General features: G+C 44.4%; 2 protein-coding genes and 1 pseudogene across 2 annotated transcripts; all 3 read right to left on the bottom strand.

The window, feature by feature from the left end:
- Window positions 1-14177: 14177 nt before the first annotated feature.
- LOC124705331 (protein ALTERED PHOSPHATE STARVATION RESPONSE 1-like) lies at window positions 14178-21692 on the bottom strand. The gene is made up of 4 exons (XM_047237068.1): window positions 20525-21692; window positions 16671-16846; window positions 15489-15712; window positions 14178-15093 (listed from the first exon to the last, which is right to left on the bottom strand). The coding sequence occupies exons 1-4, from the start codon at window positions 21690-21692 to the stop codon at window positions 14301-14303; spliced, it is 2361 nt and encodes a 786-aa protein (XP_047093024.1). The 3' UTR covers window positions 14178-14300.
- A 19570-nt stretch (window positions 21693-41262) lies between these two features.
- Window positions 41263-47047, bottom strand: LOC124705330 (annotated as a pseudogene).
- A 23364-nt stretch (window positions 47048-70411) lies between these two features.
- LOC124705328 lies at window positions 70412-71900 on the bottom strand. Its single transcript, XM_047237066.1, has 3 exons — window positions 71421-71900; window positions 70826-70916; window positions 70412-70746 (listed from the first exon to the last, which is right to left on the bottom strand). Exons 1-3 carry the CDS (start codon window positions 71570-71572, stop codon window positions 70636-70638), a joined length of 354 nt encoding a protein of 117 aa, XP_047093022.1. The 5' UTR covers window positions 71573-71900; the 3' UTR covers window positions 70412-70635.
- Between the last annotated feature and the right edge of the window lie 189 nt (window positions 71901-72089).

Here is a 72089-nt window from a genome sequence, read left to right as displayed (position 1 = left end):
CCACTAACCATCAGAGAAACCCAAGATTTTTTCACAGACAAGCATAATGGTATTCATAGCAAGTATGATGTCCTATTATGCAAGCAGAGATGAGTAGCCAACAAGATTTAGTCAATTGTGTGATCAACCAACCTATAGTAAAGCTATAGAGGTCACATCAAACACAAATCCATCCATTTAACCAAGTATATAAGCCATCACTATCCAGAAATGGATTCAGACCTTATTTATTTCCAAATTAATTCATGGAAATATTCAATCATGCACAACAAAGCATTTAATCAACACTGCTTAAGCCGTTCATCCATAAATAATTCATTCTAGCATAAATATACATTAAACCATGCTTAAACAGGATAATAGCATCACTGAGAGGCAACAATTACATGAATCATTGCTTACTAGCAATATGATCTTGTCCAATGAGCTTTGGACAGCAACAGCAACACAGACACACACTTGTGTATTTGCCAGAGCAAGAATAAGACACAATAGTAGCAGATAATTCATTCAAATGGCCAAAGAGTAAGCCAGTAACTAGCTACTAGCATTTAATTGATCAAATGGATCAATTAGATCAAGCCAAGACATAACAGAGCATCATAAGCATGCAGTGATCCAAGGATTGGATCAACTGAAACCTATACAAGCCATGGGTGATCATCACTGACACCACAAGTGTTAGTAGTGTCAACCTAAGTCAATCAAAAGTCCAATAAGCCTATGAATTAACCAGTAAGCCTATGAGCAAGTCAATGAGCATAGGAACAAGCCAGTAGGCAGATGAACATGAGACAGTAAGCAATTGCACAGCACAGAGTCATGCACACATAGATTGAGCACAACACAGTGAGCCAGTAGGCATAGGCAGAGCATCAACAGGCTTAGGAGTAGAGCATAGCAGCATAGCAAGGATAGTAGCACAACAGCATGGCATGAACAGCAAGAACAGCAGCACCAGCAGTAGCCTAGCAAGCACGGCAGCACGTCAAGCACAGCAGCAACATCATACACTAGAGGCAGTAGGCACAGATCGAGAAGGAATAGATGGAGAAGAGGAGGTAGAAGGAGCAGAAGGGGTTACCTGGTAAGGAACATGCGGCAGTAACGGCGGCATGGTGGCACAGGCCAGCCACGGCGGTGCCAAACCGCGGCCAGGCCCGTGCCAGGCCACGCACACCACCAAGGAAGGTGGCGAACCACCAGGAACAACGAGGAAGCGAGGATCGGCGGAGATCGCCACGGATCCGTCGGTGTCTGCGAGCACCGCACACGCGCGCGCACGGTCGAGGACAAGATCGACGAAACTACTCGGACGAGCAGATGCGCCGTCGCGAGCTACGTCGGCGAGCACCACGGCGTGCCTTGGTTCGGCCGGAGTTGGCCGGAGCGCGGCGGCGACCATGGTGGCGACGCGGTCGCCACCGAATCGCCTAGGGTTAGGGTTCGCGAGCGAAGCGGTGAGCGATAGAGAGAGTGGGGTGGGCCGAGTGACTTGGTGCCACCGAGTCGTTTTGGACTGGCCCTAGTGGGCTGTCCAAATGGGCCTAGACAGTGGGCCGACCCAATTGGGACAGGGGGTATTTTAGTCTTTTCAATTTTTGAAATAACTCTTGATTTCTACCAAATAAAAATAAATGGAAAATACCTCTAAAAATCCAAGAAAAATGGGATTACTGAATAACAAATTATTCTTAACAAGAATAAAATAAGAAATGGAAATTTTCAAATTTTGAAATTTTTGAATTCAAATTTAAACTTTAAATTTTAATTGTAAATTTCCTTGGATTTAAAAATCAAGGAAAATTCAAAAATGAATTCAAATAATTATTATTCAAATAATTTCAAAAGGAACTCTATTATTCAAGTCATTTATTTTAAGGATTAAGATTTTCCAAAAAGGAAAAATTCTTAATAATTCAAAATTCATGAATAATTCCAAAATAAGGAAAACACTATTTTTAAAATTCCTTATTTGAAATAAATATTTTCCTTGGAAAATATCAACTATATTTCATTCTTTTCTTATTAGAAAAGAAAACCATGTTAAATTACTTAAAGACTTATAAAGTACCGCCAAAGGCACCAATCCTTAACTCAAACCTAAATTTGTAATAACCATGTCGGGGTAAGGGATTCAACATGAAATAATACATCCATTCATGCATCATTTGGATCTTATAACATTGTCTTTACCGTACAATGATGCTTCTTTACAAAACCCGAGGTTCAGGTTCAATCCAACACATCGAACTGCATTATCTCGCAGTCACCAGACAAGTTCACTCTTCCTCATGTCACCTTGATTATTTTATATCAATTTACCGCAAAAGTACTATACTTATCATTCCTGCATTGAAAAGCAAAATGTTACTTTTTCAATTATGAATATGACTATATGGTGAGCAATGGAACCATGGTATGTGTTGATATGGTGGAGATTCCATTGTATGGGTTCTATAAATCTAGGACTAATCACCAATGCTGTCTAGTGATTCTAGCACCGTACAATTCGCATTAACCATAAGATTTATAATGACTCTGGGGAAGTCAGTTGTATCTTTTTCCTCTTGCATATCAACGGATTTGGTGGAGCCTGGCTGGGTGTTGGTTGAATGGTCAGAGAAATAATGATATGTAGGAGGGATGAAAAATGGATAAGTAGATAACTCCAATGAATTTACTGGCCATATATGAAAATTGGTGGCTCCATTTAACATAGAACTCAGTAACCCTAAATATTTCCACTAAAGTTGTTTTTTCTGCTAAGTATTTGCGGAAATAATGTAAGCATTTAGCTGAATCAATAGGAAACTATGGAGTCTGGTGAGGATCATATTCGTTGTAGTACTAAATAAAAGGGAGCAGAGTACCAGAACACCTTCTATGGTGGTACAGAGGTTGTTGGAGCCCTTAACAGCCTTGAGGTGCCGACCATGCCTCAGCTGACCTTGATCCTGCCAAAGATGCACTCTCACATGTTAACGGGCTTCCCACGCTGCAGGTCCAAAAGTTGAATCGATTTCAACTCTCTTGACATAGGTTTAATCTCTCCTGCAAAGGAAAGAGGTCAGACCTTAGGAACAAAACGTCCAACTTAATCGCAAAAAGATAAAAACAGAAATCTCCAACTTGAAGAGCAAAGGAATTGATACAAAGAGAAGTAAATGATCTAATTCACATGTCAGGGAATCCTCTACCCAAGAATTACATGTATTCAAAATTTAACCTATGAAAATCTTCCTCCCAAGTAGAAACTTCATGCTCCAATAACAGATGAAGACACGCCAACTATCGACATCAAATAAACACCGCCAAAGGTGAAAAATTAAATATACTTGTATGTTCCAATATACCCAAAAATATACAGTGCAAAAGAAAAAACTGTCAAACTGTTTCGCGCATCAAACTATAGGACAATACAAAGAGAGATCATACATGTCCCCAAATCAGCACATATCTCAAAGAGGTGCTCACAAGCTAGTAAACCACACCATCGGAAATTTGTGGTAATCTTAGACGTCTCTACAAACTCAACATGAACACTAATTAGAACACGAATTGAGGTAAGCCTAGGCTAGGAAACAACCATCCAAATAGAACATGATAAATTGTCAAGATGCAAGATCAGCTCCATATAGCTAGCAAAAAGTCATTTTCTCACCAGTGTGAAGTAAATATTGATCCCCAATTCCTCCATGAACCAACACGGACCAGGAGGATCAATATGAAAATGCAATAATTTTATACCAGAGATCAAAGGAGCAGGAGAAGCAAGCCTGGGGATCACACATTAATGAAGCAGCGACGAACGGACAACATAACATGTGTACCACGAATAGGCAGCATTGCAGGACAAGATGAACGACCTCTACGGCCATGCCGCTGTCATCAGGCAATCAATTATCTGCCTGTCACATCAGTGAAACATAACCGGATGGAAGGCAAGTGGGAGCAGCACTTAAGAGTCATGCTAACGCCACAAAATCGGCACGCGTGGATTGAGGAGACAAATTAACCCTCACAAAAAAAATGAGCAGGTTAGATGAAAGGGAGAAATCTGATTATAGGCAAGATATACGGTAGAACCAGAACAGATGATTAGAGGAGACAAACAGACTGTAACACCGCGCCGGCGCCGGGGAAGACGGGCAGAAAGTCGGTGGGCTTCCAAATCCATGCGAAATCGAACTAAGCCGGCAATTTGCAGGGATCCACAAGTGCATGCATCGCGCAGGCCCGCATGTCCTAAACCCAAGCTGCTGTAGGAACGCCATCTGCACGACGCCGTCGCCGGAGAAGAAGGGCCAAAATAGCCGGGCTTCTAGATCCCCGAAAAATCGAAGGAAGTTCGATCTTAGTAGAGATCCATTGGTGCGACCATCGCCTGACCCGTTTCGTGGCGGATGCCAATCGCGCGCAGCAAGCACCACTCACGCGTGTAGCAATCGGAGAGGAAACGGCGGCACGATGAGTAGAGAGAGAGGAGAAAGAAAGGAAACGCGGCCGCTTCGTCTTCATGTTCACTGTTCAATGTTGTGCAAGGAAATAAAATGAAGGCCTAAAGGCCCACATGAACTATTCACTGCCCGATCAACCAAAGCTGGGCTAGCTCGGCGTGCGGATTAGCAGCTCTGTGATGTTGGGTTGGCCCGTTCGGCGCGATTTAAGGAACGGAACCACTTCATCAACGATGCGGGAAACGAGGATGCATCTGAAACGTCCAAGGGCTGAATCGGACGGTCCAGAGAGTTAAATTACTGTGGTTGCTCCTAGGTGGTTCCATTATACTTATACTGTTAACTAATATGGGGTCCTTAAATAGTTTTTTTTTAAGGAAAGCCACTACATCACAAATTACATGAGATAAAATAAAATCACCATCCCACATATGGGTCTCCTTTGAGCTATAAGCAAATTTCGCTAATTCGTGTGTCACTTGATTAGCCTTTCCTTGGACAATGATGGAAAGACACCTCAGTCATCTGACCAGCTTTTATGAAACATTCAGCTAAGATCGCCGCATATGGATTCCAGACTTCAATCGTGTCGTTACAGCATTGGATCAGTTGGAGGGAGTCTGGCTCGATTGACACCCTGGAGCATCCAAATCTTTCTAAGAATTCCAAGCTTCATAGTAGGCTTAACGCCTCCGCCGTAGGCGCACTTAGCACATTTTCAAGTGGGTAATACATTCCCCCTATCACCTCACCTTTATAGTTTCGTAGGATCGCTCCGGCAGCCCCTGTACCATCCACATGAAATGACGCATCCACATTCAATTTATAAACTCCATTCAATGGTTTCTCCCAGGCTGCACATACCTCCTTTGCATTATGTTTGACTGCCCCAAAATTCGCAGTCAAGGAACTAATAGAAAACGTTGCACTAGAAACAGATTCGCCCCTCACAATTAGCCTTCGTTGCCACCATATGTTGGTACAGCCCACTGCAATTGTCTCCTGAAGCCCAAGATGGCCAAGAACAGGAGATTTCCGATTCTGAATTCTAGAACGACAGATCCCGAGCGATCAACTAGTAAAGCTAAGTTAATAACCCCCTCAAGCGACCCGCACGTTTGGGACCCGGCTACGCGCGAGGTCGAGATCCTGGTCGTCGAGTGGCGCCGCGCGATTAGTGCCTAATATAGCTTCCGGCCAATGCGATGTTTAATCATTTTCCACTTAGTTTGATACGCAGATTTATACACGACTGCAGCGTACGCAAGTGGGTGGCTAATTACTGCGAATTAAGCGCATGGTGCAGTATAGCGAGCAGCATGCTGTACCGAGGGAATTAAATTCTTATGTCAGGTGCATCCCCCTTGTCTCCGGTGACTGCTCCTGGACCCTGCCATCTCAAACATCAAAGCTCTCTTAGTCACTGTATATCTTCCCCGCCCGTTTCGGTCTAGCAGGAGAGGTGGCCATCGCTAGATCCCGTGAAGTCCAACGACAGCGAGCCGAGCCATCGCCGCCCTCGCCCAGTGTCCGAGGTGAGCTTCCGACCAATCATGGCCCCCATATGCACAATAGTGAGCAAAATCCATTCTCTGTCTTCTGAAAACAGTCTAGATCCAGCCACTTCAGATGCCCTGCCTGAAAAAAAGCTGCAACCTCTCCCACGACCCCAACCCTAGCCGCCACACCCACCGCACCCCCTCCTCCCGCCGCCGCTGCCGGTGGCGCCGCCGGGCAAAGCCCTGGTGGCGTGGCGGCGGCGGGGGCTCCTCCTCTGCTGCGCCGGGAAGCGCCCGGCCTAGTCTTCGCGTGGTGCTCTGGGACGGCGTCGAGATGGTGGAGGCGACGTCGCGTCGGAATAAGGATGCTGGAGCTCGATCCCCATCTCGGCAAGGCCACTTGTGGCGGCGCCGGCGAGCTGCTGGCCTGGTTTCCTCTCAGATCTGCGGATCGGGGGAGGGTGGATTCCCCGGGCACGGTCGAATTTCGACCATGCCGTGGAGTTTGCGGAGTCTGTTTTGGAGTCGGTGGAGTGCTGATGTTGTTGCCTTCTCCTCGGCCGGCCGTGGTGGCGAGGGAGAGGAAGGAGATGGCACCACTGTCTTCTTTTTTTAGGGTTTGTGTTCTTCTGGTGGCTTGCGGCTGTCACGTCTTCCAGCTTCTTCTGGCCGGCCTTGGTGGCGAGGGGAGGAGGCGGTCCGACGTGGCGACGCCAAAATCGGCCAGATGGTCGGGAGAAAGACCCTTCTTCCTCCTTGTCGGTATGATTTGCTGCTGCTGTTTTTCTTCCTCCTCGGCGCTGATGCCGGAGGGAGTTCCCGGTTTGCCCGGCGGATGGCCCGGCCGCGGTGCTGGACCGGTCGGTTGACTCGAGTTCCCTTCCTTCCGGAAGGGACACTTTTCGCGGTACTCAAAGCCAAAGATGGCGACGGCCGCTGCAGGCGTGTTGGATTGGTGTCCATGCCTTCTCGGCACTGGTGTCAAGGAAGGAGGAAGCAGCGTGGTGGCAATTGCACCGTGGTCGAAGATGATGACCTGCTTGCGCTTGGTTATAGTTCTTTCTGCAGGGGTCTTCTCTCAAGTTTATGGGATGATGACACAGGGCTCCGGAGATCTTCATGGGCTATGGTGGTCTTAGGGTGTTCTAGGTGTTTTTGGTCCTTTGTATTTGTGTTTCTCTGTGCTTGTAAGGGTCAACAACTTTGTATCTTTCCGTGATGTGAATGCAGAGAAATTCTATAAAAAAAAAATGCCCTGCCTGGTATCCCGGATTCACTAATTTTCGGGCCATCAACTGGAAGACTGGAGACTGTCGAGGAGGAGAAAGAGGACGATTCGTCTGATGGCAGCCCTCCAGATCACCAACGGTACGCCGTGGGGGTGGTGCCGGCGGAATGGTATCCCAGAGAGAGGTTGCCCAACGGTGTTGCAAAATCTGCTGATGATACTGGGTGGATACGAAGGTAAACATCCGCGCCAAGTTAATGATATATTGTTCTGAATCTTGTGCATCTCAGGCAGCAAAATCAGCCTCTCCAGCCCTCTCGCGACTGGCACCTACGCTCTCTCTTTCGCTCATCTACACAATAGTGGCGAGAACGGGGGCGGCCGGAGGCGGCCGGAGCCGGGAGCACGATGAAGCAACGGAGAGCGAGGCGAAGAGCTCGCTGGCTTCATCCTCTCGGTCGACGAGGAGCTCGCCCAACAAGCTGGCATACCCAGCCCCGGTGAAATCATGGCTTCGTGCTCGTGGCCTGATTCGCTGTTGTCCTGCCCAGATTCATAGATTCATAGATTCATAGCATCTGGACATCTTGGTTCCAAGACAAGGAAAAATGGCCAGTGTTTCATGCGCTGGGATTCTAGAGAGAATTATCATGGCCATCCCATATCTGCGCGGTGAGGATTTGACTTGATTTACTACAGATTTTTGGTTGGTTGTCGTTTTGGATCCATTTTGGTAGTATTTTGTTTTTTCAGAATTTGGCCCGTTGATGATTATCCACTAAACCTGTTCTGAATTATCGATGAAATCATGCTGATTCTTGGGGTTGTTTGGTGGATAATTGAGTTTGGCGAAGATGATATTCCATTGAATTTATTTTAAATGATGGCTAATGACACAATTAACTGTGATACTGGTTCATGTCGGTTTTGGAAATTCAGAGACTGATGTGTGCATGCTGAAAGTTGTATTCAGATTGAATGAATGTTGATTTAGAATTGAGCTAGATGAAGCTGTTTTCATTATGAGAAAAGATCCTTGTGTTTTTGTAATTACTGAATATTCAATAATTCTTTTATCTTGGAGATATCATGAAGTCTTTCAAAATAACCAAATGCAATTCAGAATTTTTTATGCAGATTTTAATATCAGAATATATGATCCAGGAAGTAATGTAGTACAACATTTTTACACGGATGTGAATTAGTAGTACAGGTGACCGTTGGCCAGCATTAACTCGTGTCGGGACCTTCCTTCAGTTATTGCAAAGCGCATGAGCCAAATACATCGAATACAAACCGAGCTAATCTGTGGGCAGAGCCCAAATACGTACTTATCTCTTAATACATTCCTAATCTTGAACAAGGTGACGGGCGCGATTTCATCCTCGCCCGTTGCCGGGTTCCGTTGGGTATTTTCGCCCCCTCAAGGCCCAATTTCTTCCATACTTCTTTCGCTCTTTTACAAGTAAATAACAAGTGCTTAATATCATCTGGCCCTTGCCAACAAACAGGACATTCAGGATGCACGTGAATTTGTCGATCCGCTAGAATTGATTTCCCTGGAACAACTCCGTGTAGTGCCCTCCACAAGAAAATCTTAACTTTGCTAGGCACTTGTATTTTCCACAATATTTCCCATACGGGGTTAACATTGGTAGACCCTTGCCCATCACTTCTTCTCATCTTAGCACCAAATTGATGTTCCCATTCTAAATGGTATGCACATCTCACTGAGAAAGTATAGGTTTTTGTGTAGTGCCAAGCGATAAAATCCTCTGTTAATTGCTCACTCAAAGGAATTTTCAAAATACGTTCGACATCATAGCTCAAGAAGTTTTCCCTTCAGATCGCTTCATCCCATCTTCCTGTTAGAGGGTTTATGAGCTCATCCACTGTTCGAAATAAAAAAATGTCCTCTACTAGACAAAACCATCCGTGTGAAACCCGTAGGGATCTAGTGATCCTCCCAGATATTCACATTTGTACCGGAGCCAATTCTCCAAATATGACCACGTTTGAATGTGTGCAAGCCCGCTACAATGCTTTGCCAAGTATACGAAGAGCCACTTTTTGGACCAGCTTTCAGAAGACCACCATTCAGGAAGTATTTAACTTTAAAACCCATGCCACCAAATTTCTTCGGAATGAACATTTTCCACCATGCAAACCAGTGCATTCTTCTCTGTTCATTTGTGTCTCACCACCAAATTCCGACATAGCTTCATTTAAATCCTTACACAATTGTTTTGGGATCTTAAAAACTGCCATAGCATAAACAGGAATAGATTGTATAATGGCCTTCAGCAAAATTTCTTTGCCTCCGAAAGATAACAACATCTCCTTCCAACCCTTCAAGCATTCAACTGCCCTCTCCAACAAGTAGATGAAACTTTCAGTTCGGTCCAGACCAACCATTGAAGGAAGACCCAAATATTTGTCAGAAATTGCTTCAGTCATGATATTTAATTCTTCACAAACTTGAGACTTCACGTCAACTCTCACATTAGGGCTAAAGAAAATACTGCATTTAGCTTCACTAACCATTTGTCCCGAACTTGCACAATATTGGTCCAGAACTTGTCTCAATGAGGTTGCATTAGTCAAATTCACCTTCATAAGTATTAGAGAATCATCAGTAAATAATAAATGAGATACTGGATGGTGCATTTCTGCACACCCGAACACCTTCTATGCCACGAACCTCCTCTCTATGAGCCAAAGCACTAGACAATCCTTCTGCACAAATTAAGAATAAATAAGGTGATAGAGGATCTCCTTGATGGAGACCTCTAGTAGGTGTAAACCCTTATGTTTCCTGATCATTATACCTTACTTTATATCTCACGGACCGAACACATGCCATTATAAGATCAACAAACTCACTTTGGAAACCTAGGCGAGTAAGCATCCTTTCTAGGAAAATCCATCCCACTCGGTCATACGCTTTATGCATGTCCAACTTTACTGCACAAAAACCTTCTTTCCCTATCTTCTTATTTTTAATTGTATGCATGCTCTCAGAAGCTAACAAGATATTATTAGTAATTAATCTACCAGGTACAAAAGCACTTTGGACCTATGATATTACCTCATCCAGTATAACTTTTAGCCTGGCTGCAATCATCTTAGAAATCACTTTGTACAACACATTACATAGACTAATTGGTCTATACTGTGTGATCTTCTCCGAGGTCTCCACTTTAGGGATCAGTACTACAATAGTGTAATTCCACCCTTGGGGGATTTCCTTACTGTTTATAGCCAACAATACTTCTTGTGTCAGAACATCGCCAATAAAATACCAACACTTTTTGAAAAACAAAGCATGTAAGCCATCAGCCCCCGGAGCTTTCGTATCCCCAATCGAGAATAGTTCCTTCTTCACCTCCTCCGCAGTGTACGGTCTGAGCAAGGCAGTATTCATCTCTAATGGTACCCGTCGTACAACCTTCTCATTAAATTGGGGCCAGGTTCCTCTACTTCTGTTGAAAACAGCCCCGCAAAGTAGTCCGAAATTAGAGGATTAAGATAGGTTGTACCCTCTCTCCATAGATAAGAATCATCTTTCAGCCTCTTTATTTTATTTCTTTGTCTCCTTGCCGATGCAAACTTATGAAAATATCCCGTATTCTGATCTCCCATTTGCAACCAATTGACCCGACTCCTTTGAGACCAATGAATTTCTTCTTGGGTAAGTAGTCTCTCAATTTCATTTGTAAGCTCCTTCTCCCTTACAATATTCTCCGGAGTTAACTCATTTCGAGTTATTTCTTCCAAATCTTTGCGAACCATTTTAATTTTTTGTTTGGAAGCTTTTAAAACAGTGTGATCCCAACGATGCAGACGATGATGGACCAACGAGAACCTTTCCGCCATATAAGTTTTGATTCTGATGGGCCGGTGCTTCCCAGGCTCCCTCAACCACATCATTAAAATTCGACTCCTTCAACCAGCAGGCCTCAAAATGTAGTATCGATGGGCCTTTTAGTTCTACTTCCGAATTTTCTCCAAAAGTCATCAAGATTGGTCTATGATCCGACCTCCCATAGTCACAATTCTACAAAACTGCATCTTCAAATTTATCTAGCCAAGCCGCATTTGCTAGTCCTCTGTCCAGCCTTTCTCTAATCCCTGCTCTATGCCACGTAAATTTGTCTCCAACATAGTCAACATCTGAAAGTCCACAAGCATCCAATGTTGCACGGAAATTCACCATGTATTGTTTGGGCCTTGGCCTTCCACCTTCCTTCTCAAAAGGATATAAAATCTCATTAAGATCTCCCATAATTAACCAAGGCATATCGCAAACATCTTTTAGCTTACGAATTCTTTCCCATGATAAATGTTTATCATTCCACCTTGGTTCACCATAAACCCTGTAAATCTCCATATATTCTCTTGTTCTGCACCAATGAAAACATCAATGTAATTTTCCATCTTGTGTCGCAGCGACAACACGACATATTTCTTCCATGACAGTAACAGACCCCCTTTACGACCATCGCTAATTACCACTTCCTTATGATCCATCCCCAACCTTCGACGCAAGCATTCAGACGGCCAAGTATCCAAATGAGTTTCCAAAAGGAAGATGACATCCGGATTATAGAGTCTCTGAATATCTACGATGCCGAAACAGCCGTAGCCTTTTGCAAAGCCCGGCTGTTGAAACTTAATAGCTTCATTGCAGCAAAAGCACTCCCACAGAGCCAAGACCACCAAATCAGACTAGGCTTTAATTGCACCAGAAAATCCACTAGCACTTAAATTCAACACACTTTGTAGGTAAGAAGTCTACAGACTGTCTGTAACTTTACAGACAGCCTCCCTCTCTCTCCTTATTCTCTTTCCTCCACATCACCAAAATCACCTATAACTACCCCTTACAGACAGCTGAGTCATCACCATTGTACATGCTCTAATTATGGTTTGTTTCCAAATAAACGCTTCCAAGAATGATTCCGGATTTTAGGATGATTAGTTATTCTGGTATAATTAAATCGAAGCAGTTCAATTTGGATTCTTACGGTTTACTAAATTATTATTTGACGTTTCAAATTAAATACAAACTTGCTTCATCAACAATGGGAATATGCTTCTAGTAGTTCGTTACTCATAAATAAATGCTGAAATAATCAAATTTTTTGTTTCGAGCATGCATGTTCTTGATGAGGGAAGCTTTCACCCTGATCGTTTCAGCGACAGTAACTTGTTCTTGGACCCAGGAAGCATTCGAATGGATAAATGGAAGCATCGTATTTAGTGCTGGTATAGACATATCGTTGGCATCATGGAACAGTTTTTCTGCGACCAACAGAAATATTTATACTATGCCTTGCTAGTATTTTAGTGCTTTGAAAACAACTTTTTTGGTGCAACAGAAACAATTTTCAGTCTGATGACAATATTGGCTTCACAAAAGAAATCTGGAAGCACAAGATGAAGCACGAAGCAATGAACAAATCAATTTGATTTAAACAAAAAAAGGTACAACTCTTGTAGTAACAAAAATAGAACACTGTCACAACAACACATTTTTCATTTCGGGGCCATAGACCCCTATATGGCTAATCATGAACGATCTCAAATGTGTGATGCAAGCTCCTCCTCGTCAGCAAGGCAGCTGCGTCATGGCCGCCACACAATTGGCAATATTGCTTCATCACTGGCTATAGGACTAAGCAAAGTTATCTCTATACAATAGAAGCATTAGTTAGTAAGACTGAAGCAAGTCCTAGCCGTAACAAAGGTTGAAGAAACATCAACAAAGCAAACATGGTTGAAGCACATGCTCCTAGCGGTTGAAGCAATATTATTGACGATAAGAGAATCACATAATGGCACTAGTTGAAGAAAAAATCAAGTGGGGAAACTTGGCTAACACAAAGAAATGATTTGATGTCATCAAAGCATATAGAACTTGCAGTACTGGATCTAGAGAAATTTCGATTTTGCAAATTGGCATGCTTCCGTACGAATTTGTGGTACAAAATTTGTGATTTGAGTGATGTCACAGAGCATCTCTATATTGGAAGTATAATTTACAAATGAAGGAAGCACGCTACACAAGAAGTGAACCTATACGAATTTGAATTGAGAGTAACATGAAGCAAAAAGAGAAACTTGGGAAGCATGATGAAATCGAAGCACAAATTCAAGACGACGCATCGTACCAAACAGTATTTACCTTTACTTTGTCAGCAATTGATTTCGTATCGCTCCAACGGCTGTCATCTCCGGCATTAGTTTCTCACGTCATTCATTGCAGTACTCAACCGGCGCAAAGGGTCCGAGGACACTCCATCGTGATCAAATGTGAAATTCCACATTTAGATACGGATATATCTAAATCAACAACAACAACAATAAAACCTTTCAATCCCAAATAAATTGGGGTAGGCTAGAGTTGAAATCCATAAGATCTCGAAGCTAAGTCATGGTTCTGGAATGTGGATAGCTAACTTTGACGCACCTATCCATGACTAAATCTTTGTTGATATTCCAAATCTTTAGGTCTCTCTTAACGGACTCCTCCCATGTCAAGTTTGATCTACCACGACCCCTCTTAATATTCTCAGCACGATTTATCCATCCGCTATACACTGGTGCTTCCGGAGGCCTCCGTTGGATATGTTCAAACCATCTGAGATGATGTTGAACCAGCTTCTCTTCAATCGGTGCTACCCAACTCTCTTCCATATATCATCATTCCGTACCCGATCCTTTCTACATATATCTATATTTAGTACACTTATTTTGAAGTGGATGTAGTATTTCGTAGAAATCTGGCAATATTATACTGGAGACTGAATTTACCTCCAACCGGCCATGTGCCCAGCGAACTTAGGATAATATGTCAACAACGAATTGGCAGAGATTAAGAGTTCCGCCTTTCACATGCCACTTAAAATGAGTCGTTCAGCACCATAATGATTCTGGAAGCTCATTCCCCATGACAATTCAAATAACAAAACAGCCACCACGCTTAACTGTTCTCATCTAAAAATCTACTACACATACATACCGCAAAAAGGCTAGGGAGGACAATACAAACGTTACAACATTTCAAGAGAGATTGTTACTAGGACCCTAACTCCTGTACATGTTCTTGAGCTAGTTATGACTACCCTGATCCTGCATGAGTGACATCAATCTTAGCTGTGAGTGCATACCGAAAGAAGCACTAGAGAAGTCAGTCAGGGCACGGAACAGCTCTGGCAGGTGTGCTTTCAGGATCGAAAGAGATTTCTCCCTGACTTGCTTTGACAACTTATTATGGACTTCAACCTCATCGTCCAGCTTGCTTTTCAGGCTCTCTACAGCAAATCTCTTCTCCGAAATTGCATCCTTTTGGCTCGTCCCCTCGCCGCTCTCTGGATCATCAAAAGTTCTGCGCTGTGCATGCTTGTGATACCAGTCCTCGAACGCCCGAGCTTTCCGCACATATTCCTTGTGAAGTTGGTTACAGTTCTCCTTCTGTTTCAACTCCTCATCTTGGACACTTAATATGGTGTCCAGGACTGCCCGAAAGCTAATGATGGCATGTCTGGCAAGATCATCAGGTAGCTTGGCTAGTTGCTCATTCCATGATTGGAGAAGAGCTTTAACAGGAGGCTGCTGCATCCTTGGTGGCGATGCTACTTTCTCCTTTAAGCTGCTCTCTATAGGTATAAGGTTCAATTTTAACCAGCTGTAGAGAGCATTTATGTACTCCTTCTGATGGCTCATGAGATCACTAAAATTTGCGGTCCACTTCTCTACAATATCACGCAGCTGGCGGGTGTGGCTGTGGTGATGTGCACTTGTTTCAATATTGGAATCAGAAATGTCAGCTGCCTTGAGATCCAACACAGTTTTCAGCTGGTTTGCATGATGGATGTGCATGTCTTCCCACATTTTTGCCATCCTGAGAAGACAGTACCAAATAAGAATTTGAGTTTTGTATTGTATTGTATGTAACAAGACCTCGTTATTCAGCTTATTACAAGAAAATAAACTAAATAAAATCAAGTCGGTGATGACAAATATTATAACTATACTACACACGGAAGTACTGCTGATGCCCCAGCTATAGATCAACTATACTCACTGTCTGTAGTACTGAATAGGGAAAGGTTATAGAAGATAACATCCTTTAGGTGCACTTTTCAACAATGCGTGAAGCGGTATAGCAGAATTGACAATGATAAGGTGGGCAAGGGACCAAGTTGGTAGATCAATCTATTATGGTTCTAAATGCACATCTGGAAAGACAGTAGCATGCTGATGCGCAGCAAAGAAGCAATGTTCATCTGGTTTTACCTGTCAGCAAGATCCAAAAGTTTTTGATAAAGTTGATTATCACGGAGATGCTGAATCTCTGACACAGTTGAATCCATTGATTGCATATCAACTATGTACCTTGTATGCAAATGGGTTACAGCAGCTTTAGTTTTCTCCAGAACATCAATACCAGCATTGTTTTTCTTTTGTCTATTTAACAAAGCAACCTTCCGCTGATACTCAAGCTTCATAATCTCACCAGCCTGTGTAATTGAGACATATAAGCTGTATAAGAGGGTGGCAGGTAAGAAATGGGAACAAAATTCAACATGAACAATATGAATTGACGCAGTACTTGATTGATCTTTAGCTGATTTGTAGTTCAAGCCTGTTTCCATTCAGAAAAGATTTCTCGGACCAACTGCTGGGTTATTGCCAAATTTGATGTGTTGTTATTGCAACATTTGTTGTGTTTAAACACATGTAACCTAACTAACCCCAGTTCTAAGGTGTTTCTATGCTAGTTCAAACAAAAATGGGCATCAATACCAGGAAAACTAGGATTTTCAGCCAACTTCACCTGGTCCATGTCGTTATCAAAACAATTGCTACAGAAAGAAAATTAACAACATTATGTTTCAAATAGTATAGGCTTCATTTGCCAAAAAAACAAGACAGCGTAGACTTCTACTAAAAAAACAATCACATTATAGCAAGTGTAAATTGCACGTAACACAAGGTAGACATGTAAAAAAAGTTTCAATGTCCCATCAGTATATAATATGTTAATAGTAACATGATCGGTGCTACCCCAACATATGTTTGTACTTGGTAACTTGGCAAATGAAGACTATAAAAAAAATCAGCAAACTGCCAAATCAACATCTCTGGTATATCCATTTCCTACTATGGTATAGACTAAAGCGCACAAAAATCAGAATGTCTTTCTCCAAAAATAACTACCATCTAGTTATGCAGACTTTACCAGAGAGAATTATGTATGTTTGTCCATGTGGAATAATGGGTGCTATTTGATGTAGAAGATGGCAGTTATTTTGTCTCTAAAGGAAGAACACAATAAGAATCATCTCAGCTTCCAAAAGTGTTTTCTTTCAGTAGAAATTCAGAATCTTCATAAACTAATTAGAATATCAGAATTAATAAGTTCAAATCAGTAATAAGCAAAAGACAGTCATGATGGACTACAGGAATGACATGCACCTTCACTTCATCATACAGCTTTTTCTCCCAGGCTAAAATTTTATCTACGACGGTTGCCAGAGTCTCCGATGGATCATTTTCAAAATCATCCTTCCCATCATCACCATTTTGCAAGCCGCTGAAGGATCTATTCCATGTTATTATTTGCATAACTCTAGCAGAATGATCAATATGTCCTGTCAAATATAGCAACCACAATTAAAAAATAGTTCGATAAATAGCTATTAAAATCGCTTTAATAATTCCAGAAAAGATATTGCAGAAAACTTTGTCACATTAGAATGACTTCCAATTGGCAAGGTATCTTAAGAGCTCATGAAATACCAACAATGGACAAGCTAATAGTGTCATTGTTAATCAAACCAAGTTATGTGCATTCCACTGAAACAATTTAAGCACTCCTATTCAGTATAACGCTTTGAAAAATTAATCAGCATGTACAGAAATGTGTGCATGAAACTAACTGAGAACAGATATAGTTTAAATCCGCATATATTGCCACCTAGTTTAGTCAATTCTAGTGACAGTGGTGTCATATTTCAGAACATCAAAATTGTTTTTCCTTATTGTCTCTTCGCTTAGGTCAAATTTGTATTAAAAACATTGAGACTCATTCAGTGCTTGAATATCTCTCTCAGAAGCAGATAAAACCACCTCTCTAATCCTAGCAATTCCTCAGCATCCGCCTCAAAATTATGTCACATGGATCCCCATGTCCCCTCCACATCCTCACTTTTCGCTATTTTCCACCACTGTACGAGGCTGAAGGATGTAGCAGAGAACCAAGCCAACCCTACTTCTCACTCTCAAGTGAGTCCAGTGCACAGTCCGATGGGACTCAATTTGGATGTTAGGACAGCATATCTGGTGAAGCATGGCAGCAAGGTCAAGGGCAATGGCTATGGCGATAAGGGCTCGATGCAGGCTGGGGCAAAGTTCTGTTCAGCACAGAAGGAAAAGGAGATTTTTTTAGCTTGCCAACATACGAGCATCCAACCCCACAATCTCTAGCCCTTGTCACAATTTTCATGTACACGTACATATAGTTTTGGCACTGGGATTGAAGGAACTCTACAAAACAATTAGATTAGGATCTCTAACATAGTTGCTTATGTTACATGTAAAGAGAAAACAAGAAAGCATCAGCTGTGTGCTCCTAAATCCTAATGTACCAGAACTATAGAAGGCAATACTGGCAAAACAGGACCTAACTTTTGTGTTCAATGGACGCAGAAAAATTGATGTCCGCTTGTGAGAAGCTAATAGAGGGCAAACATAGGGTCCTATGCAGATTACTAAGGACATATGCATCGCTAACACAATAACATGTAGATTTGAAATGGCAAGTTCAAACCAATAGTCCTCAATTCTGAATGTTTGCATGCTAAACTGCTAAAGTATTGTATAATAGTTTTTCCATCCCCAACTAAAACCTAGAAAGTTCACACAAATTTGACGTGTTAAGCATAAGAAAAAATGGTTCATGCCACTCATGATTCTTCAATGGTAATACATCCGATGTTCATTGTTTAGAAATACATTACTGGATATGAAACAAAAAAACAGATCAAGACAGAACAAAGACCAGGCTTTCTTGAGCATTAGACAAGGAAAAGTTCCAGTTTCCGACATCACTCTCATTGCCTTGTCTGTTGTTAATTTGTAGGAGGTAATCACTTGACCTTCTATCTGAGTATTTTTAACTGTCGGCTACGTTGCACGGATACGGCCCCAAACTCACGTATCAGGGGTCGGATACGATCGGATACGGCGCCGGATACGTATCCCAGCCGTATCAGCCAATTTTTCGTTAAAAAAATTAATAAAATAAATCGGATACGTGAGGGATACACTAGGATACGTTACGGATACGAAAATACCCTAATCGTGGACGAGTCAACCTATAAAGCGACCAGCACGGCAGCCCCTTCTCTCGTCCTTTCACCTCCGGATCAGAGAAGGGCTCGACACAGATCGCTGGCCGCTGCGCCGCCGGACCAATCGTCGGCAAGCAGATCCCTCCGCCATCCACCACTGCATCGCAGGACAGCAGGTTAGTTTCTCCTCTTCCCATCTCAATCTCTCGCTTCTTCATGGTCCTGCACTCCTGCTGGCTGCAACGTAGATTGGTTTTGCTTGCTGCGGCGGGCGTGGCCGGTCCGGGCCGCCGGGAACCTGTGTTGGTTGTCGGAATTTGAGGAATCAATCTACTAATCTAGTTTAGTAAAGATTAAACATGACACCTTGATTCATTTGGATTATTCATTTTGTACTGACTATCCCCTGTTATTTTCTCTTCTTGCAGGTCAGCAATGGCTAGCAACTCAAATGTGGGCAGCGCTGCTGGAGGTGGAGGACAAAGTGCAAGAAATTGGAGCATGTATGGTCTCATACATAGTATAACAAGAAACAGGTCATCTATTCTATTTAAGTTATTATTATTATGTTCTTGCTTTTACCACCTACTTGGAAGTTTGGAATTTGAGTATCCATTTAATTCTTGTATGCTGAACCCTGGACGTGCTGAAGATCTTGTCTATGTGCATCAAACTTGCGTCTTATTTCAAGGAGATCTGCAGATTTAAGTGGCCCAACACGATCTTTGGATATTGGAGGAGATACCCACAATATATTTGATGGCGGTGAAGAATTTCTTCAACAAACTGTGCTCTCGCTAGACGAACATGAGCTAGACCTTGGAGAATGAAGTTGCGGAATGATTATTCAAAATTCAAACTTGCCAAGTCGTCATGTGGTGTTATTTTGTCATGTCGTGTCATCTATCTGCTAAATTCGTACTCTCTTATTAGCTCGTTATTGAACTTTGTTGGGTGAACTATTGCACTGTTGGGAATTGTTTGTGAACTTGTCCGATTATCAAGTTATGTGCTATCTAGTATCTACTATCAAATTGTTTTTGTGATTTAGTTGTTGTTTGAGCGTGCTGATGTCTGGGATATGGAGAAATAGAGGACACAATGAACGGAGTCAAAATGGAAACATTTGCAAACTAGCAATGTAATTGTAAGCAAGTAAGCATGATGTTCTTTCCAGTTAGATTTTCATCATTTTTACTATTACCAATTTACTAAATTGTTATTTGACAGCTAGGTGGAAAAAAGAGGGCTGCACCGTTGCAATTGACAAGCTTTTTTTGGCAAACAACTATATCACGGTACTCCTATACTCCTATATATAGTAATAACTCAGCAAAACCAGTAATTTAGTAATGTTTATTATATATATAGAAACGTATCCCCGTATCCGTGTTTTTGAAAAATCGCCGTATCGCGGTATCCGTATCCGTATCGCCGTATCCGGGCAACATAGACTGTCGGCGCATTTTCCATATTATACAAACTGAATCCTTACCAAAGCTGTGACACTAATACGAAGAACACTTCAAAGTTTAAATTGAATCCAATGGGTACATTTGACCCATATAAGCACGATTGAGAGAGAGAGATCCGTACATGTACAGTCAAAATAAACAATCATGGCATCCAGACCAATAATTGTGGCGAGACCCTGTTTTATGCCAGTTCCAAAAGGATCAATTTTACCAACAGTAGCTAGCAGTAGCAGCTAGAAGAACAGGCCGGGCATCGGCATGTTACCGGCTGGGAGAATGGGATAGTGGGGTGCGGACATGGACAGCTCAATCTACTTGTGTAGCAGCAGTTGTTGTTTTGGACGTCTCTCTCTACCAAGGAATCCATCACATCGCCATCACCGCAAAAGATCAATCAAAAGATGTTTACGACAACAAAATCACACCAACAAGCACAAATTAAGCCTAAGACATCCAAAACTGCGACTAGGAAGGAGAATATGGAGCTACCACTGACCTTGACCCTTGGCGTTGTCGGCGAAGTTGGAGTGGTAGTGCATCCTGTTGGCCTCGAGCAGGGTGGAGACCTCCTTGGCGCTCTCGGAGGCCCTGAGGAAGCTGTCGTCGATCTCCTTGAGCACGCGGAGGAGGTCCACGCGCGGCGCCGCCTCGGCGGGGGCGACCTTGCCGTGGCCGGCCTTGCCCCAGCCCGTGACCACGGGAGCGGACTCGGTGTGCTGGTGGTGGACCTCCTTGTTTTTCGGCTTCGCCTTGCCCTTGCCCTTCTTCTTCTTCGGGTGCTTGGGCGGGAGGGTCGGCGGCGGCGTGGCCATCTCCGGCGTGCGCGGCTCCTCCTCGTCGTCGTAGGAGGGGGATGGTATGGGTGCTGGTGGAGGAGGGGGTGGGGAGGCGGGTGGAGGGGGTGGGGAGGCGGGGATGTAGGTGGCGTCCTCGGGGTCTGGGACGATCTCGTCGTCCTCGGTGGCGAGGGAGGCTGCCATGCCCTCCTCCATGGAGAAGAAGTAGTCCCAGGTGTCGACGCTCCCGGACTTGGGGTCGAGCGTGGGAGGCGGGGGCGGGGGCGGTGGGGGTGGCTGGGGGGTTATGGGGGTTTCGGGGGGAGGCGGGGATGAGGTGGGTGGCGGCTGGTGGCGGTGCCGCAGGCGGCGGCGCCGGTCGTCGAGACGCGCGTCGTCGTCGTCGGTGGCGTCCTCGTCGTCGTCTTCTAACTCGTCCTCCTCGCGGATGGAGTCGCTGTGGAGCATGGCGGCGGGGCCCCTGGCCTCGGCCTTGGGCGGCATGGGCATGCTCATGGAGCGGTGGATCTTCCCCGGGGAGGGCGAGAACTCCGGCAGCGGCGGCGGGGGCGGCAGCATCGTGTCGATGGGCGGCGGCGGCGGCATTTCCTCGTCTATCGGCGCCGGCGCAGGGGCCGCGGCCGCCGCGGCGGAGAGCCTGGCGGCGGCTTTGGGCTCCGCGGACGACGGAGGTGGGGGCGGCGGGGGCGGCACCCCCTCCCCGTGCGCGAACTCGGAGAGCGCGGCGCCGGTGTCGCGCAGGGAGAAGGCGTATGCGGAGTGCGCGGCGGCGAAGGCGTTGCGGGCCGCGACGGCCGCCTTCATGAACTGGCGGCGCTCCTTGCATCGCGCCACCGCCTCCTCGTTCTCGATCCGCGACTGCGCGCACCCCATCTCCGGTAGACTCGACGGATCCTCTCCTCACCGCATTGCCCAGCAGCAAGCAGAGGGAGTGTGGGCGTGGAGGGAGTGGATCTAGGAATAGTTTGTTGTTTGTTGGTTCCCCTGCTGCGGCTGTTGTTGCTTGTGGGTGCTCGTCCCGAGGCGCGGCAGCAAGCGGGCGAGAGACCTCTGCTCGCTCTTTTCTCTCTCTAGCAGCCCCTCGACCTCTCCCTCGCGTCGCCCCTCCAGGCGACCGGGGGGGAAACCCTAAACCCGCCGCCACCGCCTCCCCCCTCCCCCTCCTCCCCCCTCGTCGCCCCCGGAGGCGGCCGCCGGTAAGGCCGTGCGACGCCGGTGATGGGGGTGGCGGGGATCTCTCCTCCGGCCCCCGTGCGGCTCGCCAGTAGGGAGGACGACGGCCGCGCGGGGGTGGCCTCTCCGCCGCCGGGCGAGGTCGGCCGATTCCCCTCGTTCCCCTCTCCGGCGTGGCCTTGCCGGCGCTAGGGAGGTGGTGGCCGGGGCTTGTTGGCCTACGTCGACCGGTGCGGGGCCGGGACTCCGGGCGGCGGCCACGGGCGATGGGTGGGGCACCGCCGGCCGACGGCGGCGGCCGGCGGCCGATGCTGCGGTCCTCTTCCTTCGGCCGCGCGGGCGGTGAAGGGGCGGCGGGTGTGGGCGTGGTGTGGAGGTCGCCCCGATGGGCCTCCGGTACCGGATCCGAAGATGGTGGCTCCCTCTCTGCGGTGCTCGTCGCACCTCCCGGCCCCGGACCGCCTCCGGTGGGCTGCGGGGTGTGGTCGGATGTGGGCTCTGCACGGGGAAACCCTTGGCCGACGGTGGCGGCCGCGGCGTCGACGACGGCGACGGCGCCGTTCTCCTTCCCGAAGGCGACATCGAGGTGATATCCCCTCCTCCCCGCCCTATCTATCTCGGGCGAAAACCCAAAGCTTTGGCTTGGACGGTGGCGGCGCTCGGGTGGTGCCGTTCCCTCGTTGGAGGCGCCGTTTTGAGATAGTGGGTTTGGGTGGATGAGCTCGGCGGAGGTTGGTATGCATCGTCTTCGCCTACTCCCGGCGGCTTGGTCCGGTTTGGTGGTTTTTGGTACGGGTGGCTATGATGTTCGTGGGTGACGGCGCGGCGAGGCGAGTGCTCGGAGTCTTTCTCCATGGCGGTAACTTCCATTATCCATGCGTGCTCGGGGAGAGCGATCTACCTCCGACGAGTACGGTGCCCTCCGAGCCGGGGCGAGAAGCGAGGAGCTTTCTTTGGAGGTGGAAACGGATGGTGCCCGGGCTTTGCTTGGCCTCCGGAGGTTGACGACGGTGCGGTTCCCTCTATGGCGGTCTTCTTCACCGGCTTCGACGCCTCTCTAGTTAGATCACAAGGCTGGACAATGGTCTCGGAGCTCAAGGCTGTGTTGCACTCCTTTTCTTGTTTCGCTTGTAGTTTTCGGTTCCTGTTAGCTGGTTTTCAGCATCTTGTATCATCTTGCCGGCAACGGCCTTATTAATTTAAGGCAGGGCTACGGCCTTCTCTTTAAAAAAAAACCTCTGCTCGCTCTGGCGAGGGGCTCGCTGTCGCTGCCTCGCTAGGGGTTTAACCCTAGGCCCGCCGGCCCACTGACCTGCCGGGCACACCATGGCCTCTACCCCACACGCCAGTGACGCAGTGGGGTGCGGACACGCAGAGCGGACGGGCGGGCAGCGTGGTGTGTACCGTTGTCAGTGGTGGCCTGACCTGACCTGCCCTGCCCCGCGCGTGCTGTCCTCTCGGCTCTCGGGCATGGGGGTGGCGCCGCTGCCTAGCCATAGCCGGTAAAAGCGTAAATACCTGGAAACTTCAGGGGCGATACTTTTTCTTTCCACCGTGTCCGTGTTCACCTGTACTCTTTTCCCGACTTTGTTTGTGTTTTTCCTCTGCTTTCCCACGGTGGCCGGGCCGGCGTGTCACTGGCGACGAGGGACTCGAGACATTGGGCCTCGCCCGCACTGCTGCCTAGCTGCGCTCTATCGGCGAAAAGCTCGTGACAGAGGCCGCCACGTGGGGGACGCGTACCTTCCTGGCCCACACGTCGGCGTGCGGGAGTTTCGTCGTTCAGCGTCACGTGCGACGTTTTCGATCGGGGCGTGTTGGGGTGGGAGGGGAGGTCCAACAACTCCAACGGCTCGCCGGGATGAATGGCGACTCAATGCGCTCCACGCGGCGGGGGAGCGGTGGGTGGCCGCGGACCGGCGGACTGCGACGTGCTGGGCTGGCTGCCAGCGGCTGCCGCGGCCGCCGCATTTCCTTCCTCCAGCTGCTCCGTCGCGCTCGGCGGATGAATGTCCAACGATCCGACGAAGCGTGCAGCAGTGAACGTAAGATTTTTCTCGGAAAGAATTCTATTTTATACCTTAGCTTAGTAGATGTTCGACTTTGTGCCTTAAACTATCCCGGTCGATCTGAAATAAATCCTGGAACTGCTTTCACGCACCAAGAAACAGATTATCCAATCCAACGAAATGCTTGATGAGCAACCAGAACAAACTAACATAAAAGAAACAGCTACTCCAGGTTGGGAATACCCAGTGTCTCACTGACTGGGCGGGCCCACATGTCAGATTCCTCTCACGTCTCATTCTTGTCTTCCAATCTGAAAAAAAAAACAAGGGGCATGACCGTATACTGGTGGGATGGGGAGGGGCCACCCACCTCGGTCGCCTCCGCTCGGCCGCGGTAGGGGTGGACACAAAGCTCAAGGCTCGAGGCTCGGCTCGGGCTCGACAAGGCTCGGCTCGAGCTCGACTCGGCTCGAAGGTTGGACAAGCCAAGCCTAAACCTTTCGATCAAGGCTCGAGGCTCGACAAGCCCGCTCGCACAGCTCCGCAGCTCAACATCTTCGGCAACTAGCTCATCGACGACATCCTGGCCAATATGGCACTATTCTTCAACCTACGACACCTCAACCTGTCACGTAACACGCTCAACGCGCAGCTGCTGCCGAAGATCCGACTGCTCTGCAATCTGACGATGCTCGACTTCAGCAGCAGCGGGCTGCACGGGCCGGTCCCAAACAACTCGTGCAAATCGTATAGCCTCGCCATGCTCGAGCTCGACGACAGCACAATCCCCAACAACATCTTTTATTTTCTTCCATGAGTATTTTCGAGCACCATTCAACACGATTCGTGCTCCTCCATGAGTCTAAGAGCAATTCCAATAGTTTAGCCAGCTGCTGGCTATAAGCCAAGTGCCATGTCATCTATAGCCAACTTAGAGCCAACATATACAATAGTGAGCTATAAATAGTACTTAATCAATGTGTGGCCCACCTTTCACTCTCACAAAGTGCCTAGGAGCACGTGCTAGAGCTGGCTCTTGCATAAGAGCGCACTCTCCTTCTCTCTCCTCCTCTCTCTCCTCCAACTAACCAATAATATACTATTTTAATCCTTATAGCCAGCTGACTAGGGCTTATTGTACTTGCTCTAAACTCTAGAGATAGAGCATTCTCAAGAGCTAGGGACCAGTAATTAGAATCGATAATTATGTAGGGGCATTATATAAATTGTTCGCCTACGTGGCGTTGGTCAGCTTAGTCAAACAGTTCCAAGGTTAATTTAATAGTTCAAGGTACAAATGATTGGAGAAACATCAACGTTTAGGGTTCATTTTGTAAAAACATCTAAGCTCACGGTTTAAATTAGATTTGTTTTCCATTTTTCTCCACCACTTTGGCACATGGGCGTGATCGGTTCTCGCAGCATTTTTCAGCATTTGGGTAACTTGGAGCATCTCCAGTCGCGTCCCCCAAATCGTCCCCAAAGCTATTTGGGACGCGTCAGACAAAAAAATGGTTCCAGTCGCGTCTCTCAAAGCCAATTTTTGTCCGGCGCGCCCCGACACGGTGTCCGGCGTCCCGAGCCCGTCCCCGCCCCACAGGGGACGCTCCGGGCACGCCGGACACAACGAAAAGTGAGGCGGGCTCCCACATGTCGGCGAGTATTTGCATAAACCGTTAATTCGCGCCTTTTTCTCGTCGCTCCTTCCTTCCCGCGTCTCCCACCTCTCCGCCGCCGCTGGATTTGTGGCCGTTTCGGTGTGTGATCCCTTCTGAGAGTCGACACCGTCGTCGCGGCTGGAGCTCCCGCAGGTCGTTCCGCCGCCGTCGCTTCGCCATCGCGTCCTGATGCGCGTGAGATACACGTCCGTTGGGAACCCCAAGAGGAAGGTGTGATGTGCACAGCAGTAAGTTTTCCCTCAGAAAGAAACCAAGGTTTATCGAACCAGTAAGAGCCAAGAAGCACGTTGAAGGTTGTTGGTGGCGGAGTGTAGTGCGGCGCAACACCAGGGATTCCGGCGCCAACGTGGAACCTGCACAACACAATCACGGTACTTTGCCCCAACGTAACGGTGAGGTTGTCAATCTCACCGGCTTGCTTGTAAACAAAGGATTAGATGTATAGTGTGGATGATGATGATTGTTTGCGAAGAACGATAAAGAACAATTGCGATAGATTGTATTTCAGATGTAAAGAATAGGACCGAGGTCCACAGTTCACTAGCGGTGTCTCTCCCATAAGATAAACGAGATGTTGGGTGAACAAATTACGGTTGGGCAATTGACAAATAAAGAAGGCATAACAATGCACATACATATATCATGATGAGTACTATGAGATTTAATCGGGGCATTACGACAAAGTACATAGACCGCTATCCAACATGCATCTATGCCTAAAAAGTCCACCTTCGAGGTTATCATCCGAACCCCTTCCAGTATTAAGTTGTAAACAACAGACAATTGCATTAAGTATGGTGCGTAATGTAATCAACACAAATATCCTTAGACAAAGCATCGATGTTTTATCCCTAGTAGCAACGAGCACATCCACAACCTTAGAACTTTCCATCACTTGTCCCAGATTTAATGGAGGCATGAACCCACTATCGAGCATAAATACTCCCTCTTGGAGTCACAAGTATCAACTTGGCCAGAGCCTCTACTAGCAACGGAGAGCATGCAAGAACATAAATAACATATATGATAGATTGATAATCAACTTGACATAGTATTCAATATTCATCGGATCCCAACAAACACAACATGTAGCATTACAAATAGATGATCTTGATCATGATAGGCAGCTCACAAGATCTAACATGATAGCACAATGAGGAGAAGACAACCATCTAGCTACTGCTATGGACCCATAGTCCAGGGGTGGACTACTCACACATCAATCCGGAGGCGATCATGGCGATGAAGAGACCTCCGGGAGATGATTCCCCTCTCCGGCAGGGTGCCGGAGGCGATCTCCTGAATCCCCGAGATGGGATTGGCGGCGGCTGCGTCTCTGGAAGGTTTTCCGTATCGTGGCTCTCGGTACTGGGGGTTTCGCGACGAAGACTATATGTAGGCGAAAGGGTAGGTCAGGAGGCGTCACGGGGGGCCCACACAACAGGCCGGCGCGGCAAGGGCTTGGGCCGCGCCGCCCTAGTGTGTCGCCACCTCGTGGCCCCACTTCGTATCTCCCTCGGACTTCTGGAAGCTTCGTGGAAAAATAGGACCCTGGGCGTTGATTTCGTTCAATTCCGAGAATATTTCCTTACTAGGATTCCTGAAACCAAAAACAGCAGAAAACAGCCGGAAAATGCATAATAATGAAATAAAGTGTGTATAAAACATGTGAGTATCATCATAAAAGTAGCATGGAACATAAGAAATTATAGATACGTTTGGGACGTATCAAGCATCCCCAAGCTTAGGTCCTACTCGCCTCGAGTAGGTAAACGATAACAAAGATAATTTCTGAAGTGACATGCTATCATAATCTTGATCATACTATTGTAAGCATATGAGATGAATGCAGCGATTCGAAGCAACGATGAAGATAATGAGTAAACAAATGAATCATATAGCAAAGACTTTTCATGAATAGTACTTTCAAGACAAGCATCACTAAGACTTGCATAAGAGTTACTCATAAAGCAATAAATTCAAAGTAAAGGCATTGAAGCAACACAAAGGAAGATATAAGTTCCAGCGGTTGCTTTCAACTTCAACATATTTATCTCATGGATAATTGTCAACATAAAGCAATATAACAAGTGCAATAGGTAAACATGTAAGAATCAATGCACACAGTTTACACAAGTGTTTGCTTCTAAGATAGAAAGAAGTAGGTAAACTGACTCAACAATAAAGTAGAAGAAAGGTCCTTCGCAGAGGGAAGCATGGATTACTATTTTTGTGCTAGAGCTTTTCATTTTGAAAACAAGAAACAATTTTGTCAACGGTAGTAATAAATCATATGTGTTATGTATAAGATATCTTATAAGTTGCAAGCCTCATGCATAGTATACTAATAGTGCTCGCACCTTGTCCTAATTAGCTTGGATTAACACGGATTATCATTGCATAGCATATGTTTCAACCAAGTGTCACAAAGGGGTACCTCTATGCCGCTCGTACAAAGGTCTAAGGAGAAAGCTCGCATTGGATTTCTCGCTTTTGATTATTCTCAACTTAGACATCCATACCGGGACAACATAGACAACAGATAATGGACTCCTCTTTAATGCATAAGCATTCAACAACAGTTAATTTTCTCATAATAGATTGAGGATTTGTGTCCAAACTGAAACTTCCACCATGAATCATGGCTTTAGTTAGCGGCCCAATGTTCTTCTCTAACAGTATGCATACTCAAACCATTTGATCATGAAAATCGCCCTTACTTCAGACAAGACGAACATGCATAGCAACTCACACGATATTCAACAAAGGTAAAAGTTGATGGCGTCCCCAGAAATATGGTTACCGCTCAACAAGCAACTTATTAAGAAATAAGACACATAAGTACATAATCTTCACCACAATAGTTTTTAAGGCTATTTGTCCCATGAGCTATATATTGTAAAGGCAAAGAATAGAAGTTTAAAGGTAGCACTCAAGTAATATACTTTGGAATGGCAGAGAAATACCATGTGGTAGGTAGGTATGGTGGACACAAATGGCATAGTATTTGGCTCAAGGATTTGGATGCACGAGAAGAATTCCTCTCAATACAAGGCTAGGCTAGCAAGGTTGTTTGAAGCAAACTCAAGTATAAAAGGTGCAGCAAAGCTCACATATGAACATATTGTAGGTATTATAAGACTTTACATTGTCTCCTTGTTGTTCAAACACCTTAACTAGAAAATATCTAGACTCTAGAGACCAATCATGCAAACCAAATTTAAACAAGCTCTATGTAGTTATTCATTAATAGGTACAAGGTACATGATGCAAGAGCTTAAACATGATCTATATGAGCACAACAATTGCCAAGTATCACATTATTCAAGACATTATACCATTTACCACATGCGGTATTTTCAGTTTCCAACCATATAGCAATGAATGAAATAGTCCAACTTTCGCAATGAACATTAAAGATAAAGCTAAGAACACATGTGTTCATACGAAACAGCGGAGCGTGTCTCTCTCCCAAACAAAGAATGCTAGGATCCGATCTTATTCAAACAAAACAAAAACAAAAACAGACAGACGCTCCAAGTAAAGCACATAAGATGTGACGAAATAAAAATATAGTTTCACTAGAGGTGACTTGATAAGTTGTCGATGAAGAAGGGATTCCTTGGGCATCCCCAAGCTTAGACGCTTGGGTCTTCTTAAAATATGCAGGGATGAACCACGGGGGCATCTCCAAGCTTAAACTCTTCACTCTTCTTGATCATATTGTATCATCCTCCTCTCTTGACCCTTGAAAACTTCCTCCACACCAAACTTAAAACAAACTCATTAGAGGGTCATTGCATAATTCATATATTCAGAGGTGACATAATCATTCTTAACACTTCTGGACATTGCACAAAGCTACTCGAAAGTTAATGGAACAAAGAAATCCATCAAACATAGCAAAACGAGGCAATGCGAAATAAAATGCGAGAATCTGTCAAAACAGAACGAGTCAGTAAATACGAATTTTTTAGAGGCACCGGACTTGCTCGGATGAAAATGCCCAAATTGAATGAAAGTTGCGTACATATCCGAGGATCACGCACGTAAATTGGCAGATTTTTCTGATTTACCTACGAGAGAACCATACCCAAATTCGTGACAACAAGAAATGCTGTTTCTGCGCGAGTAATCCAAATCTAGTATTGACTTTACTATCAAAGACTTTACTTGGCACAACAACGCAATAAAATAAAGATAAGGAGAGGTTGCTACAGTAGTAACAACTTCCAAGACTCAAATATAAAACAAAAGTACTGTAGTAAAATAATGGGTTGTCTCCCATAAGCGATTTTCTTTAACGCCTTTCAGCTAGGCGCAGAAAGTGTGTATCAAGTATTATCAAGAGATGAAGCATCGACATCATAATTTGTTCTAATAATAGAATCATAAGGTAACTTCATTCTCTTTCTAGGGAAGTGTTCCATACATTTCTTGAGAGGAAATTGATATTTAATATTATCTTCCTTCATATCAATGGTGGCACCAACAGTTCGAAGAAAAGGTCTTCCCAATATAATGGGACAAGATGCATTGCATTTCAATATCCAAGACAACAAAATCAACGGGGACAAGGTTATTGTTAACCATAATACGAACATTATCAATCCTCCCCAAAGGTTTCTTTATAGCATTATCGACAAGATTAACATCCAAATAACAATTTTTCAATGGTGGCAAGTCAAGCATATCATATATTTTCTTAGGCATAACGAAATACTTGCACCAAGATCACATAAAGCATTACAATCAAAATCATTGACCCTCATCTTAATGATGGGCTCCCAACCATCTTCTAACTTCCTAGGAATAGAAGTTTCAAGTTTTAGTTTCTCTTCTCTAGCTTTTATGAGAGCATTTGTAATATGTTTTGTAAAGGCCAAATTTATAGCACTAGCATTGGGACTTTTAGCAAGTTTTTGTAAGAACTTTATAACTTCAGAGATGTGACAATCATCAAAATCTAAATCATTATGATCTACAGCAATGGGATCATTGTCCCCAATGTTGAAAAAAATTTCATGAGCTTTATCACAAGCGGTTTCAGCAGTTTCGAGCAATTTTGCACGCTTTGCACTAGGAGTAGAAACATTGCCAACACCAATTATTTTACCATTGATAGTAGGAGGTTTAGCAACATGTGAATCATTATCATTACTAGTGGTGGTAATAGTCCAAACTTTAGCTACATTATTCTCTTTAGCTAGTTTTTCATTTTCTTCTCTTTCCCACCTAGCATGCAATTCAGCCATCAATCTTATATTCTCATTAATTCTAACTTGGATGGCATTTGCTGTAGTAACAATCTTATTTTCATTATCCTTATTAGGCATAACTTTCAATTTTAAAAGATCAACATCAGAAGCAAGTCTATCAACCTTTGAAGCAAGAATATCAATTTTATCAAGCTTTTCTTCAACAGATTTGTTAAAAGCAGTTTGTGTACTAATAAATTCTTTAAGCATGGCTTCAAGACCAGGGGTACACTCCTATTATTGTTGTAAGAATTCCCATAAGAATTACCATAACCATTACTATTAATAGAAGGATATGGCCTATAGTTGTTACCAGAATTATTCCTATAAGCATTGTTGTTGAAATTATTATTTTTAATGAAGTTCACATCAACATTCTCTTCTTGAGCAACCAATGAAGCTAAAGGAACATTATTAGGATCAACATTAGATCTACCATTCACAAGCATAGACATAATATCATCAATCTTATCACTCAAGGAGGAGGTTTCTTCAACAGAATTTACCTTCTTACCTTGTGGAGCTCTTTCAGTGTGCCATTCAGAGTAATTTATCATCATATTATCAAGAAGCTTTGTTGCCGCCCCCAAAGTGATGGACATAAAGGTTCCTCCAGCAGCTGAATCCAATAGGTTCCGCGAAGAAAAATTCAATCCTGCATAGAAGGTTTAGATGATCATCCAAGTAGTTAGTCCATGGGTTGGGCAATTCTTTACCAAAGATTTCATTCTCTCCCATGCTTGAGCAACATGTTCATTATCTAATTGCTTAAAATTCATTATGCTACTTCTCAAAGATATAATTTTAGCAGGAGGATAATATCTACCAATAAAAGCATCCTTACATTTAGTCCATGAATCAATACTATTCTTAGGCAAAGATAGCAACCAATCTTTAGCTCTTCCTCTTAAGGAGAAAGGAAACAATTTCAATTTTATAATATCACCATCTACATCCTTATACTTTTGCATTTCACATAATTCAACAAAATTATTAAGATGGGCAGCAGCATCATCGGAACTAACACCGAGAAAATTGCTCTCTCATAACAAGATTCAAGAAAGCGGGTTTAATTTCAAAGAATTCTGCTGTAGTAGCAGGTGGAGCAATAGGTGTGCATAAGAAATCATTATTATTAGTGTTTGTGAAGTCACACAACTTAGTGTTTTCAGGAGTATTCATTTTAACAGTAGTAAATAAAATAAACTAGATAAAGTAAATGCGAGTAACTAATTTTTTGTGTGTTTTTGATATGGAGAACAAGACAGTAAATAAATTAAAACTAGCAACTATTTTTTTGTGTTTTGTTTTAGTGCAGCAAACAAAGTAGTAAATAAAATAAAGCAAGACAAAAACAAAGTAAAGAGATTGGAAGTGGAGACTCCCCTTGCAGCGTGTCTTGATCTCCCCGACAACGGCGCCGGAAAACAGATCTTGATGCGCGTGAGACACACGTCCGTTGGGAACCCCAAGAGGAAGGTGTGATGTGCACAGCGAGTAAGTTTTCCCTCGGAAAGAAACCAAGGTTTATCGAACCGAGTAGGAGCCAAGAAGCACGTTGAAGGTTGTTGGTGGCGGAGTGTAGTGCGGCGCAACACCAGGGATTCGGCGCCAACATGGAACCTGGACAACACAATCACGATACTTTGCCCCAGCTGTAACGGTGAGGTTGTCAATCTCACCGGCTTGCTCGTAAACAAAGGATTAGATGTATAGTGTGGATGATGATGATTGTTTGCGAAGAACGAGTAAAGAACAATTGTAGTAGATTGTATTTCGGATGTAAAGAATAGGACCGGGGTCCACGAGCTCACTAGCGGTGTCTCTCCCATAAGATAAACGAGATGTTGGGTGAACAAATTACGGTTGGGCAATTGACAAATAAAGAAGGCATAACAATGCACATACATATATCATGATGAGTACTATGAGATTTAATCGGGGCATTACGACAAAGTACATAGACCGCTATCCGGCATGCATCTATGCCTAAAAAGTCCACCTTCGGGTTATCATCCGAACCCCTTCCGGTATTAAGTTGTAAACAACGGGCAATTGCATTAAGTATGGTGCGTAATGTAATCAACACAAATATCCTTAGACAAAGCATCGATGTTTTATCCCTAGTAGCAACAGCACATCCACAACCTTAGAACTTTACATCACTGTCCCAGATTTAATGGAGGCATGAACCCACTATCGAGCATAAATACTCCCTCTTGGAGTCACAAGTATCAACTTGGCCGGAGCCTCTACTAGCAACGGAGAGCATGCAAGAACATAAATAACATATATGATAGATTGATAATCAACTTGACATAGTATTCAATATTCATCGGATCCCAACAAACACAACATGTAGCATTACAAATAGATGATCTTGATCATGATAGGCAGCTCACAAGATCTAACATGATAGCACAATGAGGAGAAGATAACCATCTAGCTACTGCTATGGACCCATAGTCCGGGGGTGGACTACTCACACATCAATCCGGAGGCGATCATGGCGATGAAGAGACCTCCGGGAGATGATTCCCCTCTCCGGCAGGGTGCGGGAGGCGATCTCCCGAATCCCCGAGATGGGATTGGCGGCGGCTGCGTCTGCGGAAGGTTTTCCGTATCGTGGCTCTCGGTGCGGGGGTTTCGCGACGAAGACTATATGTAGGCGAAAGGGTAGGTCAGGAGGCGTCACGGGGGGCCCACACAACAGGCCGGCGCGGCCAGGGCTTGGGCCGCGCCGCCCTAGTGTGTCACCACCTCGTGGCCCCACTTCGTATCTCCCTCGGACTTCTGGAAGCTTCGTGGAAAAATAGGACCCTGGGCGTTGATTTCGTCCAATCCCGAGAATATTTCCTTACTAAGATTTCTGAAACCAAAAACAGCAGAAAACAGACAATCGGCTCTTCGGCATCTCGTCAATAGGTTAGTGCCGGAAAATGCATAATAATGACATAAAGTGTGTATAAAACATGTGAGTATCATCATAAAAGTAGCATGGAACATAAGAAATTATAGATACGTTTGGGACGTATCACGTCCCAGAACGCGGCGTCAAATCCGCCCCACCTCCGCGCACACAAGGTGCTCGACGACTTGCCAGGTAGGTGCGATTGGCCGCTGTTCATTGCATCGTCTGTCTCGGTGCAATTTTAACCATTGATTTTGCTTTAGACATGGATAGCGACGATGAGATGCTTGCACTGCTGCTGGAGGACGAGCAAGACTTCAACGACGACCTCCGGGAGCATTTGCTGATCATCGCGTCCCTCCAGGACATGGTTGACGCCGAGGCGGAGAAGAGGAAGAGGAAGAGGCTGCGCCGCGGAGGATCAAGGCCGGGAAGAAAGAAGTCCAAGCCCCGGCAGAGGATGGAGGGGCATACCATGTTGCACAACGACTACTTTGCTGGTGGTGCAACACATGAAGACAATTTTCGGCGTCGGTACAGGATGAGAAAGGGTCTGTTCATGAATATCCTCCACGGCGTTCGAGAGTTCGGCCCCTACTTCAAGCTCATGCTCGACGCTGTAGGCGTTGTCGGGTTCTCGTCGATTCAGAAGTGCACCGCCGCCATGAGGATGCTTGCATACAGAGCATCTGACGATACACAGGACGACTACCTTCGCATGAGTGAGTCTACTGCCATTGAGTGCATGTACAAATTTTGTCGAGCTGTGGTGGGAAAGTTTGGCAAATACTACTTGAGAGGGCCAAGCGAGGAAGAGAGCGCAAGGATCATGGCACAAAATGCTACCGAGAGGATTTCTCGGAATGCTTGGAAGCATCGATTCCATGCACTGGTCATGGAAGAACTGCCTGTTTGCTTGGCAAGGTATATACAAAGGGCGTCATGGATATTGCAGTGTGGTGCTTGAAGCTGTGGCAGATTATGACCTGTGGATTTGGCATTTTTTCTTTAGGATGGCGGGATCACACAATGACATCAACGTGTTGCAGCAGTCTCCGGTGTTCAGTAGACTAGTGGAAGGGCATCCTCCACCATGCAACTATGAGTTCAATGGCCACCAATATACCAAAGGCTATTATCTAGCCGATGGTATATATCCAAAATGGGCCCCTTTTGTCAAAACAATCTCGAATCCATCAGGTCTGAAGAATTCTCACTTTGCTACGCGACAGGAGGCTTGCAGGAAGGATGTCGAGCGGGCATTTGGTGTGCTTCAAGCACATTTTGCCATTGTCCGGTACCTCGCTCTAAGCTGGTCTCACGACCAAATGTGGGAGGTGATGCAGGCTTGTGTGATCATGCACAACATGATCATCGAGGATGACCGCAAGAATCATGCCATGACACATGTTGGTCCATATGAGTGTGAGGGCCCTCTTGCGGAGGTTGATCATGAGTTGCCTGCAGATTTTGCTGATTTCCTCGCCATGCACGCAGAGATCCGTGACAGCAATGTTCATGATCAACTTCAAGCTGATCTCGTTGAGAATTTGTGGAGGATCAAAGGAAATGCCGCGGCACCTTGATCTAGCCCTATTTATTACATTTGTTTAGTTTTTTTATTGTTTGTTGTATTTTAATTTGAAAACTATCTCCGCAAACATATTTATTCTTATGTTATATTTGATAAATGGTTGTGTGTTAAAAAAGCTTTTAAAAATGTTTGGGGGCGGCGTTTAGGGGACGCGGCTAAGGAGCGACGTCCCCCAAACGCGGCACGAATAAAACACGTCCCCCAAACGCTCAATCCGGCGCGGTTTGGGGGACGCGACTGGAGATGCTCTTGGTTCTAGGAAAACTATGTGTACAAAATGCAACCTCTAATTTATGTTATGCATCTAGTATGGTTGCAAATAATTCATTTCGGACATCATAGCATAAGCCTAGCACCTGTCGTTTGGTTGCCTACAATTTGTATTTCGCCTAATCGATCGTTGTTTGGTTACAAGTTGTTTTCTTGATACAGTAACGTCTGCTATGTAGTGAGCTTACTAGCAAAAGACACAATAGCAATTCAGGCAACGACTAATATATACCACGAGTTCATGAATATAATGCAACACAAGTTCCTCAACCGAGGAGTTAGTATATACCAAGTCACAAAATATATAGACTTGGCATTAGTTTTCATCAAACCTAGTTGCTCCTAAAATACACGTCATCATCATGATCATCATTATTGTAGGGGTTCATAGCAGAAAAAAAAATATAACTAGCGTATTTCTAGATGTTCGAGTTTGTACCTTAAACTGTCACGGTCACGGTCCGAAATAAATCCTAGAACTTCTTGACACACCAAGAAATGGATTATCCAATCGAGCGAAATGCTTGATGAGCGACCAGAACAAACCAAAAAAAGGAAAGAAAGATAATCGATGTTGGAAACAACTTGAAAGAAGCATCACTGCCCTTTCAAGAGGGGGAGATGGAAACGCATGCGCACATGCGTTATTCCGTACTCCAACTTGCAGGTTTAGTTCGCTTATCTACGCACACTGGGCTTTAGATTCTAGGCTGAGGGACATTGAGGTCATGGATTTCTTCGGCCCATGCTCTCCTGTCCACCGTGCATGTGGTTCCCATGTTGTCTTCGACGCCTTTCGTCTGCATGGGGACAAGCCACGGTCCGAACTGCATCTTATTGCCAGCGCTCTAGGCTCTATCTAGTTTCTCGGCTCAACCGCAGAATACAACAAGTTCTATAGTTTGGGATATGGATATTTCTGAATTCGAATTACAACCAGAGAGGAAGGAAGAAAAATTCTACACACCGGAGCTAGACCGGAGCCTCTTCTAATTCGCCGTTGTGTACGGTCATCGGCGTATTTCCTTATATCTTTCCCAACCGCCGCTTGCTAGCTCATCAACGGGCCCAGGAGTGAGCTGGGAAATGGGTACTCTCTTTGTGTGTTCATCGTTCCCTCTCAGCCACTGCTTGTGGTTCTTTTTCGAAAGTATTGTCGCTAACATTCCCCTTTCCTTGGAATGTGGCTTGTCCCCAAGCTAATGACTCCATTTGTCTCGACCATTGTACCAGAACTTGGATTACCACCATTGGCCCTTGTTGTCGGAGCTGATGCTGCAACACCTGCAATACATCGATAGGTGATGGAAAGCACAATACCTGTACATGTGCTCCAATGACTTTTTAAGCTGAGATACATAGATCATATGATGGATGCGACTAGTAGAAGGTAATGCTAGACGATATTTCATTTCGCCAACACTTCTTAGGGGCCATAAAAACTTGAAGAGTAACTTGTGGTGAGCCCTAGGAGCAACATGAGCAACATGGGATTGCCCATAAGGCTGCACCTTCAAGAAAACAAACCCCCCCCCCCCAACAAACTGCCTTTCCGATCTATTCTTGTTTGCCTCATGTTTCATCCTCAACCTAATGCGCTCCATGTGTTGCCTTAAGAGTTCCTACATCAACTTTATGTCCTTGAGCAGTGGCAGAGCTTGCCAGGAAATCTGGGGGGGGGAGAAACCAGAAAAAAGCATCATAGGGGGGGCAAAAAGCTCAAAATTTTCTAATATAAGCCTTATATATATATATTTATATAATTTCCTTCACTAATTTTCCAAAAGCTGGGAGGGTGGTGGGGGCGGTGCCCCCCTGACTTCTACATAGCTACGCCAGTGTCCTTGAGCCAAGCTTCCAAGCCAGGAATAGGACATGCACTTTGAGGTGTAATCCCAATTGTCTTAGTGAATGGCCATACAAGACTTCCGAAGGTGATTTACCCATAGTTGAACGCATACTAGTGTTGTACCAAAACTTTGACAAGGACACACACTGAATCTACTTGGTTGGACATGCATGTGCAAAACAATGCAAATAACCTTCAAACCTTGATTAACACCTTTGTTTGCCATCTATTTCAGGATGGTAAGCAGAACTCATACCTAGTGTAGTGCCATAAAAGCAAACAATTGCCTCCAAAATAAACTGTTTAACACCTTATCTCTATATGTTATAATCTTCTTAGGTTAACTGTGTAACTCAAATATATTGTCTATGAGAGCAACAACAACATCTGAAGGAGTAAAAGGATGATCTAGAGGAATAAAGTGCGACTACGGACTACCTACTGAATTTATTCAGCGCAACTAATATGCAATTAAAACGGCCATATTTTGGCAACCCCTCGATGAAATCCATCAAAAATACTTGCCAAGTAGAATCAGGTACAAGAAGAGGTTGGAGTAATATTGGATACTTGGCCCTGCCAGGTTTAGCCTGTTGGCAAGTCATGCACCATTGTACAAATTGGTGAACAAATTGGTGAACAGACTTGAACATGCCTTTCCAAGAGAACAACTAATGGACTGCTGCAATATTGGCACATTTAGAATCCAAATCTTGCCATCCTTGCGAATTATACCATTCCTCAAAGTATACTTTTTAAAGGAATTCCTCAAAGTATACTTGTCACCATCACTTGGCCCAATTGCCAGACGTTGTAAATTTTTTAGGGTTGTTTTATCCTGCTAATAAGTATCGATAATGGTCAAGTGCTGCTCAGAACAGCTGATGGGACACAACATTGGTGACCCCTGCGTTAGAATATTGACCGATGCACGCAACCGATGGGGTTGATTTGACCGCACAAAGCGCGCAGAAAACAGAGCAACCCCTCAACTCTCTTCTTGTTGTCTATGGTCATCAACATCTTGCTTTATATCTTGCCCAATCGCCGCTTGCCAGCTCGTCAGCGGGCCCATGTATGAGGTGGGAAACGAGTACTCTCTTTGCATGTTTGTTGGTTCCTTCTTAGCCACGGATTGTGGTTATTGACGCTAAAAGAAGGTTAAAGGTAGGATTTTTTCTAGGAGGAAGAAAAAATAGAACATTAGTTTTCTGCTTTTAAATCTAAACTGTTACACATATGCCATGTGCCACTTGTTAGATTTGATCCACCCATGTGAATTTGTGGAGGAAGTCGCATAAAATTGTTTTCGTAAGCTGTAAGCACAACCCAGAGCTCGCAAGAGAACTGGGCCGGCACCAAATCATCTTTGTTTCTTGAAAAACAAGTTTCGGCCCATTCCCACATCCGAACTGTTCCTCTCTCTCACCGTGTCACACGCCCACCCGCCCGTTGCACGGCGCGCTGCGCTCTGACCTGCGAGTCTGCAACCCCGCCGCCGCCGCTCGCAGGCTCTCAGATGTCGCCGCCGCCGCCGTTCCCATCACTTTATGCCCTACCTCACTCGTCCCATTCCCCACCTCCTCCTCGTCCGCTGCCTCTCCTCCGCTCACCTCAGATACCGCCACTTCCTCCTGCGCTTCGCTGCCCTCGCCAAGGAGCTCTCCGACAAGCCCGTGCCTTTGCCTCCCCCGCCCCGGCCACGGTCCCCGCACCCATACGACTACAACCGCCTCATGTCCGCGCATGCCGCATTCGATGCCAGCGCTGGATCCGGCGCCGGCGCCGGCGCCGACCGCGCCCTCCACCTGCTCGACGAAATGCGCGGCCTCCTCCACCGCCAACCAGACGCCGCCTGCTTCACCACAGTCGCGGCAGCGCTCTCCTCTGCCTCCCGCCCGGGAGCCGCGCTCGCCGTGCTCGAAGCGATGGCCGCGGACGGTGTCGCACCCGACACCGTGGCGTGCACGGTCCTGGTCGGGGTGTACGCCTGCCACCTGCAGCGGTTCGACGCGGCCTACGAGGTCGTGCGGTGGATGACGGACAATGGTCTGGCCCCGGACGTTGTTACCTACTCCACTCTGATCCGTGGGTTGTGCAGTGCTGGGCGGGTGGCTGAAGCTCTGGGCGTGCTGGACTTGATGCTGGAGGAAGGGTGCCGCCCGAATGCGCACACATATACACCTATCATGCACGCGTACTGCACCACTGGGATGATTCATGAGGCCAAGAAGCTGTTGGACTCGATGATCGCTGCTGGATGTGCTCCAAGCACAGTTACTTACAACGTCTTGATTACAGCTCTTTGCAAGACTGGCGCTTTCGAGGAAGTAGAGGTGCTTCTTGAGGAGAGCAGCTCAAAAGGGTGGATGCCGGATACAATCACATACAGCACTTACATGGACGGGCTATGCAGATCCGGCAGGGTGGATAAGGGCTTCGCGTTGGTCGATAGGATGCTATCCAATGGATTGCAGCCTAATGAGGTTACTCTGAATATCCTTCTTGACGGCGTCTGTCGCAGCTCAACTGCGTGGGGTGCAAAATGCCTTCTGGAGTGCAGTGCAGAGCTTGGATGGTATACCAGTGTTGTCAACTATAACACGGTCATGAGGAGGCTTTGTGATGAGAGGAGATGGTTGGCCGTTGTCAAGCTGTTCACCGACATGCCGAAGAAGGGCATAGCTCCAAATAACTGGACCTTCAACATTGTAGTCCACAGCCTCTGTAAACTTGGGAAGCTTCATTACGCGCTTTGCTTGATGCGGAGTGAAGAGTTCGTTGCCGACGTCGTCACATACAATACATTGATCCGCCATCTCAGTTTGTCGGGGAAATCTAACAATGTCTATCTCTTGTTTCATCAGATGCTTGAAGAGGGCATTGCTCACAATGAAATCACCTATAGTCTTGTCATTGATTGTCTGTGTAGAGAGGATAAATTCACGGTGGCTCTTAGCTGTTTCTACCGATCACTCCAGGATGGTTTCTTTCCGTCTGTTATTTCCAGTATTGTACGAGGCCTCATTGTTGGTGGTAAGCTTGATGAACTGCATACTCTGATTGGGTGGATTCGTGGACAAGGCTTTGCAATAGATGTGTACATGTACCAGGAAGTGATCATTGCTCTTTGTAAGAATGGATACTGTCAAGGCACAGAAATGTACAAAGCATGCCACATATTGGAAAGAATGCTCAGTTTGAGATGACATTACTCCAAAATTTAACACGAAAGAAAATTTCACTTCTGTTGCTAACATTGCACTTTCCAAGAACTGGATAGGATAGCCTGGATAATTTTGGTTTCAGCATTTTTTCAGTTGCTGTTTCTGTTGCTTTGTTTTCTTCATGAAATTGTAACTTTTGTGTCCAAAACTATAAATGCTTGTTGACCCTAATTTGTTTTGGCGGAAATTAGTTTAGACATATCCAAAATTTTCAGAACTCTCGTGGCTTACATTTCTATGACTTTATTACATGCCCTTGCATCATAATGCCAAATTGTTCTGGTGTAAGTACTTAATAATTCAACTAAATACTGTAAGTTTGAGTAGTTGATTTTTAAGTGCTCAGAGACTCAGATCATTATCTTGCAGTAGTTCTAAAGTTGCAATTTCATTGTGCCAGCACATGCTAATGTAGTGGTGCAACTGTTAAGCATGTATGGTGTACATTCTGCCACGTCTTGCATTTCCTTTTTGCACGAACATGTACAAGATCACCAAAAATCTAGAAACTTTACATTTGCTCATGAAAGAAATCTTCAGGCAGGGCGCATCCGACTGAATTCTCCTTCATTAGTGCCAGAACTGGAATTGAACTTACTATCTACTGGTGTGTTCATGCGAGCCTGCCGCCTCGTCGCAACTAGTGGGTTCTTCTCTTCTTCATCCATGGCAACAAGTTCATACATGTCATTTTTCTGGAAGACTGGGTGCACATACGCATCCTTCAGGTATTCCCTCAAATTCAAGGTCGGGTCATTTGCCCGTTCCAATGTGTCCTTCACCATGGCTTCCTGCAAAACCAAACAGTAAGTATATACATCAAGATTGTTGTAGCTTAATATGTGGCCCTTATGATGAACATGTGCATGAGGAATAGGTGTCAATCCTACCTGCAAAGGGAACTTTATAAACGCTGGTTCAAACCGACCTTTGCAAACATAGTGGAACCATATGGTCAGTACAGGAAGAGGAAGAAGAGCGACAGTGGATTTCTCTGCTTCCTGTGTGCTCAGCAGTCCTAGTAGGAGGATTTGTGATACTATTAATGCAGCAACAAGTCGCCTTTGCACATCTGGCCAGAATAGCGCACCGCTCTCGTATTGCTGGCTATAGACATTAATGATCTTGTAACGAAAGAAGCAGAAAAATGTATTAGTAGCCTGTGCTAATAGAAGAATTAAGGCACCCTAGAAGGCATATTATTTTCGTCTGCTACAGGAAACATTCACCTGGGTACTAAGAATGGCATGAACAGTTATGATCATAAATATGTGTGTTGTGACAATTTGATGTGATGACAGGAAACATGCTTGTGCAGAACCTCACAAAAAGAAATAAAAAAACATACAGGTGAAAGAACATAAAGAAGCATGACTTGGACTCGAGCGAGGACTAATACCTGGTGTCTGAAAACGAGATAGGCAAGGCTGAAGAACACAATAATGAAAGGAAGAAGGATTGGTGTGACAACAGCATATACAAGTCCTAGGAGGAAGTACAATTGTATTCGTGGTTCAGTGGTGCCAAAATCCAAGCTCCCAGGATCCATGGCCTGCTCGCGATCCTGTTCAGTCCTGACCAATAAAGCATTCTTTATATGGAACATGACCAGTGGCTTCAACCTAAGAACTTCAGCAGCGACACCAGCCCATCCATCAACCATTACATATGTGATGAAAAATGTTGCTTTCATGGGAATTGATTCTCCAACAGTCTCTGGAATTCTTGTGGCAACAGAAGGAGAAGAAATGACAAAACATTTAGATGGCAGTAAATATCGACAAAGTAGTTATACTAGAAATACCATTATAATGCATAAAATTGATGGAAATATCAGGCTTACTTGTTAGCTGGCTGGTGGATAAAAGTGTCAAGCTGTTGGAATGCTGTTCCAGTTATTACACTCCCCAAGAATACATTGACAAAAATGAACAAAAAGTATTTCGACGCTGTCGTCCTGTCCAATCCAGAGATTGATATGTGGCCTTCAATCTTGCTCATGGTCATTAGAATCATTGGGAGCAGTATAAGGAATATTTTTAATGCGATCCCTGGCAAGAAACCTTGAATAACTGACTTCAAAGAATTTCTGCAAGACATTGCATTGATAATGAAAAATGGACCCAAAAGGCAATATCTTCCATACTAATCAAGGTAGAATAGAGTATAACTTTTAGTAATCAAGGTTTCCAGCACTGGGAACAATATACCTTCTTACAAAAAGAGATAGTACATCATGGCTACTCACTTTATATCATGTTCAAATCTGACTTTTAGGTTCTTGATTTCCATGTGCTTTTAAATATTGTCCAATGTAGCAACTCTCAATGAAGGAGTATATTATGAAACAGAACTTTACACTATATAAGATGGTATGATGCTCTTCTGATGTTAAGAATGTCTACTGATGAACTGCAAATGTTGGACATCAAAATTGGCTAAACTGCTCCATAACCATATAATTGAAAAGATCATCCCAGTTGGAGCGGACCATTGCCATGCCACTGACATTTGACCCTGTAGCCCACTTGAAAGCCTCACATGTCATGGTAATTTGAAGTTTGTACATCTTTCGATGGCACCAAGCTAATTTATCAAATTGAAATGTGTACACGATAGCTCTTAGGCCATGACTAACCTATTAGCATGGCAGGATTCAGAAAATCCTTTCTGTTATTGAAAATTCAATTATAAGCTAGTAGCAATTTAACTCACCTTTCTATTATGGGTTTCAAGAAAGGGAGCACCCGCTCAAGGTCATCTACATTTGCCAAGGATTGCACAAATGCAATTGGTATCATGAAGAAAAATGTCAGGAAGAAGACCGCAACGGCCATGATAAGCCTCCTAACCGAGAGCTCAACAAAAGGGATTGCGAGATTAGGCCAGTAGATGTCACGAGGTTCTGGAGCCCACTCGGTTAGCCAGACCGTCGGATTACTAGTCTGCTGTGTTTGAGCACAAACAGCAGCCCCCACTGACTTTTGAAAGACACAAATGCTGCAGGCATGATAGAGTTAGGGTCACTCATCACCTTTTGTCTCTCCTCATCTTCCTGCAAGACAAATTAAAGATTATCAGTATTGGTCAGTATTATGGACGTACAATGAGCTGTGCTGTACAATCAAAGGAAGGATGGTGCTTGATAGTCTGATGACTATCAAGATAATGAAATTGAACGGGACCATTCCTTTCAATGAAACTACCTGTTTACACAGCTCCTCAATTGCTGATTTGTAATACTCTATAGCATCCACTCTTTGGCCCCAAAGACCCCACAGTCCTGTCTATAAAAGAGGTAGTTGAGGCATACCACTTGTAAGATTATATCATACAGTGAAATAGCTTTGTTATAGATGAAAAATAAGCTTTAATTTGCATGCTTTGCAAATGAGGATATCATACCTTCACAGTTGGTTTCTTTGCAGGTCTACGAGCATGCTGATTTTCGTAGTAGACCAGCCAGTTGTGCAATCCTTTCTTCTTCTCAACCAAACCGGCAAGGGTGTTTGCATTGTATACAATCTGTTGATCAAATACTCAACAAATTACTTCAAATGGGATAAAAAAATCAACTTGAATTTTGTTATACATGGGATCCTTCTTTACAGAAGAGTAGACAAATGCTTCTACTTCAGACGAAGAGTATAGAAGAGCTTGCACTTCAGCTCAAGAGTAAAAAACAACTGAAATAAATATAGCTTGCTTCAATTCTTTTTTTCTTGGTTTTCAATAATATTTTTTTATTCACCATAACAATGCCACAGTTCTCAGAAGATCGGAAAAAGTGAAACCTGATGACTAAGGTAATGATCCCGATGATTCACAGCGAAAAAGTGCTCAACATGCTCACTAACTGTTTCGTCTGTGTCCGGCGGTACATTTCTCACAAGTACCTAAATAAAGCAGGACAATGGTTAAGAATAGGAAACTCTATACAACATTAAGTTTGCGCTAAAAAGAGCTCTAACGGAACAAGTGTAGAACCATGCAAAGTTAACATTAAATCTGATGAATACTCAAATCCATTAGTTAAACTGGTACGAAGAATACATCTTACTGTGTACTGATCAGGTCGACGATTCTGATTAGCAAGAAAGCGCAATCTCATAGTTGTGACAACTTTGTATTCATGATACAACACGTAAAATGTCCAAAAGGTAAACACATAGGCCATCACTATGTGTGCCCAAAACCTATGAAAAAATACAACAGTTCAGTAGAACACTTGTCAGCCAAAGTGAAGAAGCAAGCACTGAAAAATACATGCATAAGAAGAGATAATTTGTAGCTATATGAACAGGCAGGTGCTTGGGAAAAAATAATTTATTTCATACAATTTTAATTGCAGATATGAAGTTTTTGTCTTGCTCAGGATATATGCAGAGCCTGCCTATGGTTTTTCTGGAAGCACCTACAGTTCAGTATTATCCCTAAATCATTGAAATACTTCAAACTGTTTTTTCTCGTACGACACAACTACATGATGGTAGTTAGTACTAAGATCACTGATATAGAATAATACGTCAACTTTAGCGATCTTTAAATACTCAGGAACACACATCACATAACTCTTCAAAGAAACAACACATGATCCATGCTGGTGTTGCAAGTAGTACACTATAGATGGAGTAAAGAGAAGTATCACCTTTTTGAACCTTTTCCAAGATTCGATATTGAAAGCTTGTCAATTTCATCATAATTTAAAGTCTTCTCATTTTCCAAGGTTCCACTAGTCCAATTAACAGGTACTAGGACAATAAATGCCAGCACAGCAATTGGCACAAATATTTTTAAACTGTAAAGCAAGAAAGCAATGCCCCATCAGTAAATGCAATATGTTTGCCTATCACAATCAGTGTGATCTACATGTGTAGTAGAGAACTCGAGGTCATCCTTTTGGAGCTTGGAAGGCATGAAAGTGAAACACAAAATAAAGTTATGTGATATTGAGAAACATGAATATTATGCTGACCCAAGAAGATAGATGCGGACATATACTGCGGAGTCTAGTCCTGCGTGCTCAATTAACTCAGGTTCTGGCATTTGCAGTGCTGCGGGCATCCAGTTCAGAAACCGGAGATATGTCGACATATCAGCATTGACAAATTTGGAGAAACCAGCTCTTGTGCCTCTTGGGCTGCTTCTTGTCCCTTTGAGGTACCATCTTGGAAAGTATACTCGATCATTAATAGGTTGTATCCTCAGAAGTGCAAACGCTAGAAGAAAACCCAGTGCGGATAATATGTTTATTCCCGCAGCGACGCCAATGTCGTTTAGAGAACCCATCTCTCTCTACAGAGACTCACTCCAGAACACGTTTCATCGAAAAGTAGTTAACTGCAAGGCTAATATCTGCAGAGAAAAGAAGAAATGGTAACAAAAAAAATGTGTGTTAGAGTTAAAATATTGGAATGGCTATCTCTTGCCAGGTTGAATGAAATCAGGTCATGATCATTAGCAACTCAAATGTCCTGATAGATTATGAACGTCAAATTCAAGTGACTATTTTTTTTTGGGCTACTTGGAATGCTTGCTGCAGTTCATATCTAAACTCCATACTACACAAATCTGTATAGCCATATATAGCAATAACATGCGCACCTGTACAATGACCGATCAAACTAGCTGAACAACATATTTTGTTGTTTTGAATGGTTGAAACCACAGAATTAAGAAGAGTCAGAGGCAGGAAGTGTCTGCATTTTTTGCACAGTATAAATAAAGTCAATCAGTTATTGGTACCTGAGTCTGGATTATAAGATGGAAACATATTATCGGCTTGTCAACATAATTTCTACCCTCAGCAGATTCTGCTTGAACATATATACTGTAGTAACTAGTGTCACTCTCATTCATGTAAAGATGTAGTTATTCAAGTGCTGGGCCCAAAATTAAAGGAAAAAAATATAGATCGAGAGGACACGGAATTTCCTAATTTTGCGTCTATCGCCTAATGCAAGCAATTCGTGCATACATTCGCATTATTTGATCCCATGACTGATTAATGACCCACAATGTCCAAGCAAACGCTAGAAGAATAGAACATCTGCAAAACTTATTGCTGCTTCTCTATGCCGATAAACACATGAACGCCATCACACATGAAAAGAAGGCCATGGAATTTTCAATCAAGGCGTTCGAGATTGCATCGTGAGACAGGTAGGAGGGAATTTTACCTCCTAGGCGCCCCGGCCTCAGGCTTCGCCGGACGATGCTTCCTGTGGGAGGAGTGCGTGCGCCGCCGCGATCGGCGCGCCGGCCACCCGGTCGGGCAGAGACGGATGCGTGGGGGAGGGTCGGCAGGGAAACGAAGAGAGATTTGCGACGCCGTACGTTGAGATTACTTGGATTTGGTCAGGTTTTGGTTATTGGCTCTGGGATGGGACCGACGACGCCGGGCCGGCACGCCGCGTTTCCGGTTCCTCGCCTCGGATGGCGCGCGACTCCATTTGTGACCTGCTGCGGGTCGCGCCGGAAATAACGATATGGCGACAGGCGAGGGGTGGCGGTGGCCAACTGAATTGCACTTTAGACCGGCTCAAAAAATAAAAATTTGAATTTGAATCAAATTGTACTCTTTTTTCGAAAAAGTTCACCGATCTATCAGTAATCATCAACAATAACCACAAAAAATCTCAAAGTAATAAAAATTACAAACATGTCATTAGATCACCTGTCTACTAGTACAGAAACAAACAGGTCGTTGGTTCACCTATCTACTATTACGGACACTGGAGTGAGCCGAAGGAGCACCACCATCCTCGTGCCCCCTCGGTTGAGTTGGGCAAAGCTTATCGTACTGGAGTTTGCTGTCATCATGCTATTGTCCCAAGCGAACAACACAACAGATCAACAACCATTACCAACGATGAGAACCGTAGATCAGAAAAGCTAGACATGCAACCACATCAACAAACATGAACATCGATTGAATCCCAGAGGATCCTCTCGGAAAACAGCTCCACACCCCCTCCACCTACGCTAGGTGGGACGCAGGAGCGTGGATAGAGTGGGAGGACCTTATTCTCATTTCAGGATGTCGCCGTCATCTCACCATCCCACAAAAGGCACTGATACAGCCTTTGAAAAGGAAAACATAAACCTCCAGCCAACAAGGATACATGGTGCACCGCAACTTCAGGGCCCCAAGGTCACCGGAGGCAGAACAGAATGGTTGCGTTACCGGTGAGGGGAGGCGGAAACCCTAGATTGGTGTTGGAACCAAATTTTACCTTAACGCTTACAATTGTGTTCTAGGATAGGGTTGGAACTAACGATAATTCGTTTATTAATTTAATTGTCTGGCCAAACAAACATGTACTACAATTATTTCCGCTATTTTTTTGTTCGAAGCACGCTAGAGTTTAGTAATTTCAAACCAAAGCATCATATATTTTTCATTTCGAAAAAAGAAGTATCATATATTTCTCCTTTTGTCGATTTTCTTCTTTGCATTCTTTTCTAGATTTATTTTACTGATGTTTTCATTTGTAAAGCTTCTTTTCTAGTAGTAATTTGTTATGATTCTTTGTTTGATGTAGTTTTTGCTCAAACCTTCCTTCATATTTTTTTCATGAACGAGTGATTTTGCATTTTTTTTCACATAAAAATATAATGAATACGCATGGGCCACCTTCATCTTGATTTCAACTAGCTGCTCCCCATGACCCCATGTCCCAAATTAGTTGTGGTAGCTTTGGTCGTATTTGGTCTAGATACGGTGTTTTAGCAGAGGTTCACTTATTTTGGAAAAATGACAACTAATTTGGAACAGGCCGGGAGGGTAAGAAACAATTTTCTTGACACAGAGGAACATCGTTTCTGTGATGACTCATGTGAGCTCTCTGAATATATTCTAGCACATAGACCTTGTTTTTACACTTTATGTTTGCACCAATATCATTGAAGTATTATGTGTGTAATATAGATTTTTTGCACTAGTCTAGCACACAGACCTTGTTTTACACTTTATGTTTGCACCAATATTATTGAAGTATTATGTGTGTATTATAGATTTTTCCCCTAGCAAGTACAGTATTATTTTGTCTTCGACACACTGTCCACGCATGCATTGATTAATTGGTTCCCAGTTCTTGCATGCCTATAATAATTGGGGTTTTGTATTAAAGAACACGTCATGCACACCCCTTGTGTGTGTGGAAAATTGTACTAGTCAATTCTTTTATCAAGTTCTGTGGTAGTCGAGTTGCTTATTTTCCCAAGAGATACCACTTTTGTGAGGTTATTTGCGGAAGGCTTGATAGGCAATATTCACAACTGTTGGTTGTCAATTTTTCGCAGATTATTGCTCTAAGTAATCTTTCTTCGCTCGCTTACATATTTTCTGGGATACTATGGGTGTCACACTTCTAGCTTGCAGACCTAATCTGGAGATGGAGGTCTTCACAACCACGGATTGAGTTTTAGTGCCTAGGTATATGTGCATGATTTGTTTTATTGACATTATCGTGTTCATTTCTATTTGTACCCCAGAAAAGAACATAACTGAGACTTGAAGCAAAGTCCCATACTTATAGAGGAGGAAGGTATGGAGTCAAGTACTTTCCAAGTTTGTTCAATTTGGTTCAATTGCATTTAAAAAAGTAGGAAAAGGTCACGTGGGCCAAGCATGCATCATGGACTTGGTAGATCAACTTCTTCTATATAAAGGATGAAGATGTTACCAAAGCGATCACAGGTCCAGTAGTAGCCAGGCGGTTCTCGGTGCCACATTATGTATTGTTCAATTCTCGCTGTACATACTAGGCATTGGAGGCAGTGGGAATTTATTCAGAAGGGGCACTGGATGATTCAGCTAAGCTTGAGCAGGCAGGTCTAGTATAAGGCGAGCTCCTTCCAGTGGAGCCAAAGTTTGTATCTGCTTCTAAAACTTCTAGAGAGAGCAGTAGAATTTCTTGACAAAAAACAAGAAAATGCCACCTTGATTACGAAGAACAACACCAATCCCTCCGCTAGCGGGCTTCGCTTCGCAAGGTCATGCATCAAGGCTGACAGCATGTTTGGCAATCGATGGGAAAAGGAATGGGACTTAAGATGAGGAAACTGGTGGAGGGATTAAACATGAGACTTTGCTAGTTAGTCCCAATCCTTCATTCGACAACTGTGGGAATTCTCCTTGAGAAATTAGCGTGAACCGTTTCTTTATGTCCCAATCTCACGAATTAACAGGGTCTCCCCTTGGGAAGAGATCTGTGGGAATTGGAGGCCCCAACTCCCCTTCCCCATCCCACCTAAATTCCCTAGACCATGAAACAAACAACAGATTTATTAGGCTCCCTCCCTCAAACTCTCATTCCCTATGCCCAATTCCCTCCAACTAAACAGGCTGTGAGAACATATCCCTGTACTCCCCAGCTGAGGAGTACTCCTGCTGCACCGTGCAAATTGTAACCGTGGGATGTGTCAACAAGGGACAGGACTGAACTTGTTATGATGTGCGGCCACTTCCCTTGGTTCTTTTGCAAAACGACCCAGTGAAATGTTCACCTTGCAGCCAGAGCCCCCCAGATTTATTCTATCGTCCCGTTGAACATAGAAACCAAAATACAGTAAGATTCAAAATCGAGCTACGTTCTCTCAAACCTCGGAGGCCTGATGCATGCAGCGCATCGAATTGGACCTCACTGGGGTCATATCCTCGAGCATCAGACCAAAGCCATGCTGTCCTATGCGGCGGTAACGACAAGGCTAATCTGAATTTGGAACCAGGCATCGAACATCCATTATTTCACGAGGACCCATTATTTTTTGGTCTGGAATTACCTTAAGTTTTCAAGACATAGTAGGTTTGTTCGTTTTTTTAAGAACACGGGGCTTTCTCTACTATTTAAAAAGACTAAACGGGTTCCCTATTCTCCTAGCCACCGATACATCAAATCTTTCATCGTCCTCGACATAGCCTTCATCGCTCTTCGACGGTTCCGTTGTCCCGCAAGCGCCAAACTAGGCCAAGCCCAACGACCTCGCAAGGAACATGAACTCACTCTCATCCGCATCCACTCCACCCCGCTCCCACCGACTATGAGATGCAGACGGACGCCGTCCTAGATGACGAGATCTAGAGGGACACCGCCCTAGGCGACAACGTGATCCAGAGGGAATGGACTTAAACGTCTGAGCCTGGAGTGGGGCTATGGCGTAGCACACTCTCCGCGATAGAGGCAAGTGGCAGTCGAGACCCCCCCTGCTCACGAAACTCTCTCCGAGGGAGTCGTCCTCCAATGCCTCCCGAAACTGGGCACCGACAAGCTCCGATGGTCCAGATCAAGACCTCTCCCAATTTGCCGCTTACAGAGCTGAACGCCACTCGGCAAACAATCATCTGCAAAATATCACAAGTGAATAATCATCTTCTCGGGATCCAACTGAATTGCACTTTGGACCAGCTTAAAAATAAGAATTGGAATTTGAATCAAATCGTACTACCTCTTTTTTCGAAAAAGTTCACCAATCCATCAATAATCATCAACAACAATACAAAAAATCTTAAAGTAATAAAAAATATAAATAGATCTGAAAGATCGAGATGTCGCCTAGAGGGGGGGTGAATAGGCAATTACAAACTCTTGCGAATTTGTCTTGTAGGAATGCGGAATTAAACTAATGTTTAGTATACAAGCACAAACCCTAAATATGCTAAGCTCAACTAAGTGTGACAATGGCAACTAGAGCTAAGCAAGATAGGCACAAGATATATGTAGCACAAGTGATAGCAAGATATATGTACTTCAAGCACGATGGCTATCACAAGGAAAGAGAGCTCGGGTATAGAAATAACCGAGGCACGCGGAGACGAGGATGTATTCCCGTGTTCCCTTGCTTTGCAACAAGGTACGTCACGTTTGGAGGAGTGGAGGTCCCACGAAGGATTCCCCGTGCCACGAAGGCTCACCCTATTCTCCGAACCACACCCACGAAGGATAATGGCCCTTTCCTTATGGTTAGCTTTTCCTCCGCTCCGGAGATGGCAAGCTCCACAACCACTTCACAAGCTCCACGAAGGAGAAGCCCGGGCCTCTTCACAATCTTCTTGAAGAGATCACCGGAGCACCAATCACCAAGCCAACTAGGAGGTCACCCTCCAAGAGTAACAAGCTCACGGTCTCTCACTCGAACAAATCGTGGTGGAGAGCTCAACACTATGCAATGATGCAAAGCAAGAACACCGGAGGTGTTCAAGTCCTTCTCACTCAAATCCCACCAAAGCAACGAATGCTAGGATGAGATTGGAGAGGAAGAACAAGGGGGAAAGTCAACCAAAGACTCCAAGATCTAGATCCCAAGAGATTCCCTCACTTAGGGAAGAAATGGTTTGGTGGAAGTGTAGATCTAGATCTCCTCTCTCAAATCCTCAAATATGAGCAAGAATGGTTGGAGGAATCAAGAGGGAGAGCAAGTTCTTCAAATAGCAACAATGGAGGTGAGAGAATGGGAAGAACTAGTTGCTCAAGGTGGAAGAAGGGCTATTTATAGTCTAGGGAGAAAAATAACCGTTGGGGAGAAAACGGGGTGTAAAACGCATAAAAAACGAGCTGAAAAAGTGCCCAGGCCGGCCAGCAGGCCGGTCGAACCGGAGCCTGGGCCGGAGAGGCCGGTGGCCTGCCCGGTCGGATCGGCCCACCGACCGGGGCTGGGCAGAGGCGCGCTGGGCGGCAGATGGCCTTCAGGCGCGCGGGGAAGGCCAGGCCGCGGCTGGGCCGGCGGGGCGGTGAGGCCCAGACGCGGCCGGGAGGCCAGCCAGGCTAAGGCGCGCGGGTGGGCCGGCGGAGCGGTCGGCCCGGTTGCGCACGGGCGGCGCGGAGGCTTCGAGGCCGCGCGGGCCTTCGGCGGCCGAGGCGGCCCAGTCCGGGTCCGGTCGGACCGGAGGGCAAGCTGGGCTGCCCGGCGTCTGGGCCGGTTGGCCGGTCGCCAACCGGGGCTGTCCCGGGTGGGCCGGTGTGTGGCCCGGTCGACCGGTCGGAGACCGGGCAGCCGTCCCCCTTTTTCTTTTCTTTTTCTTTTTCTTCTTTTACCTTTTCTTTAATAACTATTGCTCCCGAACTCCGATTAACATGAAACCAATTTTGTTGGAAAGATAACAACAAATGCTATCCAATAGAAAGTGCAAACACAAGAAACTGTAGGAGGGGATTTTATCATGAATATAAAAGGATAGAACCTTATATCATGAATAACCGGTAAAATCACCCAACCTCGAAAACGCAATAGAAGATGCATGCGAACTCCGTTTTCGATGAACTTGGGCTTGTTGTAAAGCTAGCAACAAGCTCAAGAACCTCACATAGAGAAACACCAAGAAGCAATAAGGATATGCAAAGTATGCAAAGGATTGAGCTCCCTAAGACGATGTGATCAAGTTACCCAACCGAAAGCCCCTCTTAATAGTGCGGCTATGTATCCTATAATCCGGTCTCCCATCAACCACCTTGAGACCGGTAAAAGGAAAACCTAGCAAAGCCATACCTTTGCCTTGCGCATCCCGCTTGATCTTGATGATAGCTCTTCAAGCTCCATACAAGCCGGAATGCCACACTTGATTAATGTTGCTTTGTGAAGACTCACAAATGCTCCCCCATACACTATGACGGGGAAGCTCCATTGATGCACATCTTCACATATCCATTATCACCAAATGGACGGCAAGCTTCAAGCATGTGATCCACTTGAGATGCTCATCTTGAACTTGCCCAACTCAATCCTTGTATCTTCTCATACTCACATAAGATAGAGCATGGCTAATATTGAGTTCCACATAAGAACTCCATCTTCATTTCTTCTTCTTGATCATATCACATATGTATCTTCATACCGATGATCTTGATGCCAATACACAAGATATACCTTTATCTTCATGGCATCCATACTTGAATCCAACACATGGAGTACAAGTAGTACCTATGGAATATTCCTTCATATAAACTCAATGAAAACATTAGTCCATAGGGGTTGTCATTAATTACCAAAACCACACATAGGGGCAATGTACCCTTACAATCTCCCCCATTTTGGTAATTGATGACAACCACAATAAGAGGGTTTATATAATGAATATTAGTGACATGTACGCAACTTATCCGAGAATAAGTTGTATACAAGAGGTTGTATTTGATATGGTCAAGTAACACAAAGCAACTAGTCCATATCAAAACCGGCTCTACTCACACAACTACAACAAATGCAAGAGATGTGAGTAGAACCAATATATATAGTGAAAACTCCCCCACAATGTATGCACGTGTGATGAACATGAATTCATTGCATATATTGTCAAGATTAACCTTTGGGATAGTTTCCACTATATATATACAACCATGCAAGACATATAAATATGGAATGCATGAGAGGCAAAACACTTAAGCACAAACCAATCTTAAGTATAAAACCATTCCTTAAACCCTCTAAACTTCTCCCCCATTGGCATCGATTGTCAAAATGGGTGAAAAATTTAGAAGGCCAATATAATGTGAGTTCCTCCCCAAAGTGTGCACTTCTCATAATTTGAGTGGAATCAAGTGCACATATCCAATGATGAATACTTGAAGGAAGTCAAACTATATTGAGGACCAAAGATTGCATAAAGATAGCATGGTGAAGTGAGCTTCAACAAATAAGGCAAGCAATCAAGGATCCAATTGGACGAAGAAAGATACCATGATAAGAGAGATATAGTGCTCTAAATAAAATAAGAAAGCTCCCCAAGGTTCGTGCATAATTTATAATGTTTGCATTTGAATACAATATGCACAAACATGGAATCCTCACTCCCTATACATCATTTAGAACACACCTAAGATAAAGAGAATATGCTTATCAAGAACAACTTGGGTCCAACAATTACGAATTATGAGTGCATGAAGAAAAACAAATAAACCAAGCACTCATAAATCTTCTTTACCAATAACACTAAAATCAAAAGGATAAGAAGATGGTTGGCAAAGAACAAGGATATCAAGGTGATGGATTAACGCTCTTGTGTATATAAGTTTCTAAAGTGGACAAAATGATCCATAAAGAAACATGCACACACAAGAGGTTAACAAAATAAATAAGACTAGATATCCAAAATGAAGTCATAAAATATACCAAATGATATTTGCTTAAAAAGCATATATAGCCTATGGCTCCAATTTTTACTAGTGGTATATGAATGAGCTTCAACTAAGAAAATCTCAAAAACATCACAACCAACAATAAGGGAAGTAGAGTTAGTTGGAATGTTTTGAGAAAGGCAACAAGTATCATAAATATGGATTTATTTCACAAATTCATCAATATTGCACACAAGAGCTCTTTGAGGAATTGATATGCAATAAATTGCTAGAGAGCATATTTGTGATAGGTGAATCATAAAATATGATATATATAACCTATCATATGCATCTTCTCAAATTACTCAAATGTTCAATAAGAAGTTTTATTATAAAAGGGTTTTTCAAGAACCGCAATATTTTAGAAATAAATAATTTCATGCCAAGATACAACCTACAAGAGGTTGGATGCTATATGAGAATGCATGAATAAGATACTTGTTACCGAGATAGCAATGGCTTGATGTAGTAGATAAGAGTTCATCGATCATCCTAGCTTGACTCCAAATCTCATATGGTGACTACATCTTCCTTATAGATGAGACAAGCCTCCATTGCATCTCCAATATACCTAAAACATCATTCAAGTACATCTTGGTCCCCAAACTTATTGGGTCCAACATGGTTAGTCTAACCACAATATATAGGACACACTCCATATAAACATGTGCATATTTAGATGAACTTTGAGTTTCATGCACACCTTAGCCATTTAGGATATGATGGAGTATATCCTACATAATGGATCAAAAGAAAGCAAGCATGCTACAAGTATAAACAAATTACATATAAGCATGCACCAAGACTTTTAAAGATCCAAGAAAGATATACTTTGGACAAAACACCAAAAGAATTAAATAAGGCATAGAGGTGTCACAAAAACAAATTTGTTGTCCAAATTATATCTAAGAAGCAAATCACAAACGATTTGTTCAACAAAGTTCAACAAGTGAACTAAGAAGAGACCATTGAGCATAAAGGATGTAATAAAGCAAACATGCTCAAAGATTTATCTCATTCACCAATTAAAAACATGTAAGAGGGAATGAGATAGCAAAACTCCCAAAAGAGCAAGGTTCAAACAAATAAACCAAACCCTCTACACTTTTCACAATGTCACAATGTACCGTAAGGAAAAGGTTTGTCTTCCAAAACAAACACTTGATATGAATTAAGAGAATTTATCAAAAGATTTTTCAAAGGGACAAGGAAGACAAATGGGAGCAACAAAGATTTCTTGGAAATAAAATAAGTAAATAAGAAGCAATCCAAGGTGAAGATGATCCATGAATTCAACCACATACAAGGTTATCAATTGTCAAAGACAATGAGTATATTGGAAATAATTTCCGGTGGTGAAATGACAATGGTAGTAAGGATCAACTTCACAATAAAAGGCATAGGATAAGTATATAGAATTAAGCACTATGCACGGATGAAGATTCTTGATAGCTTCAACTAGTCAAACAATCACGCACGGCAATGATTAGAATAACTTGAAGCAAGCGGTGTCCCAAATAAGATATAGAGATATGTATTTGAGGAAAAACCGTACCAAGAATTTCTTACTCAAACAAGAATCCATAAGATGAGCCAATAGAAACTTTTCAATAGAAGTGGAGCTTGTTTGAGCAAACATGCCACCTAGGAGCAAGATAATTAAGAGCATCAACTCTAAGTGGCATAACCTCATATGTTCACATTTTCTAGGCTTGTGATATGTACAAAACATATTACTCCCCCATAATGTGATAAAACATTTCTTCTAAATAAGAGGCAACTAAAATTCAACTAGAGATGATTAATGGATATTTAGAATTTGAATTTCTCATGAGTATGACACACCACATAGTGACTAGATAATCTTGCAATATCAATACTAAGTGGTGGTATCCATGTACACATATTTTAAAGAAAGAGAGATGCACAAAGCATATCACTCCCCCAAAATGGGATGTTCCATTAATCACTTCAAAGAGAGCCAAATAAGATATCATCAAGATGCATTAGGCTCCAAAACAATACACAACTATATGATGAGTCAAACAAACATACTTGAATACACAAGATCGGTAAGTAAGACACAACACATACACACAAATATTTGGTACAAAACCAAACATGCAAAGGGGCAAGTAACTTACAATAAATATGATGAGTTGAATTATAAGTTACCGCAAGGAGGAACATTGGATATAAGATATAGATGATAATCCATATGACTTGGCTTGGTCAAAATATAATATATGAAGATCCCTTAATTCTTCATGAATTAGCCAAATCTCCAATGACCTCCATTTGTACCTATTGATCAAGTTTGAGATTGTTGGTCCCCAACCAAGTTGGGTCCTAAGAGATTAGTCACAATAGGCTTGGCAACCCAAATGGTTCTTTTCTTGAAACCACTTTGAGTTCCAACAAACTTGGCAAACACATTGCCATCCTCATCCTTCCCTAGAGAATAATCATCATCAACAATTATAGGGTTAGATAAGGTACCACCTAAGCAAGAAGAAGCAAAGTGCCCCTTCTCACGGCATAAGTAGCAAGTGTTTCCCTTTCTCTTCTTTATTGATTTCCTCTCTTGGGGAACATTATCTTGATTCTTCTTGGGAAGTGGCCTATCTTCAACTTGAGGTCGAGCATGAGCTTGACCTTGACCTTGTGGCCGTTTCCCTTGTTGTTTCTCACTCAAGTGCTTCTTCTTCAATGGGCATGATCTAACATGATGCCCTTCAACCTTGCACTTGAAGCAAACCAACTTGGCCAGATCATTGACTTTATCTTGGCCCTTCTTCTTGTTGCTCTTGCTTTTGGACTTGTTCTTGTTATTGGAGTTGAATCCAAGTCCACTTTTGTCATTGGGGGATTGTTGCACACTTAGCATCTTGTCAAGTGCGGATTTCCCTTCATGACGCTTTTCCAGGTCTTTCTTCAAAGAAAGGACTTGAGCCTCGAGCTCTTTTATTTCCTCTACATGGTTAGTAGAAATACAAGTACTAGAGGAAGTAGAAGCTTCATTGTTAGAGCAACAAGGCAAAGTGAGTAATCCAACACAAGGTGTATCACTAGTTTGACTAGATGGATTACAAGGACTAGCACATGGCAATATAACATTTGTAGTAGAGATTGTGCTAACATCCATATGAGGCTCACAAGATGTTACCTTAGTGATACTTGCCTCATAAGCTAACTTTAGCCCATCATAGGAAATTAGAAGATCATCATGAGAGCTTGAGAGCTTTTTATGATTTTCTTCCAATTCCCTATAATTGCTAGTTAGCAACTCAAGTTGAGCCCTTAGCTCAACATTCTCCTCTAAGGTAGATGCTTCACAAGAATTAGAGTTAGTAGCACAAGCATCAACAATAGTTTTCTCATTTTCATGCATATAGGATTCAATTTTTTGTGTAAGCATAAAATTAGTATGCTTCTCATCTTTTAGCTCATGCTTGAGGAGAGTGAATCTCATTTCCTCATTTTCAACATGGGACTCCAACTTCACTATGGTTTCCCTATATTTATTCAAGGTATCCATAGAGTGTTCGAGATTAGCACGAGCTTCTTTATTACCATGAAGAGAAGCATATATCGTTGCCATATTATGCACCAAGATATTATATTCTTCATCATTATCATCATCATCACTCTCATCATTAGAGGAAGTGTTAGGAGTCAAAGTAGGAGATACCTTTGATCCATTTGCCATAAGGCACATGTGCATACCGGAGGATGAAGATGAAGATATTCTTGAATCCTCATTTGAAATCATGTCTTGATCCATAGAGTGTTCGGTTTCCTCTACATTGTTAGTCAACAAACAACTAGAGGAAATATAAGCATTTTGATTATGGGAGCAAGACAAGGTAAGCATATCTTCATGAGATCTATGTAAGCAATTTACACATGATATGCAAGGACTATCAACGCAAGCATGTAGGTCATTTTCAATTCTAGATGTGTTTAAGTCCAAAGAGGAAGCATTACAATAGGATAGAGATGAAGAATCATCATTATTGAGCACAATATCAACATTGCAATTTTCCTCACCACTCACCATATCATTACCTCGTGTCTTGCTACACGTTGGTGAAGTGGAAGAAGATGATAACTCATCACGACCGGAGGTGGAAGCAACTTGGAGCTCTTCATGATGTGAAGGGGAAGAGAGCTCCTCGGAGTCACCATCGACCAATTGAGAAGTGGATCCACCAAACATTTCCTTAAGCTTGATCCACATCTCATGAGACGATTTTCGCTTTATATATATCAAGAACCTACGAAAATCGGGTCTCAAAGAGAAGAAAAGCTCATTAGATACTTGAGCTTCAAGATGTAAGTTTTTCTCATCCTCTAAAGATAGATTTTGAGAATCCATCGGAGGAGAAAACCTACATCTAGAAATTGCTCTATATGTGGACACAAGGTCCGAAGATTACAAAGCAAGCAATTTCGCCACAAAAGATAATTTGTGCCATTAAAGATAATTGTGTCATTGTGCACTATACTAGCCGACATCTTTACTCTCAAGGCGGTGAAGCCTAAAACAAGGAGAGACCTTGCTCTGATACCAATTGAAAGATCGAGATGTCGCCTAGAGGGGGGGGGGTGAATAGGCAATTACAAACTCTTGCGAATTTGTCTTGTAGGAATGCGGAATTAAACTAATGTTTAGTATACAAGCACAAACCCTAAATATGCTAAGCTCAACTAAGTGTGACAATGGCAACTAGAGCTAAGCAAGATAGGCACAAGATATATGTAGCACAAGTGATAGCAAGATATATGTACTTCAAGCACGATGGCTATCACAAGGAAAGAGAGCTCGGGTATAGAAATAACCGAGGCACGCGGAGACGAGGATGTATTCCCGTGTTCCCTTGCTTTGCAACAAGGTACGTCACGTTTGGAGGAGTGGAGGTCCCACGAAGGATTCCCCGCGCCACGAAGGCTCACCCTATTCTCCGAACCACACCCACGAAGGATAATGGCCCTTTCCTTATGGTTAGCTTTTCCTCCGCTCCGGAGATGGCAAGCTCCACAACCACTTCACAAGCTCCACGAAGGAGAAGCCCGGGCCTCTTCACAATCTTCTTGAAGAGATCACCGGAGCACCAATCACCAAGCCAACTAGGAGGTCACCCTCCAAGAGTAACAAGCTCACGGTCTCTCACTCGAACAAATCGTGGTGGAGAGCTCAACACTATGCAATGATGCAAAGCAAGAACACCGGAGGTGTTCAAGTCCTTCTCACTCAAATCCCACCAAAGCAACGAATGCTAGGATGAGATTGGAGAGGAAGAACAAGGGGGAAAGTCAACCAAAGACTCCAAGATCTAGATCCCAAGAGATTCCCTCACTTAGGGAAGAAATGGTTTGGTGGAAGTGTAGATCTAGATCTCCTCTCTCAAATCCTCAAATATGAGCAAGAATGGTTGGAGGAATCAAGAGGAGAGCAAGTTCTTCAAATAGCAACAATGGAGGTGAGAGAATGGGAAGAACTAGTTGCTCAAGGTGGAAGAAGGGCTATTTATAGTCTAGGGAGAAAAATAACCGTTGGGGAGAAAACGGGGTGTAAAACGCATAAAAAACGAGCTGAAAAAGTGCCCAGGCCGGCCAGCAGGCCGGTCGAACCGGAGCCTGGGCCGGAGAGGCCGGTGGCCTGCCCGGTCGGACCGGCCCACCGACCGGGGCTGGGCAGAGGCGCGCTGGGCGGCAGATGGCCTTCAGGCGCGCGGGGAAGGCCAGGCCGCGGCTGGGCCGGCGGGGCGGTGAGGCCCAGCACTGGCCAGGAGGCCAGCCAGGCTAAGGCGCGCGGGTGGGCCGGCGGAGCGGTCGGCCCGGTTGCGCACGGGCGGCGCGGAGGCTTCAGGCCGCGCGGGCCTTCGGCGGCTGAGGCGGCCCAGTCCGGGTCCGGTCGGACCGGAGGGCAAGCTGGGCTGCCCGGCGTCTGGGCCGGTTGGCCGGTCGCCAACCGGGGCTGTCCCGGGTGGGCCGGTGTGTGGCCCGGTCGACCGGTCGGAGACCGGGCAGCCGTCCCCCTTTTTTCTTTTCTTTTTCTTTTTCTTCTTTTACCTTTTCTTTAATAACTATTGCTCCCGAACTCCGATTAACATGAAACCAATTTTGTTGGAAAGATAACAACAAATGCTATCCAATAGAAAGTGCAAACACAAGAAACTGTAGGAGGGATTTTATCATGAATATAAAAGGATAGAACCTTATATCATGAATAACCAGGTAAAATCACCCAACCTCGAAAACGCAATAGAAGATGCATGCGAACTCCGTTTTCGATGAACTTGGGCTTGTTGTAAAGCTAGCAACAAGCTCAAGAACCTCACATAGAGAAACACCAAGAAGCAATAAGGATATGCAAAGTATGCAAAGGATTGAGCTCCCTAAGACGATGTGATCAAGTTACCCAACCGAAAGCCCCTCTTAATAGTGCGGCTATGTATCCTATAATCCGGTCTCCCATCAACCACCTTGAGACCGGTAAAAGGAAAACCTAGCAAAGCCATACCTTTGCCTTGCGCATCCCGCTTGATCTTGATGATAGCTCTTCAAGCTCCATACAAGCCGGAATGCCACACTTGATTAATGTTGCTTTGTGAAGACTCACAAATACTCCCCCATACACTATGATGGGGAAGCTCCATTGATGCACATCTTCACATATCCATTATCACCAAATGGACGGCAAGCTTCAAGCATGTGATCCACTTGAGATGCTCATCTTGAACTTGCCCAACTCAATCCTTGTATCTTCTCATACTCACATAAGATAGAGCATGGCTAATATTGAGTTCCACATAAGAACTCCATCTTCATTTCTTCTTCTTGATCATATCACATATGTATCTTCATACCGATGATCTTGATGCCAATACACAAGATATACCTTTATCTTCATGGCATCCATACTTGAATCCAACACATGGAGTACAAGTAGTACCTATGGAATATTCCTTCATATAAACTCAATGAAAACATTAGTCCATAGGGGTTGTCATTAATTACCAAAACCACACATAGGGGCAATGTACCCTTACAAGATCATTGAACCACCTAGTGACTATTACATACACTTGAGTGAGCTAAAGGCGCGCCGCTGTGTCCTCGCGATCCTCTCACTTGAGGCGGGCAAAGCTTGTCGTACTGAAGTTTGTTGTCATCGTGCTAATGCCCCAAGCGAATAACACACCAAAGCAGCAACCATCACCAACGATGATAATTGTAGATCAGAAGAGTTAAGTTATACCTGCAACCACACCAATAAACACAAAAACCAATTGAATCTCAAGGGATCCGCCGAGAAGAATCTCCGCAGACGCTAGGCGCGCCGTAGGAGCGAGGATAAGACGGGCCTTATTCGATGTTGCCGCCTTACCATCCCACAAAAGGCATTGGAAATGCCTTAAAAATAAAAATAAAAACCTCCCACTGGTGAGGGGTCGTGGTCCGCCGCACCTTAAGTGTCGAAAATTGTAAAGTGAATTATTTTATCAAGTGCCGTGGTAGTGGAGTTGCTTATTTTTCAAAGTGACATCACTTTTTGTGAGTTTAATTATTTGCGGAAGGCTTGATAGGCAATATTCACTACTATTGGTTATTTGGTCGTCAATTTTTCGTAGATTATCACTCTAGGTATTGTTTCTTTTTTCACTCGTTTACATATTACCTGAGATACAAACAGAAATCATTCACATATACGTAGGCACTAAAACTCAATCCATGGTTGTAAAAACCTCCATCTCCAAATCATTCACCCTGATCTAACGGTGATAAATAGACGGAACCAAACTGACGGAACTAGAAATGTAGGACCGGAACCAAAATCAGTGGGACCGTAATTTTTATATATTTAACAAACATTATAAAAAACAAGCGTTCTTTCGAGTGGTCGAAACATCGGATAAGACTGCACGAATCTTAAAGCAGTAATTGACACAAATGCACAAATCTTAAAGGAACAAGAAAATTAAGCATATCTCTCCCGTCTCTCACCATTCATCCTCTCTGGTTCTCAGATCGGGGTGGTCTCTCACAGGCGATCTTCATGTTGCTGTCGGGGTGAGCGGTAGGACGGCAGGGGCCAAGTACGTATGAGCTAGTCGCGTTGGTGTTGTTTGTTGTTGCTGTGCATGATATGTTGTTCTCGGCTGCAGGCAAGCGTGGACGGGAACTGATACGGCGGCGCACGGCCCAAGAGGGAATCCGGCCTAACGGTGGCGTGGCCAGCATGGGCGGTGACGGAGGGTGCTAGGGTACTAGATCATATCCTCGCGTCACGCACAGGCACTGGATCATAGTATCGAGTTATCTGGATGAATCCAGTACAGGAGGAAGAGAAGAGGAGGTACAGACAGAGGGGATGAGCAACGCTCAGTACAATCATCAACGATCGTGATTCCTTTTCCTAACGCCTATTTGTCTCGTGCCGTGACCTCGGAGTTGTTGGGCTGGGCCTTCTCGGTGACGGGCCGTGCTTGGCGGGCTAAGGCCCGTCTTTGGTCGCGCCGACGGCGCCCTGTCTTGATGGGTGGTGTCGTAGCACTCCCCTCCCCTTGAAAAGCTGGTTGTCCCCAAGCAGCTGCACCAGGATAGCGACGACGGAGCTCCGTTTCAGGTTCCCAGGTTGCCAGTGATGCCGGTAGTCCATTCCATGTGACGTGGATTTGGTTGGTGAATCCGCGGCCGCGTTTGATCATGCGTCGCCCGAGCACCTCACTGGGATAGACTGAGATCGAATCATCAGTAATATAAAGGAATCCTAAGTCAGAATCATGAACCTGATTAGGAGGAACTGCCAGCTTCAATTGCGAAACGTGCAGGACAGGATGTATCTTTGCGCCAATGGGTAATTTAAGTTTGTATGCCACCTTCCCAATGCGAGCCAGAATTTCATACGGGCCAAAGTACTTGAACGCCGGCTTTTGATTTGGTCGACGAGCCATTGATGTCCGAATATAAGGCTGGAGTTTCATGTACACCTTGTCCCCGACTTGAAACTCACGTTCACTGCGTTTTTTATCTTCCTGGTGCTTCATTCTTTGCTGGGCTCGCAGCAGATGCTGCTGAATAACAGCAGTGAGTTCTTTTCTGTGCTCCAACCAAGCTGCCAGCTCTGGTGGAGTGTCAGATCGCAAGTTGCTAACGCCCGGTGCCTAGGCTGGTAGCCGTACTGATATCTGGAAAGGGGTCTTACCGAGAGCCGAATGAAAATTGGTGTTGTACCAATGTTCAGCTAAGGGAAGCCACTTGGCCCATTTCTTTGGTGTAGCATGGACTGCACATCTCAGATAAGTTTCCAGGCATTGATTAAGCTTTTCTGTTTGTCCATCTGTTTGAGGATGGTTGGCTGAGCTCATGTTCATCTTGGTGTCAGAGAGCTTGAACAATGCTTGCCAAATCTTGCTTGTGAAAACGGGATCTCGATCAGAAATAATGACTGAGGGAAGCCCATGTAACTTGTATACTGTGTCCACAAACTTTTGTGCAACAGTCATAGCAGAGTAGGGGTGTGTAAGAGGTATGAAGTGGCCATACTTAGTGAATTTGTCAATGACAACTAGAATACAGTTGTAGGAACCTGACTTGGGCAGTCCATCGATAAAGTCCATGCTAATGATGCTCCAGGCTTCTGTTGGGATGGGTAATGGATCCAAAAGACCAGGTAAACGGACATGCTCTGACTTTGCTTGCTGACAGATTTGGCACTGCTGAACATACGTTTTTATATGCTGTTTCATGTTAGGCCAGGCAAACAAAGCTTTGATTCGCTGGTAGGTTCCAAGAAAACCAGAATGCCCACCAACACCACTGGAATGCAAGGATAGAAGAATCGCTCTGGTGTGCTTCACTATTGTTACCAATCCATACACGATCCTTGTACCTAATGAGGCCATTGCACAAATCATATCCTTGTGAGTTAGGGCTGTGTAAGCTCAACTCCTGGAGAAGCAATTGAGCTTTTGCATCCTTGAGGTAGCCTGCTACAATAATTTCTAGCCATCGGGGACGAGCCAACGAAATGTTGTATAGCTCATTAGTAGCTGGATTGCGAGAGAGAGCATCACGTGCGATATTGTCCTTTCCTTTTACGTATACAAGCTTGTATTGTAACCCCATAAGTTTGACAAAGGCTTTCTGTTGCATGTCTGTTGTTATCTTTTGATCAGCCAAATGGACCAGACTGCGGTGATCTGTAACAATGGTGAAGGGTGCATGTTGCAAGTACTGGCGCCACTTGTCCACAGCCAACAATATAGCTAGACACTCCTTTTCATAAGTGGAGAGGGTCTGAGCTATCTGTCCCAGGGCTTTGCTGAGATAAGCTACTGGATGGCCTGCCTGCATGAGAACTGCTCCTACTCCACGCTTAGATGCATCAGTTTCAATAGTAAAAGGAATGGAAAAATTGGGCAACGCAAGAACTGGTGCTTCCAACATTTTCTGCTTTAACTGCTCAAAAGCTTGTTGCTCTGTTTGAGTCCAGCGAAACACTGTGTCTTTTTTGAGCAAATCTGACAGTGTACGGCTGATGAGACTATAGTGCTGAATGAATTTTCACGTAGTAACCGAGTAAGACCTAGAAATCCCCTTACTTGCTTGACATTAGTGGGAACTGGCCAATCTTGGACAGCTTTGATTTTACTTGGGTCCGTGGCCACCCCTTCCTTGCTGATGATATGTCCCAAATACTCTAGTTGCTGCTGGGCAAACATACATTTGCTTCGTTTGACGGAGAGCTGGTTCTGCTGCAGTATGTGAAGAACTTGTCGCAGCTGAACTAAATGCTCACTCATAGATGGGCTATATATGAGTATGTCATCCATAAACACGAGCACACACTTGCGCATGAGGTCAGCAAATAAGGAATTCATGGCATTTTGGAAAGTGGCCGGAGCATTTGTGAGCCCAAAGGGCATCACCTTGAATTCAAACAAGCCTTGATGAGTTTTGAATGCTTTGTTTTGTGTTGATCAGCCGGGTTGAGGCGGATCCGATGGTATCCAGACCTTAGATCCAACTTAGCGAACCATTGTGCCCCCAGCAAGCTCATCCAGAAGCTCGTCCACCACTGGCATAGGATACTTGTTTTTGATAGTGATGCTGTTGAGTGCTCGGAAATCAATGCAGAACCGCCAAGTTCCATCCTTCTTGCGGACCAACAAAACAGGAGAAGCAAATGGGCTCGAGCTTTCTTGAATAATGCCCCTTGCAATCATTTCCGCCACTTGTTTTTCAATTTCAGTTTTCTGGTGAGGGGCATATCTATAAGGCTTGACGTTTACTTGGTTTGGTGCTCGGGTAACAAAGGAATATGATGGTCAAATTTGCGGTGAGGTGGTAGAGTTTTTGGATCATGAAAGAGCGTGTCATACTCCTGCAACCATTGCTCGAACCTCCTCTGGAATTTGCTGTTCAGTCTCCTCCTGTGTTTCTGCCAAATGCTGTAACTCCAGGATTTGACAAACTTCCCCACTGTGAATTAGACCATGCAAACTTGCTGCAGATATCAGAGTGCAACTGTCCATATTGTTTAGCACCCCACGGAGAGTGATTCTCTTGCCCTCATGTTTGAAACGCATTGTCTTCTTCTTCCAGTTTACCCACATCTTGCCATCATTTTGGCTCTCAAGCCAATCCATTCCTAAGATCACATCATATGAAGTGAGGGGCAGTACCTTCAGGTCAGTGACGAGCCGATGGCCTTGTGTGTGCCAAGTGACTCGCTGGTAACATTGTTGTGCAGGCTAACTTCCCGCCACCTGCTACGTGTACCTTGGCTGGAGGAATATCTTCGGCTTTGTATTGCGAGACGTTCGGCTAACTGTCGATCGATGAATGTGCTCGAGCTCCCGAGTCAATGAGAATGAGAGCAGTGAACTTGCCAATTTGACCTTGCAAACGCATGCTGCGTTTGCTTGTTGTTCCCGACATAGCTTGCACTGAAATTTTCATCGTTTCTTCAGTGTCTGAATTGTCAGTCTCAGATTCAGTGGTGTCAGTGTCCGTGTCAACTGGAGTGGGGTCTTCAATCTGCAGAGACTCCAATATTTCTTCGAGAACTTTAAGCTGCACTTGGTCAAGACATTTGTGTGTCGGCCCATACTTTCCACCACACTTGAAGCATTCACCCTTGGCCCTTCGTTGAGCTCGAAGAGAATCAAAGCGAGAGGGAGGTTGTTGTGGTTTAGCATCACTCTTCTTGTCCTCTGGAGGTGCCCCAAGGAGGCCAGGTAACGGAGCATGCTGTTTGAATTTGAATTTCATGGCCTCTTTTTGACTGAATTTGGTGCTTGCGAAATGAGTATCTTCTACCAACATTGCCTCCTGCGTTTGAGCCATAGAATACGCCGGATCAGCAGTTCCGGGATTATGTAATGTTATAGCTCTACGGATGTCAGACTTTAGTCCCAAAATGAATCTTCTAACAAAGAAGGTCTCATCATAAGCATGGTTGTAAAGCAGGATTTTATGCATGAGTTCCTCGAATTTATGAGCATAGTCATCTACACTACCACTTTGCCTATGAGCAAAAAATATGTCCATGATTTTACCATATTTGTCTCTATTGAATTTACTGAAAACACCTACACACAGAGCTGCCCAACTATCAATGCTATGCAACGCCTCATAGGTTTGAAGCCATAATGCAGCATTCCCTTTAAAATGCATGGTAGCAAAATCAACCCACAATTTGGACTCTATGTTATACAGTTTAAAGTATTTTTCAGCACTCTTTTTCCACCATTTGGGGTTTTCCCCATCAAACTTAGGGAAGTCTGATTTGGGCAACCGAGAACCAAAATTGTTGCGACTATGGTGGTGTATATCCTTTGTGTATTCACTATCAGATATGTCATGCTCCTCTATATCGCTATCAAAAATTTCCTGATCATAGGTGACAGATCGCTCACCCTTTACCAGGGCGCGACTGGAGGTTTGATCCTCTCCAGTACCAACACCCTGGGTTCGATGTGACGAGCGGCGCCCGCTGGGCTGTTCATGCGTCGAGAGCTTGGCCGCGGTTGCCTCCACAGATGTTACCCGCGTCGCCACACGCTCCATCGACTGGCGCAAATCAGCTACCGAGCGATCCAGCGCCGTGTTGGCGGAGATCACCCGCTCAAGCGTCATCTCCATCTTCGACGCCGTCCTCGTGCCCTCCTCGCTGCGCGAGAGTCGGCTTCTCCGGGGAGGAGTTGATCTCGGAGATGCGCTCGGCGTTGACTTGTCCCGCCTCCGCCGTGGCCTTGTTGGCCTCCGCCGCGGCCGCCGGCGAGGCTGCGGAGATCCGCCATGGACACCTCCGCCATCTCGACTCGCTGCGTGAGAGTAGGTCGACCGGATCTCGCCGTCGCGCCTGGCTATCCTCCCGTCGAACCGATCTAGGGTACACCAGCGGTGTTTTGCGCGAATCCGAGGTGGATCCGCACCCTTCGACGAGATTTTACCGACGGAAATCAGCGATTTCGCGACTGGGAAGACGAATTCCGGGATCGAAACGACTTCTGATACCACATGCTAGGGTACTAGATCATATCCTCGCGTCACGCACAGGCACTAGATCATAGTATCGAGTTATCTGGATGAATCCAGTACAGGAGGAAGAGAAGAGGAGGTACAGACGGAGGGGATGAGCAACGCTCAGTACAATCATCAACGATCGTGATTCCTTTTCCTAACGCCTATTTGTCTCGTGCCGTGACCTCGGAGTTGTTGGGCTGGGCCTTCTCGGTGACGGGCCGTGCTTGGCGGGCTAAGGCCCGTCTTTGGTCGCGCCGACGGCGCCCTGTCTTGATGGGTGGTGTCGTAGCAGAGGGCACCTGGCTGGCGAGGGTAGGAGCGGCGGCGGCGGCGTTCGCTTCGAACCTTGATCTCGTTGGGTACGGGGTTGTTCGGCGACGGGGACCTGGGTAGCTATTGGCCGCCGGAGCTAGGCGAGTAAAGTGAGGGCGGCGGCGGCGCAACTTCTCATCTCCGGTAAGGTTGCCCTCCTCCTCTAGCTCTTTCCTCTTTTCTTGATTCCAATTCCCAAATTAGTCATTGCTCTGACAAGTTTTTTTCAGTGTGCACTTTGTCAATTTAGTTAGGCATTGAGGAGCTGCTCAAAAACCTTTGCCATCCATTAGTTTGCATCAAGTGATGGCAGCAGAAAGCTTGAAATCGTGGTCTGTGAGATACTATTTCTCCAAATGCAAACAAACGGAATAATTCACCACTCGCCATTGGCATGCTAATGATTTTGCAGGATGTTTTGCTAAGCTGCTTTTTCTGTTGGCCACTGAAACTGCGGCTGCATATAACATACCGAAACCTGAATAGCTCCTTTGGTTGTACCGAACAGCTCGCCGCTCACTCTGTTTATTTCCCCCATGTCCTAAGTTTGTCTTGCCCACAAATCATATGAATCTCTGAATTTGTACTGCACACTAATGATCTAAGTACTGCATTTTCCATGTAGCAAGATCATACAGATCGCTAAGCTTGCACTTTTAATAACGCGGATGTACCTTTTGGTAGCTTCATACTACTCCAGAATAGTTTTTTAGATTTCACAGAGGCACTGATTTGTCGTCAGTCTAGTTACTTTAGAATTGTAGACATCGATATATGCCTGCTAGTTCTCAACTTCTCAACTTCTCATCTCAACTTTTTTAATAGGCATAGGCCATTCTGGGCATGCGCCACCCTGATTTTTGTTGCTGCATCCATTGCCACATTTGTCACGGGCCAAGCAGTACAGGCAAAGTATGGTTCTTTGAATTGTTTCTGGCAACTTATATACCGTACCTTGCATTGTAAACACTTATTTTTATATAATCTTAATACCTTTCTATGCGTTTGTCCAGGATATGTTCGAACCATACGACGTTTCGTGGAACAGTATTGTTGGCACTTTGGGCTACCTCGATGTTGGCTAGAAGGGCTTGGATGAAGATAGGTTGTCGCCGTGAACGAATACGCATGTGAACAAAATGTTTGCTTTGTGACATTTTCTCTTGTATTATTCATGTTTTCTGGTGATTTGGAAGTGCTGGTATGCATGTATAAGATGCCTAGCTTGTAACACAACCAAGTACTAAAGCAAAGAAAATCAGGCTTCTTCTATGAGTAGAACCATCAGGTTTCATTGACGAGTAGATCCATCAAGGCTTCTTGTATGACAAAAATTCCTTTGCCAGACAGGATTCGAACAAGAGCAAGCATAACACAGCTAGCTACTACTCTGACCTAGATTGCATACTCATCAAGACTCACTGTCCCAGATTTTGCACCTTACAAGGTAGCCTTTGAGGATATGCTATTTCTCTGATCTTTCTAATCCTCTTACATGGCTTGGTCCAGAATGCTACTATCTAAAAGAAGCTCATGTAACATGGTATTTCCACGATGTTGGGAACTGATATTCGTTCTGACGACCTGAAAGTTCAGTTATCACATAGTATTATAAGTCTCGTTCATTTGGCTTGTTCTCAAAACTGGATGATCTGTTCGTGTTTTAGTTGCTGAAACCAAATGTCACAAGTAGGAGAACAACACTGCAAATGCCAAAGTTATATTCACACACTGTACATTAATTTCATTTGTACAACATCAAGACCCACCTTATATAGGGGAAGGAAAAAATTTAAGAAAAAAAATGAAGAAAGCAATAAGCATCACTATCCGCAGCTACTTGAGTTGAGATCGTGAGTGTCATCTTGCTTAATGAAACAACATCTAGTGAGTGGATCCACCTTGTACCAGATGACCAGCCGCCAAGTCGTAGGAATCAACCCCATGTGCCATAGCAGCGTAATGCTGCGGGCTGACATGACCATTGAATCCAAACTGGCTCCGCAGAAATAGCAACAAGCAGGTCAAACTACTAGCATGAACAGTACGGTTTCAGGTGGGAGCTGAGCCAAACCTGATGATGGGGCATCCGAGCACCGGCCGTCACGACCGCCAGCTGCTGCTGGAATCTGGAAGACGAGTCCCTGGTTCCCACCATCGCTGGCCTGTATAAGATGAAAATCTTCATTGCAACATATCTAAAGTAGAATACATGCATAGTCATAAGCATATTTGTCTAAGATGTAGGATCCAACAATTGAAATCTGTGTGAGCAAGAACATGCTCCAGCAAATTTATTTCTTTTATGACGCACCAAAAACTCTGAGTATTAAAGTTCAAAAAAAACTCTGGAGTATTAAAAATGTGAGACATAATAGCTCAATTGTCACACTTGAAATGCTAACCCATATGTAAGACATAATAGCTCAGTGATCACATAATAGCGCCGAGTATTAAAAATCTGAGACACAATAGCTCGACGATCAAATTTATTTGTTTGTAGGTACTTGCCATTGCTAATGTCAATTTTTCTTTTGACAAAATGATTGTAGTCCGGTTCTCTCCTGCATATCTATTACTCCTCCAATTATCAAACTAGGATGAATTACAGTTGATACTATCTGATGCATCATGGTTTTCCTTTTGACACGGAAGAGAATAGAAGGTACCGTATCAGGTCACAAATCATGATCTGCAATTTTGGAAGATTACATTTGCCATACATCTGAACTGCAGATCCGCTGTATGTCTGGTCTTCACAGTTGACCCATTTCATGCGAGTGCCGATATATTTACTGCCCAAGGCCATTGTAGTGTGCATACTGCAAATAACATATTTTCGCTGGTATGCAGGTTAATGATATATCTGAAACTGAATGTGATATTTCAGAGCAGTATGATTTGGGAACACCATAAGCTAGCAGGTGCATACAGTGATACAGATGCATTTGTGATTTGCGATGTAGAAATACAGCTCTATTCTACTTCTTTTGACAGGGGCACCTTGATTAGGCACTAGGAGATAGAAACTCGAAACACTGAATTTGACTCATCCATGTTGCAGACACGAGACTGACGGACGTACAAAAAAACTGAATTTGACTCTAACAAAGTTCACACACTAGTCTGACCTTCAGTGTTGAGGCGACGGTGTCCAATCCCGCAGGTGAGCATGGCGGTGGCCGCCCACTCGGATCCCACTGTTGAGGCTGGAGGTCTGATCCCGCCGTTGAGGAGAGCGGGGGCGTTACACCAGACTGGGCCAAGGAGGAGAAAATTCGGGTTGGGATCTTGCAGATGAAGAACCATCTCCAGGCGATCGAAGGGCGCGAGGTGGA

The sequence above is a fragment of the Lolium rigidum genome, chromosome 4 (genome assembly GCF_022539505.1).
Source record: "Lolium rigidum isolate FL_2022 chromosome 4, APGP_CSIRO_Lrig_0.1, whole genome shotgun sequence".
NCBI classification, from domain to species: domain Eukaryota; kingdom Viridiplantae; phylum Streptophyta; class Magnoliopsida; order Poales; family Poaceae; genus Lolium; species Lolium rigidum.
This window is presented reverse-complemented; position numbering and strand designations above follow the sequence as displayed.

What these genes read in the sequence shown, in the direction of transcription:
- LOC124705331 (XM_047237068.1), bottom strand. Translation starts at nt 21,692, where the DNA reads ATGGGGTGCGCGCAGTCGCGGATCGAGAACGAGGAGGCGGTGGCGCGA. An exon ending in CTTCGCCGACAACGCCAAGG is followed by an intron (nt 16,847 to 20,524) that starts GTCAAGGTCAGT and finishes TATATTTGACAG; the next exon opens with GACATATTGATCATTCTGCT. An exon ending in CTTTTGGATCTTGCTGACAG is followed by an intron (nt 15,094 to 15,488) that starts GTAAAACCAGAT and finishes CTGTCTTCTCAG; the next exon opens with GATGGCAAAAATGTGGGAAG.
- LOC124705328 (XM_047237066.1), bottom strand. Translation starts at nt 71,572, where the DNA reads ATGCACACTACAATGGCCTTGGGCAGTAAATATATCGGCACTCGCATG. An exon ending in ATGATTTGTGACCTGATACG is followed by an intron (nt 70,917 to 71,420) that starts GTACCTTCTATT and finishes CATCTTATACAG; the next exon opens with GCCAGCGATGGTGGGAACCA. An exon ending in CTCGGATGCCCCATCATCAG is followed by an intron (nt 70,747 to 70,825) that starts GTTTGGCTCAGC and finishes CTGCGGAGCCAG; the next exon opens with TTTGGATTCAATGGTCATGT.